A 60,037-nucleotide genomic window follows, 5' to 3' on the forward strand; every position below is an offset into this window, starting at 1 on the left:
TGAGTGTGGGTTAAGACAGGATACACCATTCTGGAGAATCTATATCCCTACAGTAAAAGCTGAAGGGTTCTAGCTACTCAGGGTCTACTTCATTACAGATTTGAAGTCCTAAAAAAAGACTTCAATTCCCCCCCACCCCCACCCCAAGCTCATTGACACTACATTCCTGGTCCCAGCTTCTCTCCCAGCTATCTATTCTATTCCTTTCTTGAGACTTGAATTGTCTTTGAATCACCAAGTGATCCCAGCCTCATGTTGTCTTTGCTTGCCCAACTTTGCTTCAGGTGAGACCAAAGCCTTTCTATTTGAACCTTTTGCTTGAGTTTATCATAGACGCTGCCCCTGCCCAGGTGGTCATTTAGACTAGTAGGGTACATAGTCTCCTGAGTCAAGGATTTGAGGAGATGGGCTGCCCACAGAGATGACACCCATACTTTCTAACTAAAATTTTGTTCACGAAAAGCTTGGTCTGGTTAACTAAGTTTTTACTGAGCCTTCTCTATCCTGACTGACAAAGCAGGCCAGAGACAGAGTGCCTGTAAATCAGATAGCAGTTTATTAATTACTTTCTTTGAAAGGAACCTATTTGCAAACCATGGGATAAATCCATTTCTTGGAGTTCCACTTTGCAGTTATGGAGCCAGATATTTTATACATGATAAGTGGGAAAGTGGATCACAGGACCAATCAGATTTGGAGCTTGAGTAATCTTCCCAGGACAAGCCCACCAGGCAGGCCAATACAAAGATTATGTCAGTTGTGACCATCTCAGTAGGAGTCTATTGGGAATGACTGGGTTGATTATACTGATATGCTTCAGTTAGCATAGGCAAGTATAATTCAGTGTAAGACCTGCCATGATTGATGGATGACTTCTGTTACTTTGTTTTTACTGTTTTCCCAGACCCAGAGTCTGCCTTTGAAAAGGAACTCGAGAAACAAAATTATTGCTATTGTTACTAAATTCATTGCACATATTATATTAATCAATATAAAAATCATAATTCTTGACATTCCCTCTTTTTGGTCAATAGGGTGGAGTTCTTTCTAGATCAATGATTTGATTTTGATTTGTCAGTTACCTAATAGATTTGATATGGGTTTACAAAACTTCTTGATTATGGAAATTTGCTATAAAAGGAAAAAAGGGGGACATAGTTATCACATAATGGTAGGGAAATTCCCTTAACTCTGCTTGTTTCCTGGTGAGGGTCTTATCTGACAGTCAGTTATGTTGTCACAGAATGTTAGAGGCAAGGCTTAAGATTCACAAGGTGGGGGATTTTCTCTTTCCAGAAAGGAAATAGGAGGATCCTCCCTATGCCTTGTTTCAGGTTGTCTTCATAACCCTTTCCCAGGTGCAGACATTTATCTTGGCAGTTCTCAGACTACTGCAAATGCTATTTTCTATTATTGGCTTTATCACAATTCAGACAACCATCCTAGTAATAAAAATTCAAAAACAAATTATAGTCCCAAGAATTTTATCCTTAAATAGCAAAAACTTTTTAATAGATGCAAAAGATCTCTTTGACAAAATACAGAATCCATTCCTATTAAACAAACTAGAATGTATAGGAATAAATATGAATAAATGATGTTATATTAATCTAAATCCATCAGCAAACATTTGAACTGATATACTCTGGAAGCCCTCCCTATATAATCAGGGGATGAAGCAAGGATGCCCATTATCACCTCTATTATTTAATGTTAGCTATAGTAATAAAGGAAGAAAAAAGAAATGAAAGGAATTAGAATAGGTAATGAGGAAACAAAACTATCATTCTTTGCAGATGATATCATGTTATATTTAGAACATCTTAGGGAATCAGCTAAAAAACTATTTAGCAAAGTGGCAGGATACGAAATATATAAATCATCAGCATTTCTACATATTATCAACAAAGTCCAGCAGCAAGAGATAGGAAGAGAAATTCTATTCAAAATAACTGTACACAATATTAAAATACTTGGAAGTCTACCTGCCAAGACAAACCCAGGAACTAAATGAACACAACTATAGGACACTTCGCACAAAAAAAGTCAGATCTAAAAACAATTGGAAAAATATTGCTTGCTCATGGCTAACCATTCAAATAATAAAAATGTCTATTCTACCTAAATTAAGAAATTTATTCAGTGTCATATCAGCTATCAAAAATTATTTTATATAGCTAGAAAAAATAAATAACAAAATTCATCCAAAAGAAAAAAAGGTCAAGGATATCAAGGGAATGAATAAAAACATGTGAAAGAAGGTGGTTTAGCCATATCAGACTTTAAACTGTATTACAAAGTGGTAATCATCAAAAACAATCTGGTGTTCCTTAAGAAATAGAATGTTGGGGCAGCTAGGTGGCGCAGTGGATAGAGCACCAGCCCTGGAGTCAGGAGTACCTGAGTTCAAGTCCGGTCTCAGACACTTAATAATTACCTAGCGGTGTGGCCTTGGACAAGCCACTTAACCCCATTGCCTTGCAAAAACCAAAAAAAAAAAAAAGAAAAGAAATAGAATGTTGCATTAATAGAATGGATTAAGTACAAATTACATTATGGGAAATGTCTATAGTAATCTATTATATGATAAATTCAAAGATTTAAGCTTTTTGGAACAAAAGCTCATCATTTGACAAAAAACTGCTGGGAAGACTGGAAAAGGACAGGGAAGAAATTAGACACAGACTCGTATCTCACACTGGATACCAAGATAAGGTCAAAACGGGTACATGATTTACACTTAAAGGGTGATTCTGTAAGCAAATTAAGAGAGTATAAATTTGTTGGATTTATGGATAAGGAAAGATTTTTAAGACAAAAGAAGATTTACAGAGCTTTACAAAATATAAAATATATTATTTTGATTATATAAAATTAAAAAGGTTTTCTACAAACAAAACCAATGCAATTAAAATTATAAGGAAAGCAGAAAACTGAGGGGAAAGTTGTGCAATAATCTGAGATTAAGGTCTATTTTCTCAAATATACAGGGAACTATCAAATTTACAAAAAGACAAGTCATTCTTCAATTGATAAATAGTCAAAAGATAGGACAGGCAGTTTTTAGACAAAGAAGTCAAAGCTAACTATAATCAAACGAATAATCACTATTGATCAGAGAATTGCAAATTAGAGCAACTCTGAGGTACCACTTCATACCTTATCAGTATGATAGGTTGATATGACAAAAAAGGAAAATGTCGAATGTTAGATGGGATATGGGAAAACTGTGAGACTAGTGCACTGTTGGTGGAAGTTGTGAAATGATCCAACCATTCTGGAGAACAATTTGGACCTATGCTCAAGGGACTATAAAACTGTGCATACCCTTTGATCCAACAATACCACTGCTAGTTCCCAAAGACATCCAAAAAATGGGAAAAGGATCTATTTGTAAAATATTTATAGCTGCTCTTTTTGTGGTGGTAAGAACTGGAAATCAAAAGGATCTTCATCAATTGGGGAATGATTAAACAAGCTGTGGTATATGATTGCAATGGAATATTTTGTGACAGGATGATTTCAGAAAAAACCTGAAAAGACTTACATGACTTGATGCACAGTAAAGGGAATAGAGCCAGGAACACATTGTACATAGTAACAGCAATATAGTTTAATGAAGAATTGTGAATGACTTGGCTAGTCTAAGGAATATTAATGATCTAAGACAATCCCAAAGGATTCATTATACCATTCTTCAGAGAAAGAACTGATACTGATTGTATACAGACTAAAGAATGATATATTTCACTTTTGTTCTTTCATTTTTTTTGAGTCTTGTGCAAACTGGCTCTTATGAAAATGTTATACCTAATTGCACATGAATAACTTATATGATTGCTTACCATTACAGAAGGGGAAGAAAAGGGAGGGAGGAAGTGATAGAATTTAGAGTTCAAAACTTTACTTGATTTTTTTTTTTTAGGTTTTTGCAAGGCAAATGGGCTGAAGTGGCTTGCCCAAGGCCACACAGCTAGGTAATTATTAAGTGTCTGAGGCCGGACTTGAACTCAGGTACTCCTGACTTCAGGGCCGGTGCTCTTTCCACTGCGCCACCTAGCCGCCCCAAGTTCAAAACTTTAAATAAAAATGTTTTAAATGAAATAAGTTTAAAAAAAATGCACCAAACAGAATAATTATAAAGAAACCCAAGGAGCAACAGCCCAATCTCCTCAGTTTATTCTAGGACTGCATAGGAAAACTGCCAGAACAGTTACCAATTTCTAAAAAAAGAGAACTTAAAATATTTCAAAAGATAAAAGATAAAGATTTACAATCAAGCAAAATTTGCTCTAAAAAATTGAGTATAATCCTAGAGTGGGGAAGCTCTTCCATGTCCCTTGTATAACCTGAACAAAAATAGTAAAACAAGTCAGGGGCATGGTAACCTTGTAGTAAAACACTTGCATAATTGGGAACCTAGCCAGTCCCTGATAAGGAGGGGAGTGTTTACTGGGAACTTGGCCAGTCCTGTAAATGTACTCCCTTTCCCCAGTAATCTGGAGAAGAAACATCTCTCCTGAAACTTGGCCAGTTTTTAGCTTGGATCTTCTGAGTTCAGAGTCCCGTAGATACTTGGCACCATGCCTTCTCTGTTTAGAATCCTATAATTACACAAACCTTGCTCATACCCCTTTGCAATCTCATCCTTGGAGAGGTTGCTCTGCCTGGGACCCTTCTGATCCAGGCTGTGGACGTAGTTGTTTAAAAACCAGGGTTTCCTAGCCTGATGTTTTGCAGTTGGAGCTTCCTGGATCACTTTCTTTGATTAGCTGATTGGTCAAAACATTCTATCTTGATTGATTATCTTTGATAAAACTTTCTATTTCCTTTGATTATCTTAGGTAATGTTTCCTATCTATTTCATTATCTTTTTTAAAAATTTATTTAAGTCAATGGGGTTAAGTGTGACTTGCCCAAGGACATACAACTAGGCAATCATTAAGTGTCTGAGGTTGGATTTGCACTCAGGTCTTCCTGATTCCAGGTCTGGTGTTCTATCCACTGCGCCACCTAGCTGCACCCTATTTCATTATCTTAATTGTAATTGTTATTACAATCCTCTTAGGAATCATTAGTCATTGTTGTTGCAAGCTTCCTTTGACTTTACTTTTGTTATAATAATAATAATAATAATAAAATACTTCATGTTTTGCCTCTTTTGGAATGTGTCTTACTGTAGGTGCAAATCTGAACTAAAACCATTAATCACAAAATGATTTAGAAACCTTTACATTTTTTTTCCAGAACTAAGTAGATATTTTGAAATACAAGTCCAGGTATCAAGATAAAACTAGAAAGTAGGGCGGCTAGGTGGTGCAGTGGATAAAGCACCTCCCCTGGAGTCAGGAGTACCTGGGTTCAAATCCAGCCTCAGACACTTAATAATTACCTGGCTGTGTGGCCTAGGGCAAGCCACTTAACCCTATTGCCTAGCAAAAAACAAACAAACACAAAAAACTAGAAAGAGAAATACTTCATTTGTATATTTGGAAAGATCTATAGTATCAGGAAGTACTTAAATTTTATTAAGGGAGAAGAAATAAGTATCTCATAAGAGTCCTAATACTTAAGTAGTATCACAGAAGAAGTTAAAAAAGACATAGAAGACTTGGGGTAGCTTTTTTTCTGTTTGGATGGTTTTAAAAGAAGGAAAGTTGGGGGTGGCTAGGTGTCATAGTGGATAGAGCACCCGCCTTGGAATCAGGAGTACCTGGGTCCAAATCCAGCCTCAGACACTTAATAATTACCTAGCTGTGTGGCCTTGGGCAAGCCACTTAACCCCAGCTGCCTTGCAAAAACCAAAAAATAAAAATAAAAATAAAAATAAAAGAAGGGAAGTAAAAGGAATATAATAGGAAAAAAGGAGGAAGAAGGGGAGATAAATTGCTATCTTGTATAATTGGGATGTATAAGATAAAGCAAACATCAAGGAAAGGGTAGGGAGAGGAACATGAACCTTATTTTAACCTGAACTAGACACAGAAGGGCGAACACACTTTCACACATACACCCATGCACATTGAAAGAATTTGATGTAGAAATAATTAAACAGCATCTAAATATTTGTAGGAAAATTTCATTGTGAATTACATACAGTGCTTAATAGAGTATAAAAATAGTAGGGCAAATCTAACAAAAAGATAGACTAGAAAGAAGTTAAGGACCTGAATAATATTTTAGAAAAGTTAAATATGATATATCTTTGGTATTTACTAAGTGGGACATGAAAAAGTGTTATATTCTTATCTATATATGACATATATTCTAGGGCACTAACAAATCTTTAAAAATTCAGAAAAGCAGTCCTAAATGCACAATAACCAAAAATTATTTTTAATTTTAAAATTCTATTTGTCTCAAAAAATTTACAGAGGACTTGTTCATGTTTACTGATATCTTTCTGTTTTCACCCTTCGCTGTTCTTTATGCTCTCTGAGTCATGTAAATATGCAAATGTATGACTATATAGGGTAACTAGGTGTAACAGTAAATAGAGTTCCAAACGTGTAGTCAGGAGGAGTTCAAACTCAGAATTCAGACTCGGATGTCTTTTAACTTAAAGTCCCAGGATTTTCTCATTATATCAATTTTTTTTAGGTTTTTGCAAGGCAACTGGGGTTAAGTGGCTTGCCCAAGGCCACACAGCCAGGTAATTATTAAGTGTCTGAGGTTGGATTTGAACCAGGTACTCCTGACTCCAGGGCTGGTGCTCTATCCACTTCACCACCTAGCCACCCCCTGCTTAACTATTTAAATGGGTCTGTCCTCTAATATAGGTTGCAACACATTCATTTCTGCCAATCTTGTGAAATTTTTGTACATATATTCTCCATAAATGGTACATTCAATGTGTATATCCAGTGGTACGACCAACCTCGATACTAGCAGAATATAAATATCATCCATCATCTATCACTGTTCTTACCTTGTATAAGATATGTTTTAAAAATCAGCATCATTGCCTCATAGGACAACAAGAAGCTGTGGAGGACAAAATGAATTTTAGGAAAATGACATTCAAAGACAGTTAATAAAAAGAGACTTCCTTAGCCATACTAAGGGAAAGGGCCTCAGTAAGGACACAACCTTAATTCTGCTGAGCCTAGATTCCCTTCATCTTTGTTAGTTCTGGTCAAGCCTGAGGGAAAGTCCCTCTTATCTTCTTGTGGGCTGACTTTGAACTTCGGCCATCGGGAAACTAAATCAATGCTATAAACCTCATTCAGTTAAATCTCAGGGAAGTTCTCCCAAAGTAAAACTAGCCTAATTTACGTAGTAAATGTTGCTTTGCTCCTGCCACACAATCTATAAGCCTCTTTTGTTTCAAGAGCATCTATGATAAAGGCAATAGAGAAAAAATGCACTTTTTCATAAGAGATATTCCACAGTCGATCACAATTTTACCATTGTATGTGACTGAATGATGCAGCAAATACAAAATCCCATTTTGTCTATTGTTTGATAAAGGACTTGATTTCTTAAAGGAAAATGTTGTTTTGAAGGGGTTTTTTTTCTCAGTAAAGTATCTTACACGTGAGACAAAATTATACCAAACTCCTTGAAAGATAAAAAAGATAAAATATTTTGAAATAACTCTCTTATTGTAAATATCAAGTGCTGCATAAAACAGAGAAGAATATACTCAATAAAGGTATTTATCAAGGTCATAAAAGATATTCAGCAAAGAATTGAAATGGAAGTTGGCATGGATGTGAAGTCTTCCAGAGGATTCAGATTATAAAATGACATTAAGCTGATTAAATTAAATCATGGGTTATTCCAGACCCTCTTAAAGGTTGTCCACAGTTATTCTAAAGAGTTTGGCCTAACTAATTCACTCAGAAAAAAATAAAGTGGTTGAAGAATGTTCATTGTATAGACTATGATATTTCATTTTTGACCAATTTAAACTTATGTAAATGAATAGGAGATTGAGAAATAGATAGAGATGTAGAGACAGACACAAACATCAGATATAAACGGGCCGTTGCTTGCTATATATGAATTACATAATATTTACCATTTGCTTTTCTACCTACCTATCGAGCTATCTATCTAGACTGACCTATTTATCTAGGCTGGTCTATCTACCCAGCCTAGCATACTTCATACGGCAGCTGCTTTGAACCTTGTTTGGTTTTCAAGGTCAGGGCACCTATGGGTTCCACAATCCAAGTGGATGGTATTGCCCTTTTAAGGTGGGTCAGGTGGATCTAGGACTCTGCCCCCTGGAACTTGGCAGCAGTGTGGGTGGTGAGCAGGACTTCAAAGGGACCTTTCCACCATGGTTCCAATGAGTGTTTTTGGAGATGTCTTTTCTGGTAGACCCAGTCACCAGGTTGGGTCACGGACCATATTTTGGTTGGGCATTTTTCCCCCCTAAAGAATGGGACTGTGAAACCAGTCTCTGATATTCTCTGTGCCAACTTAGTGCAGTACTTTAACTGTTTTGCCACAGGGACAGTGATATTAGGCGTCTTGTTACTATCTCACAGCAACCGAGCTTAGGAGAACTGAATAATCTAGATCTAAAACCCAGCAAAGCTAATGGAAGGACTTTGGACCGGAGATATTCAGCTACTCAGATAATTTTCCAAGGGAGGTCTTAAGTAGCCCATTAGCTCTTTTAACCATCTCTGATGACTGGGCATGATAGGCACAATGGAGGTGCTGAGTTATTGGCCAGATCCAAAGCAATCTAGCTAATGAAGTGTCTGTGAAATGGGTACCTCTATCACTATGTATTTCTTTAGGAACCCCTCCCCCCATAATGGAATAATTTTTTTCTAATAGGATTTTTGCAACCCTAGAGGCTGTGGCATTTAGGCAAGGGAACACTTCCACCTAGCAGGAAAACATACAGGCTATAACTAAAGTATATTTGCAACCAAGTTTAGATAGCAGTTTGATGAATGCTTTTTTCTCTTTTTTCAATTACTGATAGGGTCTGAGGAAGCAGTAAATAGTCTCATAGGTGGGGAAATTGTTTTGATTTTGATTGACTTTCCTGAAGAAGTAAGGAAGCCCTGGTGTTTCCAAAACATTCCAAAGCTATGAACCACCCTAAATACATTCCTGCTATCTAGTGCATCAAGTTTGGTTTGTTGTGCTCAATGGGCATCAGGTAAGGATGAACTTCAGTCACTTTGGCGATGGTGAGGCCATAACTAGCAACCAAGTCTTCTTCCTCATTTATTTTATTTTGTTTTATAGTTTTTGCAAGGCAATGGGGTTAAGTGGCTTGCCCAAGGCCACACAGCTAGGTAATTATTAAGTGTCTGAGGTCAGATTTGAACTCAGGTACTCCTGACTCCAGGGCCGGTGCTCTATCCACTGCGCCACCTAGCTGACCTTCTTCCTCATTTCTGAGGCAAGATCCATCAATATGCCAGGCTGCTCTTTCTAAAGGAGTTTCTTTCAAGTCCTCTCAGGATGAAAACAAAGCATCCAGACTGTGTAACCAGTCATCATCTAAAATCTTACTTTCCACCTCAGGTAGATATGTGGCAGAGTTGAGTGTGTTTACGCCAACTTCATTTCCTCTTTTCTCAGAGGCGAATAAATCTATAGTATCTGAAACCTATAAACTGGAGGGAACTTGGTTAAGAGTCAGATGGAATTAGAGGTCAGAAGGAATTAAAGAGGGTCTTGGAGATCAAGGTCACAAGGAAGTGGTCTCTCCTGAATGGAAGGGTCTTTTTAGGGGCCTCAGGAACAGGACAGAAGGATGAAAGGCACTGATTCCTTTAAATAAAAAAAGAGAGGGTAGTTCTGAAACATAGGCTGCAATGGTCTTCTTGGCAATCCCTCAATGAGATGCTCTCCTGACTCCAAGGGAGAGGAGTAAGGAAGGTAGAAGGGTTTAAAACTGAGAGTGTGGCACCAATGTCACCTAGAACAGAAACCTCTTTCCTCTGTATGAGCAGGAAAAATATCTTTTAATAGAAGGCATGACCAGCTCTCCCCAGAGCCTAGCTATTTTGAATGATCAGGATTACAGGGAGGTTCTTTCATTCTAGCCTGAGGTGCTTTTGGGCATCAACTTCTATTCTCCCCTTTCTCAACTATAACAACCATGAGTTGACATAGATCCAAATATTTGGGTCTCTATAAGAATGAGCCGGAACTGCTCAGCAAAATCCATAGAATCCTCCCTGGAGCGGAGATACTCTCTGACCATAGCCTGGAGTTCTCCACACTGCCATAGCTTGAAACCACAGGTCCTGATCAAGCTATTACCTTATATTTTGAAAGGGAGTATAGAAACTGGGGAGCTGATAGAATTTTTTGGTAAGGATGGGTATATTTTAGGTAGCTGGGTGAGCTGGGGATCGTTAATGGAGAAGGTTTTCAAGAGATTTAATCTTTTACTTCACCAATTCCAATATAGACCTATACACTTTTTCCCTTGCCTCTGAAGATCATTGGTCATAGCTGTTCCTCTAGAGGCAAAGTTTTCTTATTCTTTAGTTTCTGCCTTAAATAGGATTTAGGGTCATCACTACTCAAATTGATCAACCCAATCAGGACCCTATTTCTTATATATTTGAAAGGCACACATTCTTTCTGGGGGGCTTGCAAATAGGAACTAGTATCACTTCCCTTTCAAATTTACCACACATCTGTCCCATTTAAAGGTATACACTCATAGATAATAACACCACTTAATAATTATATATAATACAAGTAACTATAAAAGATATCACAACACAAATACACAAGTTTACAAATACCCAGATACAATTAATCCACACTGGGCTAGTAAGTCACTTAAATTACAAGCGTTAATAATCCACAACACTAACCGAGTAGGCATTTAAAGATGTTAATTTGATCTAGTTCAATGCACACAAAACCAACTGAGTAAACATTTCTTTCTCAAAATTTATATGTGCAGCAATAAAAACAAAAATTTTTAAAAAACACTCAAAAACCTTGCCAATTCGTGTGCCAGATACCAGAAAGAAGACAAAATGGCCTTACCTCCAGAGTGACCAAGAACATGGACTTTGTAATGTTCCTCACAATAAAAAATGAAAAACGAAAATAAATTAAAAAAATTAAAAGGTCAATAATGGAGCCAGAGGACTCAGAGGCATTGAACATACCAAGATTGATAAACTGAATTTCTGCAACAAGTCTTCCAGTGGGCCAAGTCTCAGTTCAGATACTGGAAAGCTCAAGGCTCTCTCCTCCATGATCACTCCCTTAGAAAACCGCTGCCATCAATTAATGTTACCTGAGTTTTTCCGGAGCCCTCTCTAACCTGAGTGTGACAAAGCAGGCCAGAGGCAGAGTGCCAGTAAATCAGAGAGCGGTTTATTAATTACTTTCTTTGCAAGGAACCGATTTGCGAATCATGGAATGACTCCATCCCTTGGAGCTCCACCTCACTGTTGCAGCCAGATATTTTACAAGATCCTTAGTGGGAGGGTGATCAGAGAAGAGCAGATTTAGGGCTTGAGTGATCTTCCCAGGACAAGCCCATCATGCAGGTCAATCAGGCATGACCATCCAAGTAAGAGTCCTTTGGGAATAGCTGGGTTGATTGTGTAGTTTGGGGGGTTGCAGTTCAGTACAAATTATACTGATATACTTCACTTAACACAGGCAAACACAATTCGGGGTAGGCCCTATATGATTGATGAATGACTTCTATTACTTTGTTTTCACTGTTTTCCCAGACCCCAAATCTGACTGTGACTAGAATTTTAAGTTATTGTTATTATCAATTCATTATACATATCATATTAATCAATATAAAAATCTTAATTTTTGACAGTCTCCATAATTTGATGTTCCTGAGGCATGAATAGTTAACTTAAAAGATGAAGGAATATTTGCCATGAGAAGTATTTGCCATATACCCTTCTCAGGTTGAGTTCTCTGCCTTATCTTCCCCCTCTGCCCCACTTCCCTCCCACCAACCACCAACCACCTGTGCTGAGACTCTGGTTACTCTGTTTTTTTTTTAAAAAATAGACCTTTTCTGTTCCTCTTTCAAGCTGGACCTTAGACTAGGCCAGTAGAAAACCATTGGCCAACTCAGGTTTCCTTCCAAGATGCAGAGAGCAAGAGCTAGCCAGTGAAAGGAGGAAACCCACCTAGACCTGAGGAAGGATCTCTAGGTCAGAGGAAATGATAGGAAATGAGAACACTGGGATTTAGGAAGGGTCCATCACCAAAAGTAGGAAGACAATGCTTCTTGCACATAATAGGAGTACAAGAAATATTTGCATTTCTATACTCCAGTCCAGTTGCTTCTGCCTTCCATTCCACTGAAAATATGTTTTCTATCATTAAAATCATCACCTATAATCTTGCTTTGCCATCTCTGTGTTTTCACAATTCTCTCTACCTGGAAGGCCTCCCCCCCACCCACAGATGTCAAAACTTGCCTTTTCTATCCTTCAAAAATCTCTTTAAAATCTTCTGCACAAGAATTTCTAAAATGAATCCTAGCCTGTTCTAGTCATCTAGAAGCATTCTAACATTCCAACTGTATTGGATACAGGAATAAACTCATCTTAGAAACAGGAGAGAAAGGGTTTTAAGGGAAAGGATGATGAAGGAGGGCAGATTAAGGAGAGAAACAACGAGAAGGAAAAATATAAGAGAATAAGATTACAATTATAACTATGAAGTAAATGGTATTAACTCAAATTAAAAATAGTAGAATGGACAGACTCCTACAAAACAAGAAACGTATTTGAAACAGAAGTTATGCTTTGGCTGAAAGCAAATGGAAGGAGTGGCACTCATGGTCTCAGAGAAAGCACAGCAAAAATAGACTTAATTAATGAGATAAACAGGGTAACAACATCTTGCTAAACATGGAAACAAAGTAAAGACTGATTGCTTTGCTTTCTGTGGGGGGTGGGGGGAGGGAAGTAAGATGGGGGAAAAGTTGTAAAAGTGAAAATAAATAAAATCTTTAATAGATAAAAAAAGAACTGATGGACCTAAAAAAAAATCTTGCTAAATACTACTAAAGAAAATGAATTAGTTTAAATATTAAGCAGATGCACCAAATGGCATAGTATCTAAATTCTCAAAGGAAATAATAAATGAATTACAGGGAAAAATAGACAGTAAAATTATAATATTAGGGTATTTCAAGTTATCCCTCTTAGACCTAGATAAATCTGATTACAAAATAAGCAAAAAAGAAGGATCTGCATATATATATGCTTGATCTCTGGGGTATAATGAAAATACCTTTTTTCAGCTGTGCATGGCATCTTTACAAAAATTGGCCACATATTAGAGCATGAAAACCTTATAAACAAATGCAAAAGAGTAGAACTATTAATTGCATACTATCAAATGATATTCAATATTCAAAGATTAAAATATAATCAGAAACTAAATAACTTAATCCTAAAGAATGAAAACCATCAAGAATTTAATTAAAGACAGTAACAACAATGAGATAACATGCCATCATTTTTGGGATTTAGTCAAAGTAGTACTTAAGAAAGGTCAATGAACAGGCATACAACCAAAAAACCGAGAAAAACAACAAATTAAACTCCTTAAATTAATTACCAAAATGGAAATCCTCATTCTCAAAATTGAAAGCATATACAAGATATTAAACTAATAAATAAAGCAAGAAGCTGGTTTTAAAAAAATAAAAATAGATGTCACTAATTAACTTGATTAAAAAAACAAATTACAAATATCAAAAATTGTAAAGGTAAATTCACAACCAACAAAGAAGAAATAAAAGCAACAATTATGGGTTACTTTGTTCAACTATATGCTAATGAAACTGACAATCTAAATAAAATAGATGAATATTTACAAAAATACAAACGGTCCAGATTAACAGAACAGAAAACAGACTACTTAAATAATCCTATTTCAAAAGAAGAAGAAATTGAACAAATGATAAATGAACTCTTAAGCAGGGGAGGAGCTGGACCAGATGGATTTATAGGTAAATGCTACCAAACATTTAAAGAACAATTAATTTCATACTAAATAAACTGAAAAATAGGTAAAGGAGAGGTCCCACTAAATTTCTTCTATGATACAAATATGGTCTTGATATCTAAACCAGATATGGACAGAGTCTGTGTTTTTACAAAGAAAACTATAGACTAATATCCTTAATGAATATGGATATTTACATTTTAAATAAGATATTAGCAGGAAGATCATAGCAACTTTTCACAAAGATTACACAGTATTACTATGATGAATTTATACCAGTTGATGTAGGACTGGTTCAGTATTAGGAAAATCAAACATAATTGACCATTTTAATGACAAAAATGATAGAAAACATAATATTATATAGATTATCCCATTAGATTGAATATGTAGAATTATATCAATAGATAGATAAAAAAGACTTTTTACAAGATACAATGCCTATTGCCATTTCAAACACCAGAAAGAATAAGGTTAAAACAGAGCTTAATTAATACCTTTCCAAGAACGTCAAAATTTTTAAAATTGTTTTCCTGTTGTTGAACCATTCTTGAATCCTTGGTATGAAGTTAAATTGGTTTCTAAAGCAAGGACTAGAGGAAGTTGGCAAATCTCTGGTGTCACAAAACATTAATCTTTGCAACCCATTTTGAGGTGAGTTGTTTGGAAAGGGTGAGTCAGAAATAATCTTTTCTTCCTCAGATCTTGAATGACATTTGACAAGTATTGGTTTTCTGTTCTTTCATGTTTTCCTTTGCATCATATAGTTATTTGAGCTTCAGTCCATTTGTAAATCTGAACAAGATCAGGGCTTTAAAGGGAAAAAAACCCAAACTTTTTCTTTAGAGAAAATTGGAACTAGATAGTTAATAAAAATTCATTAGCTTGAAGGCGAGAGAAGGGGGAGAGTTTTCAGGTCTCCTTCATATTTGAAATGAACTCACCAAAAATTACCAAAGGAAAAAAACAAACTAGGGCAACTGAGAGTATGGCTGCAACTTGTGTCTTCACTGAAAAAGACCCAAGAAAAGGCCCTTCAAGATGAGTCCAGAATTAGCTTCCCCAAGGGCTTGAGAAATGAAATACAGTTCTTTAGGCCTCATGATGCCAGCCAACAGCTTCAGGAGAGAGAGAGAGAGAGAGAGAGAGAGAGAGAGAGAGAGAGAGAAGAAAGGAGGAGGGCAGAGGTGCTGCTCCCCACTCTGCCAAGGCCAGTCCATTTTTTAACAAACCTCTCCATCTCCCAGAATACAATGACTATAGACTCAAAAGGGCAGGAGCCCAGTTTTCCCCTTTTCTGCTCTTCTGGGAAGCTCTCAGGGAGAGCCCAGCTTTCTGTGATCAGTGGAAGGTGGAGGGTGGGCATCCTTAGGGTGCTTGGTGGGCCTGGGCTTTTCTGCCCACCTTCCTTCTGCTCTCACCCATTCCTGAGGCAGACAGCAAGCTCCCTACCCAGGAGGAGTCCACATTCCAGAGTCACCCTGCTTCCTCCTCCTCTGCTCCTCCCTGCCCAGTAGGAGGGAAGTTTCTCTGCTGGAAAGTTCCCCAGGCTCCAGCCTTGTGGGGCCTCTTTTCCTACCACCTGGTGTGTGGCTCTCAGAGCTGTCCCCAGCATCGCTCCCTGGCAGGCTCTGCCATCCATCCCACACCAGTCTGGGAAGGTGGGGTCTTTTCCTGGCTGCAAGAAGATACCAAAAGCTCTCCCAGAAAAGAGTTGGGCTTAGGAAGAGTGATGCAAAATAGAGTGGGAGACTGGAAACTGGAGGAGAGGAGATCCTGAGGCAACGGAAGAAAATTGGCAGGGCTGGCAAGCAAGAGGGTAAGAACACAGCTCCTCTGTGTGCATCTCCTCCCCAGGAGCTTCCCTTGTACCCAGGGGCAGGGCATGGGGTGAGGGGTTGCTGCTTGAGTCTAGGAAGCTATTTCTAAACTCAACAAAAGAACCCTTGGGAGAAGAGAATAATATAATAGTATTTCAGAGCTGGCAGGCTCCTTTGCAGAGGAGCAAATTGCAACCCTGAGAAAAGAAGAGGCTTGGCCAGAGTTTCAGCAGGATCTATTCTGGAGCCACTCTGGGCCTCAGTTTCCCTGTCTGTAAAATGGGAACCCTAAGATTCTTTCTAGCTCCTAAAGTTGAATGAGTGCAATGAGTCCTTGGGTTTCTTTATGTATCAATCACCAATGAAGAACAATTTTATATTTGTAAAACAGAGTGGTATCTACCCTGTTCATCCCAGAGAGACACTGAAAATGAAATGAGATGAGCCTAAAGGGACCATACCAGTAATAGGGATTGCTCTGTGGAATTCTATAGTGGAGGTGCTTATCTCTCATGGGTTCCAGGGAACGGCCATAGTGACACAATGTCACATCTCTGTCTCTTCTCTCACTTGCAATTGTCTGACTATAAAGTTCTACTATTGACCATCTTTCTAACTAAGGTTGCTTTTCTCTCTATCTCTTGTTGAATTTCTGGGTTTGATGACAATCAATTATCATTGGAAATGAAGACAGTCAAATATCACTGGAAAATCCCAGGAGCTCTGGCACTAATGAGCTGACGTGATCTAAAATTCTTAAACTGGTTTAAGTTTCTTATAGAATTTCTCATTTCTTAATTTAATTTAATTTTACATTCCATAGTCATAAGTGGTTTCTACTTTTAAGGAACACAGAGGTTAATAAAATAATAACAGCTAAATAAACCAAAATATAAAAGCTATACAAATTAGAAAATGAAAAACACATATGTTGCTGTTTTGTTGATTCATTCATATCTAATTCTTTGTGATCCCACTTGGGACTTTTTTTTATAAGGATACTGGAATGGTTTGCCATTTTCTTGTCCAACTATTTTTATTACAGATGAGGAAACTGAGGCAAACAGGGATTAAATACTTTGCTTGGGGTCATGCAGGTTAGTATATATCTGAGACCAGAATTGAACTCAGGAACATGAATCTTCCTAACTTGTATATTAGGGCACTTATAAAATTCTCCACTGAAGTATTATGTTATGTGAATAGGGCTTGGAGACAGGAAGATTTGGGTTTAATTTCTTCCTCAAACACTGGCTAGCTATATGACTTATCACCCCTTAATTTCAATTTCCCCATCTATAAAATATGGAGTAATAGAACCTACCTCATGGGTTAGGATGAAGTATTATCTAAAATGTTTTCCTAAAACAAATGTGTTATATAATTATCAGTGATTATCAATTTTTTTTTCAGAAGGAGAAAATAATTACTTCTTGCTTAGAAGAGAAGGTTTTTTGGAAGAAATAGTCCTCAGTGGTAGTTAGATATTTCTTTTGGGGAGAGAGGTGGGGGGGGGGGGGAAGGATGCTGGGAAATGGGAGCATCCTAGATATATGGAATGGTGTAAATAAATGGAAGGAATGAACAAAGTCTGGCTATGTTCAGATAATGGTAAGTAGTCTCATATATTAAGAGAAGTCATAAGAGAAAAAGTTGGAAAGGTAGCAGGGTCAAATTATGGAGCATCTTGAATTCCAGACCAAGGTATACAGACTTTCTCCAGTTAGCAAAGGGATCCATTGCTAGCATAGTCTATGATTCAGGGCTGATGAGTTTCTCCTTATGAGGATATAGGAATCCCACCTTTACCTCTGGCTGTTGCTACCCTGTTTAAAGCATCAATTCATCGTTGATTTGGGAGTTCCTTCAATGAAGAAATATACCACCCATGCCATACCTGTCCATCTTGTGAGACCCCTGTTCAGGTTCTTCCTAAAATCCATCAAAGGGACTCAATTGTTGTTGGTATAGTAGAGAGAGCTCCAGGTCTCTAGTCATTTACCTACTAGGACCTTGGCACGGTCAGTGGTTCAGCATCAGAAATGGGTATGATTTTATGAATGAAAATGACACTAAAGAAGATACATTACCCTTTACCTTAACACTACAATCCAAAGACCATGACTTTCTATCTAACTCATATGAGAAACTTTCCATATATGTTTTCTTCCCCTATTAGAATGTGAGCACTTTGAGAACTGTTGAGTCCCACTTCCGGACTCTTATGTTGAGTCCCTTTTCTGGACTGCCTCAGTCTTCCCAGGTGAGTGCTGGAGGGGTGGGAGACAAGGAAGACAAGTTTCTCCCTATACACCAAGGTCCCCAAGTACTCCATTTATTTACCAAAACACCAGTGCTTAAATACCTTTCCCAGACTCTAATCCACTCCCACTCCCGTGGCACTTAGTAAGATAAGACTCTGGTGCTCAAGGACACCAGGTGAAGATAATTTTCAGTGCTCCCACACACAACAGTCCCTAACAGAGATCAGGTATTGTCTTACTTTTCTTGTGTGACTATGGCACTTTACCCATAGTGAGTGCTTAATAAATGATTTTTCTTTCATCCATTTGATATCCCATTGTGAATGTAGACACTAAACTCCTTTAAATGTCACAGATCTCTTCCAGGAGGCTTTGAAAAGTCTTAGGGCTTGAGGGGAAGCTAGGTGGCACAGTGGATAGAGCACCAGCCCTGGAGTCAGGAGGTCTTGCATTCAAATCCAGTCTCAGACTCTTAATAATGACCTAGCTGTGTGATCTTGGGCAAGTCACTTAACCCTGCTGCCTTAAATAAGTAAAATTTTAAAAAAAGTCTCAGGACTTAGGGAATCTCTCCTCAACCTGGACACCACTGGATTCCTCCATGATAGTGCTAAATACTTGTGGAAAACACACACATCTCTTGATTTTGTGCATAATCTGCTGTTTATTGGGACAACTGGATGGTGTAGTTGATAGACCTCCAGACCTGGAGTCAGGAAGAGTCACCCCCAGAGTTCAAATCCAGCCTCAGACACTTACAAAGATGTGTGTGATCCAGAGCAAGTTAGTTAACCCTGTTTGTCACAGTTGCCCCATCTGTAAAATAAGAAGGAAAAGGAAATAGCAAACCACTCAGGTATCTTTGCCATGAAAACACCAAATGGGATCTCAAAAAATCAGACACGACTGAAGTGACTCAACCACAACTGATATTTATAATCATAAGATCATGGAATGGAATTATTTCTGTCCCTACATCTTTCAAGGAGTCCTGAATGATCTTAATATATGGGTGGAAAGTACCTTTTCAATTTTAAGACCCCGTGGGCAGTGTTTTGTGATCTCTGAACTCAAATGCTTTGGAGGGCATTGGTAATTGAGAAATGAAAGGCATGATGGGATCTTCTATTCTCTCCCTATTTCAGTCAATTATGAGATTGTAAAGATGCCTATTGTTGGACAGTGTTGGTAAAAATCTGCTGAAATCCCCTAAAATCTTCATTTTTTGTTGCAGTCAATTTGTGTGTAGATAACCCTCATAAAGATGAGTTTAGATAGGAGAGGAGGCGTTTAAGCTGATACTCCTTTTCTGGGAGTCTCCTTTTCTGGGTATTATGAAGGTTCAAGATTTTTGTTCCCCCCACATCTTTTGTGTCTTTTACCTCCTTCAGAATATTGATCCTTCAATGCCCTCACAATTGAATTTCTTCCAACCCGATCTCCTCTCTATATGTACTTGGTCTAATATAGTTATTTCCCCTACCTTTGTTCCACCCTTCTTTTTTGTTAAAAAAAAATTTTTCCTTTTTTTTTGTCTCTTCCATAATCCCTAAGACTTCTTATCCCTGAAGTTAGGGTGCAAATGCAACAATTCTACTATCCTTGATGAGAAACAGTGCTGAAATATTGGACTTTTTTATGAAATCTTTTGATTTCTCTTCTGGTGATAGTCCTTTGTTCATTTTCATTCTTGAACCCTTGGGATAATTGCTTAGATGCCCACCATGCTTAACAGAAGCTGATTTTCTTGGAAGACAATATTTCTGATAGAGATTATAGAGAAACCTCATAAAGCTTTTGACTTCTCTCATTTTTTTCCTTAACTATTCTCTCATATATTCCCCCCATCCTTACTTTCCCCCCAAATTTGCAATGATAATGTTTGTCCTTCATTCTCTCTCTCTCTCTCTCTCTCTCTCTCTCTCTCTCTCTCTCTCTCTCTCTTTAAAATTTCAATTTATTCAAGGCAATGGGGTTAAGTGACTTGCCCAAGGTCACACAGCTAGATAATTATTAAGTGTCTAAGACCAAGTTTGAACTCAGGTCCTCCTGACTCCAGGGCTGGTGCTCTATAAACTGTGTCACCTAGCTGCCCTCTGTCCTTTATTCTCAAAGGAGACCATGGCATCAGAGAAGCAATGCCATGACAAGTACATGAATCGGGTTTGAGTGAGGGGGTGCTGTGCTAAGTCACCAGCCTTACTTTCTCCTCCAAAGTCATCTGGATCCAATGGCCAGATATGAATATGGTGATGACCCTGGATGTGAGGCAATCAGGGTTAAGTGACTTGTCCCGGGTCACACAGTTAGTGTCCAGTGTCTGAAGCTGAATTTGAACTCAGGTCCTCCTGACTCCAGGGCCAATACTCTATTCACTGTGTCACCATGGCTAAGAGTGCATATTGACTTGATTTGGGGGAAGGTGGGACATCAAATTCTTCAACCTAGCAACCAATGATGGTGCAGAAGCTATAATTGTTTTCTTTTTACAAACACTCATCATTAATACTGCAGTATGGAATGTTATCTAGTGTATCTCTATGGGGCAACTAGGTGATGCACTGGATAGAGAGGTGGGCCTGAGTTAGGAAGAACTGAGTTCAAGACTTCTGTTTATCTTAGTTTCCTCAATTGTAAACCAGAAACTAACAATAACCCTTCCCTCACAGGATTGTGAAGATCAAATAATAATTGCAAACCCTTACCACAATATCGGGCATCTAATAGGGACCATATAAATTCTTATTCCCTTCCCTTTTTCTTCCATATAGAGTTTGACTTATAGGAGATTGCTTAAGAAATGCTTATTGACTTGAAATGAAAATTATAGATCCCTTATGATTTCTCTCTCATCACACTCAGTTTGGATCAATGTACAACATGGAAACAAAGAAAGATTGACAGATTGCCTTCTGTGGGGGGTGGGGGAGGGAAGTAAGATGGGGGAAAAATCTTTAATATATTAAAAAAAGGAAATGAAGGACAAAAAAGAAAATTATAGATCCTTGAAGTACTGAAATCATAGTAAATTTTTTTTTGTCTCCTCTTCTGGATCCTAAGCTCTTTGTGGATTGGAGCTGTATACTTCTCAGAATCCCCCTCAGTAGCTAGCACATTATCCAGCATACAGTAGGCACTCAATAAATGGTTTCCAAATTAAGTAAATTAGAAATGTTTGGTGACCCCTTATTAAACTGGATTGGTGAGTGATATCCAGTGACACTTCCTGACAATTCCATGGTAATGTCTCCTTTTCTCTCTGCCAGATGTGAGATGTGTGGTAACTTGGGGATATTTGCTTAATAATGTTAACTCTCATAAACATGTATGTGATAATGTTAATGTGAACTTGTATAGCGCTGGGGTTTTTTGTTTTTAGATTTTTCAAGGCAATGGGGTTAAGTAGCTTGCCCAAGGCCACACGGCTAGGTATTTATTAAGTGTCTAAGGTCAGATTTGAACCCAGGTACTCCTGACTCCAAGGCCGGTGCTCTATCCACTGCGCCACCTAGCTGCCCCTGTATAGCTTTTTAAGAGGTACACAAAGACTTTCTTTATAACAATCCCATGAGACAGGTATGAGGTACGTCCTATAGTCTCCATCTCATACAGGAGAATATTTAAGGCCTCAGAAAGGTCAAAGGACCTCTGCAAAGCTCACATAGCTGGTGTCCTAAGTGAGATTTTTAACCTCTGATCCCTAGACTTCCAGTCCTGCATTGCCCCAAAACTGCCCATCTCTGTTCTTAATCTATGCTTAAAAGACATTCTTTAGGGATAAAATTTGCTAGCTTAAGCAGAAAATATGATAACCAACTGGTATGTACTAAGTTTTGCTAAGTAGAATATAGGCTTTCTTTGTTTGATGATGACAAAGCAAACTAGATACTGCTGGCAGGGATCATCTTTTTTTTTGTTGTTCCTAATAATGGTTGCAATACAGTCCCTTTTTTATATATTATTACTCAAAGGAAGAATGTAACGATGTAGTGTTTTAAGTTGCTTTCACTCAATGGCAGAGTAGAGGACCTACCTTGTATACAAACATAAGTAGAAAAGCAAATTAATATATAATGTCTCAAAATAATAACAAGAAAGACACCAAATCTACAACTGTGAACATCAGTATTCAGAAATAGTACTTTTTACTTAATTAAAAAAGGTGCTTTTCTTTCTCTAGGCTTCAGTATGTCAGCTAAAGGCTATAGGCTTTGCAGAATATAGCAACCTAAAATTATTTCTAATACTAGGAATAAAGATAGGTTGGAAGTAGAAAGATGGTCATGGTTTTCTTCTTATAGAAAGCAATTTTCTAAAAAAAAATATTTATTCAACTCTATCCTTTAATTCTACATTTCTTATGTCCATTTTCTTTTTTTATAATTAAAAAAAATTATTTATTTAAAGCAATGGGGTTTGAATGACTTGCCCAAGGTCACACAGATAGGCAATTATTAAGTGTCTGAGGTCAGATTTGAACTCAGGTTCTCCTGACTCCAGGGCCAGGGCTCTATTCATTGTGCCATGTAGCTGCCCCTGAAAACAATTTTTCTTTTCAAAATATCTAAACTGCAAGTAAACCCCAACCCAACCCCACCCTCCACCCCTTCCAAAAGAACAAATTTTACTCATTTTGAATCTCTGGCCATGAGGGATCATCTTTTTCCTTGTATTTTTGTTTGTTCCCAGTATTTAGTACAATTTCTAGAACATATTAAATGCTTAATTTCATTTCTTTCTTCCCAGAGAAGCGTTGTCTTTCTGCTTCACACAGCGGCCAGCAAGAACAAAACCATCTCCTATCTTGCCATATCCACTTGTTTTTCTCAAGTCCAAGTCAAAATGTGGGCTCTCTCTGAACAAATGTAATAAGATTGGGAGGTGGAGGCAGAACCTGTGTTCCATTTATATCTATATATCTATTACAGATATCTATCTATTATCTTTAATGATATGTTAAATATGCATATTTACACATACATACATGTGTATGTATGTATGTATGGAAGAGCAAGGAGCAAGGGAAGCTACAGGTAGGAATTTGAGGAGTTTGGGACCTCCAGAGACAATTCTGTGCCTTTCTCTTCTCCTTTGCTCCCCAAGTGCCTTAAGGCTCCATTCAAAATCCCAATGACTCCCCAGATTACTCCTCCCCCTTATAAATATTGTATTATTTCCCTGTCTCATTTTCTGATTTGTATCTTTGGTGCCCCAGAACAATTCCTGGTCTATAACATGGGCATAATAATTGCCTTTTCATTCATTTAATTCAATGGAGAATTGTAACTAGAGAAGAGAAGTAATTGCAGAACAGCAAGAAAATATTTATTTCTGGCTTCTGTGAAAGATTGTTTTCCTGACTTGGTTTTTCTAAGGACAGCCAGGTAGCAAGTGGTGGGTCCAGAGTCAGGAAAACTCATCTTCTTGAGTTCAAATCTGACCTTAAATGCTTACTAGTTGGTGTGACTAGGAAAGTCACTTAACCCAGTTTGCCTCAGTTTTCTGATCTGTAAAATGAACTGGCGAAGGAAATGGCAAACAACTCCACTGTCTTTGTCAGGAAAACGCCATATGGGATCCTGAAAAGTTGGACACAACTGAAAAAACTGAACAGCAAAGTCTTTCTAATCTTTCCCCACTGTGACCCTTCCTCCAACACTTAACTGAAATCTCAAGAACTAGGAATTACTGCAATGGAGGATTACCAGAACCTCGACAATCTCCTTGCTCCTCCCATAACCCTGCTTTTTCCATTTCTCATTCCTAATGCATCCCTACATCCTTTACACAACTGATTACTTACACACACACACACACACACACACACACACACACACACACACACACACACACACTGTTCCCCTGGTTATTTGATCATCTATGCCCTGCTGTCTTTCTCCTGGCAAAAAATCTAGTCTGAAGTTGTCATGGAAAAGGCTCTGCTTAGTAGGTGGTCCTCATCTGCTGACAAAGGTTCTTCTGTGGTCATACAAGACCACTGAATGTTTTTCCCTTGGGGGTGATGAATGTCTGAGGGATTAATAGTGAAGGTTAGAATCATTCCCCTGGAATTTGGACGTGAGAAGCCCTCCCATGGAACATTCAGCTGGAACCAGTATGTTTCTCAGAAGCCAGGGAAAAAGATGGCTCACTTATCAAGAGATCCTGGTTTTTCTCCTTGGAACTAGAGAACTTGCCTATGAAAAGGAGGCAACAGAGAAGCAATGAGACATCTTGGGCCACTGAGATGAATCAAAAAACATAATTAGGGAGACTGGGACCCAGGACAGGGAGAGTTTGAAGCCAGGAAAAGAATGTAAAAAGAAGACCCATGAGTAGAATCTGTAAAAGAAAAAGATTCAGGTCTAGAGTCTGGGGCTGGTTAAAGGGAGTCCTCTTGCTCTGAGGCACTTGTAAGTGTTTTAATTATCTCTGAAGCTAATTCTGGGTTCTAGTTTTATTGCAGTAAGTTATAAGTTCCTTACCTCCTTCCTCACCCACCCCTTCTAGTCCTTTTTCTAGATTGTTTTGTGTCCTTATTCATGTTCCTCTTTCCTTAGGAAAGACCCTTGAGTTTTAATGACTTCTTCCAGTTTTGGGTTAGTCCTTCATATTGTGTCATTGCCACTGACTTCACACCCTTGAAAAGATTCTCCCTGACTTTCATCTTGGGCTCAGGTTCTAAAGAAGATGGGAACCAAGCAGAGGGTTTTCTTTTCACTTTTTTTAAAAAACTGAGATATTAATTGGCCTCCCTCCATTTGTCTGAAGCAGATGGGTGAAAAATTCTGGAAGCAATAGGATGTAGAGTTTCTGTGTCATTGTATTTTTCTGAGCTAGGTAAGGTGACAAGTTTACCATTCCTTTAGGAAGGAAGTTGCCCAGGGGCTTTCCAAGGGAGTCTAATGAAGAGATTAAACATAAATAAGCCTTTTCAGGAAGTAGACCAAAAGTTCCCATGTCATAACCAAAGTCACATTCTCATGATTGCCTCATTTTGTGTCCATGAATTTTCTAGCTATTAGATTTTCCTTTGAGTACTCCTTCCAGTCTAGTCTTCTAAAATCCATTCTTTCTTTCATATTGCTGGATTTCTGTTCCCTGACTTTAGAAGAATGGTTTCCCAGCTTCATAAAAACCTTTGACAACAAGAAAGAAATTAAAGCAGGCATAAATTTGAGAAAGAAAAATATAGAGAAGGTGAAGAACAATGGAAAATCTCATATGAAGTGCTTACAAAATTAGGTCAACAGAATGAGAACAGCTTACACACTTACTATGACAGTATTTTAACCAAGAGAAAAAAAAAAAAAACTCTTTACTCATGCAAGAGAATTTGGAAAGGAATATATATATATATATATATATATATATATATATATATATGTATATATATATATAACTCTTATTTTGCCTTAATTTATGTAATTCATATTTTTCTGACATCAACATACAAATAAGCTAAATCTGAAAATTCTCCTTGGAAGTTTGCACCATATCTAGTTTGGTTATTTTTTTTAGGTTTTTTGCAAGGCAAATGGGGTTAAATGGCTTACTCAAGGCCACACAGCTAGGTAATTATTAAGTGTCTGAGACCAGATCAGATTTGAACCCAGATACTCCTGACACCAGGGCCAGTGCTTTATTCACTTCACCACCTAGCCGCCCCATTTTTTTTAATTCTTCAAAGAATCTTAGAATCAAGGAAAAACTTGATTTTTAAGTAATCAATAAGAAATGACCTTTGGAATTCACAAAATCTAGAGCATTCCAAGAATTCTTTGTCTGCTTTTCAATAGTCATGAAAGTAACTGGCTTCTCTCTATTTTTTTTTCCAATATGTGAAAGAAATAATGAGGAGATACTATCTAAAATTTTCTAATGACTGGTTAGGTTAGAGTAATTACCAGGAGTCTGAGTGAAAAATGACTTTTTTTTGTATAAAAATGCTTTATTTTTTAGATCCTGGACTCAGAAGTCTAGGGAAACCTACTTCTCAGAATAATATTTTTAAATACATGGAATAAAATATATAACATTTCAAAGAAAAACAAATCTCTTGAAAGATTTTTTTTAATCTTCCAAATTCATGGGTGTTCTGAAATCCATCCCTAAACTATTTGAGAGTATATGAGCTCTAAGTTAAGATTCCTGCTCTAAATGAGGTCAAAGGGACTGAGCTCTAGGACTTGGATATAGGAAGTGACTGGGGAAGGGGAGAGGTAAGAGGTGGAAATGGGCTCAGGTTTTGTTGAGCTGAGCCACGGCAAAGTTGCAGTTGAAGGAATGTGGCTAGAAGGGGAATGTGCAGACTGATGGATACCCAATGATCTCATACAGTCCATTTTTCTTGTCCCTAATAGGCTGCCTACTAGCTTCCTGCACAATGTTCTGGGTGAAAAAAACAAAGCTGTCAATACTCCTGGTGATCCCATCTTTAGTTTTCCTCCTCCTCTTCCAGCAGTTGTCCAGTCCCAGTTGCTGCCCTGGTCTGGCAGAGAGGTCACGGCCCATACATGTGCTGATCCTGTCTTCCTGGCGCTCCGGCTCCTCCTTCGTGGGGCAGCTCTTCAGCCAGCACCCGGACGTCTTCTACCTGATGGAGCCCGCCTGGCATGTGTGGATGACCCTCTCCTCTGGCAGCGCTGGGCAGTTGCAGATGGCCGTGAGAGACCTGGTTCGTTCTGTCTTCCTTTGTGACATGACTGTCTTTGATGCTTACATGGCCAAGGGTCCAAGGAAACAGTCCAGTCTCTTCCAGTGGGAGACTAGTAGGGCTCTGTGTTCCCCACCTGCCTGCCTCCTCTTTGATAGGGAGGCCATCATCCCCCAGGATGATTGCAAGACCCTGTGCAGCAAGGAGCCCTTCAACGTGGTAGAAGAAGCCTGTAAATCCTACAGTCATGTGGTGCTCAAGGAAGTGCGCTTCTTCAACCTGAAGACTCTCAACCCACTGCTGACTGACCCTTCCCTCAACCTGCACATCATTCACCTTGTCCGGGACCCCCGGGCTGTGTTCCGCTCTCGGGAAAATACAGAACATGAGCTGAGTCGTGACAACCATATCATAATGGGGAACCAGTGGACTAAAATAAAGAGTGAGGAGCGGCCCTATTATGTGATGAAAGCTATCTGCCAAAGCCAAGTGGAGATCTATGAGGCTGCGCAGCTGCTGCCCACCTCGCTAGAAGACCGATACCTGCTAATACGCTATGAGGACTTAGTGAAGGACCCACAGACCCAAACCTCCAAACTATATGAATTTGCAGGATTATCCTTCCTGCCCCAGCTCCAAGTCTGGGTACATAATATCACACAGGGCAAGGGCATGGGAAGGTCTGCCTTCTTCACAGATTCCAGGAATGCCCAAAATATCTCCCAAGCCTGGCGTTGGTCCTTGCCTCATGACAAGGTAGCCCAATTACAGAAAATTTGTAAAGATACCATGAAGATGATGGGCTACCTTCCAGTAACATCTGAGAAAGACCAGAGAAATTTATCATTGGATCTTTTATCCACTCTTAAGATCCCCTAAAGCTAGGCTGTCAAAGGAACTGAGTGATGATGGTCTGGTTTGGTATAACAGCTATCATCAACTGACTGCTTTTGGGTCCAAATATGTTTCTCAATGGGCATTTATATGATCATGCTTGGTGTTTATGACTACACATACCCAAATAAAGTTCCATATGTACATTTATGTCCAAACATTAGCAAAAATTAGTTCACGTGCCTTGTGGAAGCTGTTTTTAACCCTTTCCCCTTAATAACTCTTATCTGATAAACTATGGATTAATCCAGCATCTAGTCATTCTTCGTCCAATGGGAAGAAAGAGAGAAAAGGTTTAGCAAGGACAACCAAGAATAAAACATGTTATGGTTATGAATTCAAATATTTATACTTATTGCTCAGTCTTCCAGGGCTAATATTTTTTCTTGGATAAAAGCATGTTTCACCAAGATGCTGAATAGCTTTGACTAAAGGCAAGAAATGTCTTTAAAATAAGAGAAAGTTCTGATTTTCTTGGGACCTATCTCTCCTTTTTCTTTTGCTCCCAGATCAGGACCATGTAAGTGAACAGATACATCTGATGAAGTTGATATTTTCAAAGTAGCATCTCATATTTCATTATGCTTTCTGATCTGAAGATCTTTGTTTTCTGATTATGATGAATAAAGGCATATTCTTAGGGTTTCCTACCCTTCTTCTGTCAATGTTTTACCCTTTAGGCAGACTACTATCGCTCTTGCTATTTTCATATTGTTATCTTATTTAAATATATCTATGCTCACTTCCAAGGATAAGATCGGGCACTTTAGGGTTTGCTAAATCTAAAATGCTGGTCCCTTTCACCTTTTGAGTCCTTGGTGGAGAATAAATTGGAGAACCGGTCAATGATATTATACTTTGTGGGAAAGAGAATCATGTTTTCCTTGAAAGGATCCTGTGCTGATCTGACCCCTGTGTCAGATGGTTTCAGGGCTCAGTGTGTCCTATTTGTCTCAATCTGATCATGAAGATAAACTCTGTCCCTGCCTGTATTCTTGATGGCACCTTGACAATAGTACTAGCCACTTCTCTGTTAGTGAGAGAATGCCCCTTCAGAATATAGGAACACTTCTTAAATTGATTATAATCAGGTTTTATATCAGAAGTTTGCCAAAATTCTGTTTCTTAAATTTGACCCCAAATCCCACCCAACATTGGACTCAGTGCTTACTGGAATTGTGGTGCTGAGAATTGTAACATGCCGGCAACTTCTTCAGAGTATGCTCTCCCTGGTCTGGGTTTGAAGTTAAATGACCCTCTTTGTCCTGATGCTTCTTTTAGAGATAGAATGCCAGACATCATCCAAGAGCAATGTTGTTTCTTCCTTCTTGTTCCTCCCACCTCTGACAAAGCCTCCTCATCTCTTCCAGCTCTGTCTAAAAGATTCTTTTTCCCATGAATGATTCTAGTCATGATGATTCTGGGTGGAACAGAAAAAACACAGTGCAGTACAGTCATTAAAACTAGTTTTCATTTGTCTTCCAATGACCCTACTTGGTTATAAATTCAGCTCTTTCCCCTTTTGCACTAAGGTACTTAGAGTTAAGATACTGGTCTTTACCAGTTAGAATTCTGTAGTGTTAAAGGAGTCAGTTTACTTGGATGGTGAGCCCTGAGATTTCATGGCAATCCTTCAGAAACTATAGGTTTTCCCAGTAAAATCTTCTTTTCTCCTACAACCCCTCCCAAATAGAAGGGAAAGTGAGCATCACAGTCATCTGAGTGTTGGAGTGGTAAGGCCAGGACACTGGAGTTAGTGTCCAGGAACAAGGCTGAGTTCAGGGTGGCAGTGCCAGCAGGGTGGAGGATGGTGGTAAGTGGAGAAAACAAACTTCCCTTCCCCTGGAAATCCCAGAAGCTGTACAAATTGTTCCAAAGGTAGCAGGTCTCTATGATACTGGACAAATACAAGGCTGGTTTCCTCTTTGCCTCATTTCTTTTTTAGCATTTATTTTAATTTTTTTCCACTTCCAACAAAAAGACAGTTATCCCCATTCATCTTTTTTGCAAGCTTTTGAGTTTCACATTTTTCTTCCACACTCTTTCCCTCTTCCCTTCCCATGGCAGTAAATAATCTGATCTAGATTATACGTGTATACTCATATTTAATGTCTTTCCATATTAGTCATGAGTGAAAGAAAAATTAGAACTAAAGGGAAAAATCCTGAGAGAGAAAGAAACAACATAAAAGAAGTTTTTAGAAGTGAGTATAGTATGCTGTGCTCTCTCTTTGCCTAATTTCAAAGTAAAACTAAAACTAAGACAGGAGGTAGTATGCCTGCAGAAAAGTTTCAAATTCTAACCAGAACACTTTCTGAAAAGTGTTCTAATCCCTGAAAAATCAATTGCTTCTTATGTCCATTGAGACATCTAGACATTCATCAGACATCCTTCTTCATTTTTCCATGAGGTTTCATGACTAACTTTTTATTATAGATAACAATAAACTAAAAACTGGAGGGCAGCTAGGTTGCACAGTGGGTAGAGCATTGAGCCTGGAGTCAGGAGGACCTGAGTTCAAACACATAATATGCAACTGTGTGACCTTAGGCAAGTCACTTAACCCCATAGCCTTGCAGAAAAAAAAATCTAAAAACCAAAAATAGAAATGTTCTCAAATGAAATTTGTATACCATAATAACGTGAACATTTTTAAAATAGAATGTAAATATCATTTTTTTTATAATAAGCCTGCCCAAAATCTATTTTTTAAATTTCAATATCTAGCATTAAACTTAGCAGTTGATTCCTGGGACTGTGATGGTAGGAATAGCTATGGTAGCTATAAACCAACATCAAGTGAAGTCATGCTCAAATGAAATTTGAGATAAGCTTATAGAATTTGAAATTCTCATTTCTTTCTAATTGGACTAAAATAATCCTTTTTTTAGCTTTAAAACCTACTGAAAACTATGTTAATGACTCCTTTTATAATTGCAAAAAGAACTCTCTAGACAGAGCCTGAAGGGTTCAAATGTGGGTGGTAATGGACTCAGATCTCTAGTGCTCAGGAATAAAAATAAATTAAGTTTTGGGAGTAAGTTGCCTGGATTTCCAGAGGCAACACAGTAACCTGAAGTGCTCAATCATAGAATTAAGTGATAGTTGCCTTTAGGGTAGGGCAAAATGGATATCTGCCCAGGTGTGCCTCAAAACTATCCAACAAGTTCCTTTGGTGGTTATGATTTCCATAAGAATGCCTTTATCTTCGATTGTTATCATGTGTCCATAGCTGCAAAATATCATCATGGCTACCATTTGGTTGCATGATGAGAATTATTAGACTGATAGTTTCTTTTAGAAATTTTTTTTCAGTTTTTTTTTTTACAAGGCAATGGGGGTTACGTGGCTTGCCCAAGGCCACACAGCTAGGTAATTATTAAGTATCTGAGGCCGGATTTGAATTCAGGTACTCCTGACTCCAGGGCCAGTGCTCTCTGTCCACTGTGCCACCTAGCCGCCCCCTAGAAATTTTTATTAAAATATTTTGATCTTTGTGAATATTTGTTAAGATAGGCACTGGTTTGACTACAAAATATTTTGATGCAAAAATCTGTTATTATATATTTGTAACATGTCTCAATATTTTTAATTTAATGCTTTTGTGATATGATCATTTTCTCTCTAGTTGTAATAAAAGCTAACTTCATTGAATTATACTCTGAGTCTTGCATTGAACTCCTTTCATGAGTAAAATTCAAAATGAAAATGTCTGACTTGTTCAAAATTAAACCAGTAAGGGACTTTGCTTGGGATCACCACTGAAGGGATCTAAACCACATTTAAGGGGAACATCTTGGGGACTCCAGCAAAAAAAGACTTTTAGAGATGTCTAAGATTTAGTCTATTTCCCCTCTGGGCTCTATATTATTTGTGGAATACCTATCACAGACTTTTAGTGGGAATATTTTATACCAATTTTTCTTAATCTACCACTATAGCAAAATACACTTTCATCAAAACTATTTAAATCTAAGGTTAAATAAATCGGAGTTACTCCTGTGCTGAAGGGATATAGCAACTGTACTCTGGGGAACCAACTTTTGAGCACAAGTGGGATTTGGGGTAGTTGTTCTATAGTAATATATTCTATAGCTAGATCTAACTTTCTTCTTAATCTCTGTTGAACTCCCTCTCCCTGATTCTCCCTCCTTTCTAGGGTTTTTGTGACAATGTTTTTCCCTGGCTCTTTTACTTATTTTGTTGCTCATAAATCTCCTTTGCTACTGCATTACCCTTCTTACCATATACACAAATTGTGGGCATACTCCAAGATCTCATACTGGGTCCTCATCTCTCTTCTTTTTATACTTTCTCACTCCTGTTATCATCTCTATATAGTCAATTTTAAGATGAATTATCCAGGTCTAATCTTTCTTCTGAACTACAGTCCTTGAGGACATCACCATCTATATATCAATGTGGAATGTCCTGTTGTCATTTGAAATTCAACATATTAAAAAACAAAATTCATTAGCATCTCCCAAAAACCCACTATCTTCTAAATTTCCCTGTAACTGTTTTTTTTAAAGAAATATTGTAATTATTTTTTGATATACTTCATTTTATTTTATTTTTTCCAATGTTACCTGGAGAAACAAAGTTTTAAAATTCATTTAAAAAACTTTGAGTTCCAAATTCTCTGCCTTCTTCTACCCCACTCCCCTCAATGAGAAAGGACATTATTTAATATAGGCTATAAATGTGTAGTCATGCACAAGCCTCACATGTTGTGAAAGTGAATATAACCTCCCTCCAAAGAAAGAGGAAATCTTAAGAAAAATAAACAAAATAAAAAGTATGCTTCAATTTATATTGAGATACCATCAGTTCTGTTTTGGGTGATGGATAATATTCTTTATCACAAGTTCTTCAGAGTCATTTTGGGTCACAGCATTGCTGAAAAGAAGTAAGTCATTCATAACTGATCATTCTTCATATTGCTGTTACTTTGTATGTAGTACAATTCTCATTGCATCTGCTCACATAAGTCTTTCCAAGTTTTACTGAGAGCATTCTGTTCATCATTTCTCATAACAGAGTAGCATTCCATCATAATGACATATCACAGTTTCTTCAGCCATTCCCCAACTGATGGTCATCTCCTCAATCTACAATTCAGGCCACCAGAAAAGAGTTGCTATAAAAATACCTTTTCATGTCTTCTGGACTGTAGACCTGATATTGGCACTACTAAGTCAAAGGGTAGGCATGGTTTTATGGCCTTTGGAAATAGTTCCAAAATGCTTTACAGCATTCTAGAATCATTTCATAACTCCTCCAAAAATGTATTAATATTTCATTTTTTCTCTATATCCCCTCCTATATTTGCTGTTTTCTTTTTCTGAGTGGATTAAGTTGTGAGATTTCTTACAGGGTCCTACTCCTTCCTGCCTTACTGCACAAACAATTCTTAGAGAGCAAGTGAATGAACATTTCTCAAAATGTATCTTATCTTATCCTCTTGCCATATATCCATTGGGCAGCTGGGCCCCAAGGGACAAGTATGTTTTCATTTAAACTTTTTTATTTGCTCCCCAATTCTCCACTTTGAATTTCACTCCTAGAATGTAAGATCACATTCTCAGACAATGAGAACAAGGTCAGTGTGTGTGTGGGGGTGGCATATTAGGAATCACATATATTGCTTCTGCTGCTTGTATCCATTGCCGCCCTCCACCATACACATGGTGGGGTTGATGCCTACTTCCCATGGGAACTGAATAAAAACTTTTCTCTTCATACCTTGAGAGATCTATGAAATTTATTGGGATATATATAACACAATTGGTGGTTCTTTGGAATCATGTGACCATTGGGGTCCCTTGCTCTCTCAGAATTTGGCAAAAAAGGTACCCTGCCCGAGTTCGGCAGTTTGGCCATTGTCTGAGAGCCTTGGTTTCCTTCTAGGCAAGTGACCCGAAGTGGAGAAACTCAGTGAGAAGAAAAAAATAAATCTGTGGCTGAAACTCCCACCAGTCAGTGAGGACAGCAGTCAGCAACTTCTGTGCACAGGGGCCCAAAAGGTAAGCTCAGAACTCAGAATCTGAAGGCACTAGATTCCTGGAAGGTAAGGACCATTTGGGTGAATAAAGGTTGGGGGTGGCCATAAGAGACTTGGATCTAAAGGCACTTGATCCTGAGAAGTCTCCTCAATGTTTAGAATGGGAAAAGGTTCGGTCCAAGACTTCTGCTGAGGAAAATAAAATAGAAGACCAAAACATAAGGGGAAAAGATAAGAAAATGATAAAATACTGCTGTTATGTGTGTTTTGTGGGTTCATCTTTTAATTAAGCCTATGCTAATAATTAATATCTCTGTAACAGATTAATTGGACTGGAACTTTATAAAGTTACTTAAGAATGCATTCAATTTTAACTATTGGTTGACTATTTCAAAATCTTAATGATAGGGGCAGCTAGGTGGCTCAGTGAATAGAGAGCACTGGCCCTGGAGTCAGGAGTACCTGAGTTCAAATCTGACCTCAGACACTTAATAATTACCTAGCTGTGTGGCCTTGGGCAAGCCACTTAAACCCATTGCTTTGCAAAAACAAAAACAAAAAAATCGTAATGATGCAAAAGATTTGTTTCTGTGTGTGTGTGTGTGTGTGTGTGTGTGTGTGTGTGTGTGTAATTCAGATCTGAAATAGTTACAGTTACTTTAGTTAAATGTTATTCCTTTTAGTTTGGGTTTTGAATTAAATTGCTTAAAAAGGGTCTAATTTTAAGTAATTAATGAAGTTGGGATCTGAGCCTATCCTCTAAGCCTATCCCCTAATGACATTTGAAAGTTTGTAAGTGGCAAAGTTTGTGAATTGATTTCAGCTGCGACCTAAGTTTTTTTTTTTAACCTAATAATGATCAAAGGCTGTATTCAACTTAGGTTAATTGAGACTTTAAGTTTTTGGTTTTTTTTTTTAGGTTTTTGCAAGGCAAATGGAGTTAAGTGGCTTGCCCAAGGTCACACAGCTAGGTAATTATTAAGTGTCTGAGGCCGGATTTGAACTCAGGTACTCCTGACTCCAAGGCCTGTGCTCTATCCACTTCGCCACCTAGCCCCCAGAGACGTTAAGTTTTAATAAATGTAGACTTCTTGCCCTCAAGAGGCTTTGAAAAGAGGGTGGGAAGGCCTTTAATAGGAAAAGGTCACCACCTTGTGTTTGAAAAATAGACTGAGAGCTGAATGAGAGTAATTTAGTAACCTTTTGAAAGTATTGTAACAAGTCTTGAGAATTTGTATGTGTTATTAAGAAGGAAAATATAATTGGATAAATTGTATGTCACGAAATTTGGGAATATTGAATCATAAAATATATTTACTGATTTCGTTTGAGAAAGAGAAATATTGTACTAAATTTTATAATCTGATCTGTTTTGATGTTAAATTGATATACATTGTCAACAATCTCATAAGGCCTTTTGTTGGTAAAGGAAGAAAGTTTGTAATAATTTTGTCTTATGATATGTCTATGGAAGGGAATATATATATGTATGTGGGTATATATATGCATTATATGTATGTAGTATGCATATATACATTAAAATCTACTTAACATTTGGGTTTTTTTTTTAAAATAAGAAAATGTATTAACAGAGCCTAGCATTTATAGCATAAATAATAATTGCTTTAAGGTTTTAAAAAGAGGGATATTAGTGCTATTATATTCTGACAAAATTTGTACAGAATTGGGGGAATTAGATAACCTAGATTGTTAAATTAGTTTGGGATTATAAACTATTTTAACTCTATTGTAAACATTGCAAGGAGTTAAGTGGTTTGGGATTCAAAACTTTATTGTAAAACCTTTGGGTTAAAGAAAAGTGGTACTGTGTTACTAAGAAGAAAAATACCTAGGCTATCAGGTATATTTACTGATTTATTTTGGGAAAAAGTTCTAATTCGTTTTAACGTTAGGCATAATAATGCTAACAATTGTATTTTTATCTTGGAGTTTTTGAAATGTGAATGCTGGATTCTCTGTATAAGGTACTCTAAAGCTTTTATCAAACTAAACAGCTGGGAAATTTAGTTGTAATTGCATTGGGATTTTAAATGTATCATATGTATGAGATTAGATTCTGAGAATCTGGGTAAAGAGGTCGGGAATACAAAAGTGGAAAGATCATGGGATATTCACTTTGCCGTTCTAAGGGCAATGGAATGTTTTAAGAATCTTATGTTTCGTGTATATTAACAAAGTATGTTTAATTTTTAAAAAGTCAAGAATGTGGACTTCTCTCTTATTAACTGCAGACCGCTGATATGGGGGGATCTGATGAATAACCTTCCCACTGCAAGGTAACTTATTGTTGAATGAAGATGTATTTATCAGTTATGTGATATTCTTTTGTAACTGTAAAGAGACTGTATTTGCAATATTTAGTTATCTCTTGTGAATATGTTAAATACTGTATTGTTAAAGCCTGGCATTAACATGTGATTGCTTTGAAGGACAATAAGGGAAATATCAAAAATTATGACCCCTCCTGGGATAGATATGTGGGTTCATGAATAATGTAATAATGGAGGGATTGCTTTGCACAATCTAGTAATTTGTGTGCTACTCTTATTGCTATTCTGTTATATTGAAATTAATAACACATGTTGGAAATTTAAAGCTGTTTTAAAGAAGTCTGTAAGTTAATTTGTATGTTAGAAGGGGCAGTTAGGTGGTGCAGTGGATAGAGCACCAGTCCTGGAGTCAGAAGGACCTGAGGTGTATGGACCTCAAACATTTAATAATTGCCTAGCTGTGTGGCCTTGGGCCAGTCACTTAACCTGAATTATCTTGCAAAAACAAAAATAATTTGTATGTTAAACATGGCTGGTAGCTAAACAAGTTTCTGTGTAGGTGTGTGTATGTGTGTGTGTGTGTGTGTGTGTGTGTGTGTGTGTGTGTGTGTGTATGTATATATATGAATTAGGAATACTTTGGAAATATATATATGTATATATATTTCCAAAGCTGTGATTGTTTGACTTGAAGTAAAGGAACCTATGTAATATTAGAAAGATAAACACAAGATAATTTGAGATTTTTCCTGTGCAATCTCCTGGCAAAAAGGAGGTGTTTATTGTTGTAAAATACAACAGGCTAAAAGGAGAGTTCTTTAGCCAAGGGGAATCTGATATGCCATATTTACATAGAGATAGAATAGATATGATTTCAGACAAAGGGATGTCTCTAGTAAGAGGTAGGGGATGAAGCCTGTAGGGTCAGTCATAGTTAGATTACCTGATTTTAGCAAAGACCCAGGAGGGATACTCAGAGCTTTAGGTAGGGGTTTCATTAATTGGGACTCCATTAAGACTATAACTGAAATTTAGTGAATTGTATTCACTGGAAGTTCTAATTAGTTAAAATAACCATTTTAGATCATGGGACGTTTTAATCAATTTTCTCCTTTTATGTCAGATGCCAGGATGGTCAGCAAAAGGAAATACTACTGTAAAAAAAAAGGGGGGGGGGCGGTAAAAGGAAAAAAATGCAATCCAGTAAGTTGGAACTGGCTATATCCTAGCATGGGGGGGGGGGGAAGAGACCCTCATAAATCCTGAGAAATGTAACTCTAACAGAGAGAATATACCTAGCCAGAAATGATGGACATCCATGACCTTTCCATGAGACTGCTATCTAATGGAATGTAACTGGCTTTAACCCCACTTGGGAGAAAGACTCTAATAACTCTCAGGAATTTTGACTCTATTCAATAGAATATACTGAACTAGAAGGGTCAGACACTCAGAATTTTCTATGACTTAGATAGAATGATCTAAAAAAACACACTACATCCCTAAAAAGTGGGACAGGAAAGAGATGGGAGGAGGGAGGGGATTGAATGGGACAAATCTCATTACACTAAGAGGTACAAAAAAACCTATGGTAATAGAGGGGAAGAAGGGAGCAGAGGAGAAACACCTGAATCTTCTTCTCATCAGACTTGGCTAAAAGTCAACCTACACATACTCAGTTAACTTATAAAACATCTAACCTTTCAAATATTAAAAGGGGAAAAGGGGAGGGGGGACAGAGAAAGGGAAGAGGAGTGGGGGAAATAAGGGGAAATAACAAAAGGAAGGGAAGGGAAAAGGGAAAAAGGGAAAGGGGAAAGCAAGGGGAGGGTGTGATATAGGAGGGCAAACACACTGAAGGGGGTGGTATTCAGAAACAAAATACTGGGGACTATGGATAAAAGGGGGAAAGGGGGAAAAATACAAACAGAGGGAAGAAAGCACAGAGGGCAATAAAGAATTAGTAATCATAACCTTGAATGTGAATGGGATGAACTCTCCCTTAAAACGTAAGCAAATAGCAGAGTGGATTAAAAACCAGAATCCTACAATATGCTGCTTACAAGAAACTCATTTGAAGCAGAGAGATACATATAGAGTAAAGGTAAAAGGTTGGAGCAAAATAAATTTTGCCTCAGCTGAAGTAAAAAAAGCAGGGGTAGCAATCCTTATCTCAGACAAAGCAGCAGCAAAAATAGATAGCATTAAAAGAGATAAGGAAGGAAACTATATCCTCCTAAAAGGTACCATAGACAATAAAGTCATTTCAATATTGAATATATATGCACCCAGTGGGACAGCATGCAAATTCTTAGAGGAGAAGCTGAAAGAATTACAGGAAGACATAGACAGCAAAACTCTACTAGTGGGAGACCTCAACCTCCCGCTATCAGATCTAGATAAATCAAATCATAAAACAAATAAGAAAGAAATTAGGGAGGTAAGTAGATTGTTAGAAAAATTAGATTTGGTAGACTTATGGAGGAAACTGAATGGGGATAGAAAGGAATATACCTTTTTCTCTGCAGTACATGGAACTTATACAAAAATTGACCATGTACTAGGACATAAAAACCTAATGATCAACTGCAGAAAGGCAGAAATAGTGAATACATCTTTCTCAGATCACAATGCAATAAAACTCATATGCAATACTGGGCCAAGGAGATATAGACCCAGAGCAAATTGGAAACTAAATAACCTCATTTTAAAAAATGAGTGGGCCAAAAAACAAATTATAGAAAGAATTAACCATTTTATCCTAGATAATGATAATAATGAAACAACATACCAAAACCTATGGGATTCATTTAAAGCAACTCTCAGGGGATATATTATAGCTCTAAATGCTTATATGAATAAATTGGCGAAAGAGGAAATCAATGAACTAAACATGCAACTAAAAAATTAGAGAAAGAACAAATCAAAACTCCCCAATTAAATACCAAATTAGAAATTCTAAAAATTAAAGAAGAAATTAATAAAATCGAAAGCAAAGAACTATTGAATTAATAAATAAAACCAAAAGTTGGTATTATGAAAAAACCAGTAAAATTGATAAACCTCTGGTCAATTTGATTAAAAAAAAGAAAGAAGAAAACCAAATTGCTAGTATTATAAATGAAAAAGGTGAACTCACCACCAATGAGGAGGAAATTAAAGTAATAATTCAAAATTATTTTGCCCAACTCTATGCCAATAAATTTGATAATCTAAGTGAAATGGATGAATATTTACAAAAATATAAGTTGCCCAGGTTAAATGAAGAAGAGATTAAATACCTAAACAACCCTATCTCAGAAAAAGAAATTCAACAAGCCATTAGTGAACTCCCTAAAAAAAAATCTCCAGGGCCTGATGGATTCACAAGTGAATTCTACCAAACATTTAAGGAACAATTGGTTCCAATCCTATATAAACTCTTTGGAAAAATAGGGAAAGATGAAACTCTGCCTAACTCTTTCTATGAAACCAATATGGTGCTGTTACCTAAACCAGGAAGAGTTAAAACAGAAAGAAAATTATAGACCTATTTCCCTGATGAATATAGATGCAAAAATTCTAAATAAAATCTTAGCAAAACGATTACAACAAGTCATCACTAGGATAATACATTATGATCAAGTAGGATTTATTCCAGGAATGCAGGGTTGGTTCAATATTAGGAAAACTGTTAGTATACTCAATTATATCAACAACAAACCTATCAGGAATCATATGATCATATCAATAGATGCCGAAAAGGCTTTTGACAAAATACAGCATCCATTCCTATTAAAAACACTAGAGAGTGTAGGAATAAATGGACTGTTCCTTAAAATAATTAGCAGTATCTATCTGAAACCATCAATAAGCATTATACTCAATGGGGAGAGGCCAGAGGCATTCCCAATAAGATCAGGGGTGAGACAAGGGTGCCCATTATCACCACTACTATTCAATATTGTATTAGAAATGTTAGCATCAGCAATTAGAGAAGAAAAAGAAATTGAAGGAATTAGAATTGGGAAGGAAGAGACAAAACTCTCACTCTTTGCAGATGACATGATGGTCTACCTAGAGAATCCCAAGAAATCATCTAAAAAACTACTGGAAACAATTAGCAATTTTAGCAAAGTTGCAGGTTATAAAATAAACCTTCATAAATCCTCAACTTTTCTATATATGTCTAGCAAGAAACAGCAGGAAGAACTAGAAAGAGAAATCCCATTCAAAGTAACTTCAGACAGTGTAAAATATTTGGGAGTCTATTTGCCAAGACAGACTCAGAATCTTTTTTGAAAACAATTATAAAACACTTCTCACACAAATTAAATTAGATTAAAATAACTGGGCAGTGGATATTTCACTGCTCATGGATAGGTAGAGCTAATATAATAAAAATGACAATTCTACCAAAACCTAAACTATCTATTTAGTGCCCTACCAATCAAAATCCCAAAAAATTAACGAGTTAGAAAAAATTGTAAGTAAATTCATGTGGAGAAATAAAAAGTCAAGAATTGCCAGGAGCTTAATGAAAAAAAGTGCAAAAGAAGGTGGCTTAGCCCTACCTGATCTGAAATTATATTATAAAGCATCAGTAATTAAAACTGTTTGGTATTGGCTAAGAAATAGAGTGGTGGACCAGTGGAATAGACTAGGTGTAAAAGCAGGAGAGGATTATAGTAATCTGCTGTTTGATAAACCCAGAGTCTGGCCATTGGGATAAAAACTCCCTCTTTGATAAAAGTTGCTGGGATAATTGGAAGTTAGTATGGAAGAAACTTAGATTAGACCAACACCTCACACCCTTTACCAAGATAAGATCCAAATGGTTACAGGACTTAGACATAAAAACAATACTATAAGCAAATTAGAAGATCAAGGACTAGTCTACCTGTCAGATCTATGGAAAGGGGAACAGTTTATGACTAAGGAAGAGTTGGAGAACATCACCAAAAAAAAACAATTAGATGATTTAGACTACATTAAATTAAAAAGCTTTTGCACAGATAAAACCAATGTAACCAAAATCAAAAGAAATGTAGGAAATTGGGAAACAATCTTTACAACTAATGATTCTGACAAAGGACTCATTTCTAAAATATACAGAGAACTGAGTCATATTTTTAAAACATAAAGTCATTCCCCAATTGACAAATGGTCAAAGGATATGCAAAGGCAATTTACAGTTGAGGAGATCAAGGTAATCCATAGCCATATGAAAAAATGCTCTAAATCATTAATCATTAGAGAAATGCAAATTAAAGCTCCTCTGAGTTACCACCTCACACCTCTCAGATTGGCCAGTATGACCAGGAAGGATAATGATCATTGTTGGAAGGGATGTGGGAAATCTGGGACACCATTACACTGTTGGTGGAGCTGTGAACTCATCCAACCCTTCTGGAGAGCTATTTGGATCTATGCCCAAAGATTAACAAAAATGTGCATACCCTTTGACCCAGCAATACCACTACTGGGTCTATACCCTGAAGAGATGAGGAAAAAGGGTAAAAACATTACTTGTACAAAAATATTTATAGCAGCCCTGTTTGTGTTGGCAAAGAATTGGAAATCCAGTAAATATCCTTCAATTGGGGAATGGCTTAGCAAACTGTGGTATATGTATGTCATGGGACAGTATTTTTCTATTAGAAACCAGGAGGGATGGGATTTCAGGGAAGCCTGGAGGGATTTGCATGAACTGATGCTGAGTGAGATGAGCAGAACCAGAAAAACACTGTACACCCTAACAGCAACATGGGAATGATGTTCAACCTTGAAGGACTTGCTCATTCCATCAGTGCAACAATTGGGAACAATTTTGGGCTGTCTGCAAAGGAGAGTGTCATCTGTATCCAGATAAGGAGCTGTGGAGTTTGAACAAAGTACAAGGACTATTCCCTTTAATTTGGAAAAAAAAAAACCCAGATATCTTATTGTCTGATCTTGTTACCTCTGAGAATTCTGTTCTCTTTAAGAATATGATTTCTCTCTCATCACACCCAAATTGGATCAAGGTACAACATGGAAACAAAGTAAAGACTGACAGAGTGCTATCTGTGGGGTGGGGGTGAGGGGAGGGAAGTAAGATTGGGGGAAAATTGTAAAACTCAAATAATATCTTTAATAAAAATTTTAAAAAATTAAAATAAAAAAATAACACTTTTTGAAATAACATTTTCTTTTTTAATGGAAAAGAGAAAAATTGTTTTTTCTTCATTAAAAATAATAAAAAATTTAAGATTAAAAATTAAAAAAAAAAGAAGGAAATACTATTGGGTAAATGTCATGTTCTTGGAACCAAGGAAGCCAATGGGCTAAAGATGTCAGGTCACAGGAATTTATAGCCAAAATGGCAGCTTCTCAGTATCACCTGAGGTTGGACCCTTTTGAATCAATTTCCCCATAATGACATTTGGATAATGCCTCACCTGGAAGAATAAATCTGGACTAACACATTTGACTACCCACATGACCTATGCCTGGACACTAATATACAATACTTACATCTATAAAGGAATTTTCCTTTAATGTCCTGGATCTTTATAGTTACTAAGCAAACCAAAAAAAAGAAGTTTTAGGTGAATTGGGTTTAATAGCCAGATAGGTTAGGGGTGTGACTCTGATACCTGCTATCAGCTATCTGTTAAAATAGGAATTAAGTTTCCTTTATTTTTATTTAGAGGGGATATTTAGGTAAGAAGAAGAATGGGAAATTCTTAGGATAATTACAGTTTCAAGATCTGATTTAGAGAAAGGAATATAATTAAGTATATCAGGAAAAGGAAAATCTATGGTATATATGGGAATATTTTGGAAAAGTTCATTTTGAAAAAAATTCATAATCATTGTAGTAAGAGCAAAAGTTTAAGATTCTTTTTTTTTTTTTTTTTGGTTTTTGCAAGGCATTGGGGTTAAGTGGCTTGCCCAAGGCCACACAGCAAGGTAATTATTAAGTGTCTGAGGCCGGATTTGAACTCAGGTACTCCTGACTCCAGGGCTGGTACTCTATCCACTGCGCCACCTAGCCACCCCGATTCTTTTATTTTTAAACTATATGCAGGGTACTTTTTGAACTAAGATAATTGTTGAATGTATATGTTATAAGCTTAAGTCAATATGATAATTCTCATTGGGAGGTTGCTTATGTAGTAAAGCATTAATGAAAGTTTATTGTGTTAAAGTAAAGTATATGCTGCAATATGGCAAGAAGGCAAAATATAAATTGTAATAAGCTCCAAAATTTCATTGTTTTGTGATGAAAATATGTGTTTTGATCTGAATGAAATGTTAAGTAGTTTCTTTACCAGAAGACAAGATCTCAACTAGTCACCTGAGCTGGAGAGGACTTTTTTGGAACAGATTCAGAAGATGCAGAAGGACATCAGATATCTCCAGGGGAGAAGAGAAGAGAGGAGAGACACTGACCAGTTCATCTCTACCATCTCTCACCTATGTATACATTGTATAGTCAGGGGATCTGTATCTGTAACCTCTCCTTGATTCTGTAAGTGTGACACCCCTATTTATGTCCTTCTGCTTATGAAAAGGAGGAGGAGAGGCAGGGAGAAGGTGTTCTCCATTGAGAGAAAAGGAGGGAGCTTATTGGGTGGCATGATTATATGCTGCATGAGTCTGTATATCCTATCTGGGGAGAGTCTTATCTCTGATTTTGCTGGACTATACAACTTAAAGACATAGGTGAACTGAGACTCATGTGAGATGTAATGATGGTACCTTGATCCCTTGTGAAGATGAACAAACTGAGGGACTTGTTAAGGGAAACTGTGATTATGAGTTAATGTGGACTTGCAAGGATAGTGCTGAAATACTCATTTTCAAGAAAAATAATTTAAGGAACATCACTGGATATATTAGCTATTCTTGAGGTTGGGCCAATGGCACAAAATCAGGGATTTATTTTGAGCAATTTTGAGTAAGGAAGACCTATCTAAAGACATTGGTATAAAAACTTGCCAAGAGAAGGAGGACAGCAGCTTTGGAAATATTCCTATTGTCATGATGATTATATGGTCAATTTGGTAGGGCCTCTGGGAAATAAGGATGAACAGGATAATCCATTTGTTGAAAACTGGGAAACTCTAGTCCTGGAAGACCAACCAGCAATAAAGGGACATTATTGGATGTGTGAATTAACGGTTTATATTCATCTTCCTGTGAACTGGGCCAGTAACTGCTATATAGGATGGTTTAGACCTAAATTCTTCTTCCTACCAGATCAGAGAGGGAACCATTTGTCTATACAGTTATATGATGACCTAAGGAGAGAGAAACAAAGTCTAGATACATCTGTCATTCAGACAGGAGGCACTAATGGACAGGCAAATGAGTGGTCACCTGAGAGAATTATCCAGGTGTATGGTCTGGCAACTTGGGCCCAAGATGGGAGCTGGGGATACAAGACCTCTATTACTGTTGAACAGAATAATTAGGTTCGAAGCAGTTGTAGAAATTATTACTAACCAAACCACTAGGACACTGGATCTCCTGGCTGACCAAGCCACTAAGTCAAGAGAAGCAGTCCTGCAATATAGATTAGTGTTAGACTAACTTGTTAGCTGAAGAAGGAGGGGCATGTGGGAAACTGAATTCATCTACCTGCTATATTAAGATTGATGACAGTGGACAATTGGTAAAATAAATCACCAAAGACATTAGGAAATTAGCACATGTTCTGGTACAGACCTGGAACTTCATGGTGGTCATGGTTTGGGGGAAGTTGGAGGAAAAAAATCTTCTGGCTTGCCTTAATAGCTCTCAGTGGCATTATCTACTATCAATATGCTTGCTTTGTTTAATTCAACTGATAACTCAAAGTAGCTCAGGACAGCCTTAATAAAAAGGTAACAGTCACATCCAGCCAGACAAAAATGCTAATCCTAAAAGGACAAGAAGGGATTCCTCTCAACACTATGGATGGATCTAGAATATCTGAGGGTGATGATCAGATAGATCAATAATATGAATTGGTATTATGAAAATTTGAAGAAATCTCATCAAAATAAAGAGGAGGGACTGAGTGGACTCAGCTGCTAAGGGTCTTTTTTTCCCCTGCTCTTCTCCTTCCTCCCTCCTCCTGCCTTACTGGATGAACAATTCCTGGAGAGCAAGTGAATGAACATTTCTCAGAATGTATCTTATCTTATCCCCTTGCCATAGGTCCATTGGGCAGCTGGGCTCTAAGGGGCAAGTATATTTTCATTTAAACTTGTTTATTTGCTCCCCAATTCACCACTTTGAATTAGATTTCACTCCTAGAATGTAAGGACCACATTCTCAGCCAATGAGAACAAGGTCAGTGGTGAGTGGGAATCACATGTATTGCTTCTGCTGCTTGTACCCGTTGCCTCCCTCCACCATACACATGCCTGCTTCCCATGGGAATTGAATAAAAACTTTTCTCTTCATACCTTGAGAGATCTCTGAAATTTATTGGGTGGGCTACATACCACACATGTCCTCAGAATCATTCTAATTTGCATTTCTCCAATCAATAGTGAGTTAGGACATTTAAAAAAATCTAACTATAGTAAAAAGACTTTAGATCAGAAAAAGGTATCGTTGGATCTTTTATCACTCTTAATATCTCCTAAAGTTAGGCAACTAAGTGACTTGAGTGATGGTCTGGTTGGTATAATAGCTTTGGCCAATTGACTGCTTTTGAGTCTAAATATGTGAGGTATCCATGTGAGCGTGCAGTTGTATGTGACTGCTCATGGATTAAGGACACTCTCCTTCCAGACATTGCCTTATCCCTGGCTGTCTCCCCGGTTCTTTCAAATACTTCAGGCAGCCCCTTCTGAAGGAGGTCCATCCTGCTCCCTCAAGCAGGTCACCTTCCCTTCTCCTTGTATCTAGCTTGTATCTATTTTGCGATATATAGTGTATGTGTGGGTGAATGTGCGCAACTCATATGAGCTATGATGCTCTACTTAGGGTGACCCTAAGCAATAGGAAAAAGACAAAATGTTTCATACTCACATAGCAAATTGACTGAGCACTGTTCCAGAGAGGCAGGAGATAGGACATAGATAAGGAGGAAAGAAGAACATAATCTCTCTTTTTCCGATTCAGTATGCAAAAGTTGCCTTCTAATTTGATTATTTGACATGAGGATAGCAATTTCAGGGAAATTAGAACTGTCATATTAAACCCTTTGAGGATGTTTACAGCTTTTCTATTGCTTATCTTTATATTAGGGGAAGGGGGTTCATTTAGATTTAGGGACCTTATTAGGCTGTCCCATCACTTAATATAGCAAGAGTTCTCCAAATGACTTTTGTGATAAGCCATTTGTCATTTCAGAGAAATGAAAGAAAACTATGGAAAAATGGATGAATTCCCTTCCAGATAAAGAACATATTTTTTCGTTCTTTTTTTCCTGTTATTTTTAAAATGTGACTAATGAGGAAATTTATTTTGCATGATTAAATATATTTAAATTTTTTTTCTGAAAAAATACTTTACTTTTTCATTTATATGCAAAAACAATTTTAAGATTCATTTAAAAAAATGCTGAGTTCCAAATTCTTTCTCCCCCTCATTGAGAAGGCAAACAATTTTATATAGGCTATACATGTGCTGTCATGAAAAACATTTTTTTCCTATTAGTCATTTTGCAAAAGAAAACAGACCAAAAGAAAAAAAAAACATAAGAGAAATAAAGCTTAAAAAACTGTATGTTTCAATTGGCATTCAGACTCAATCAGTTTTTTCTCTGGAGATAGAAAGCATTTTTTTAAAATCATAAATCCTTCAGAATTATCTTGGATCATTATATCTCTGAGAATAACTAAGTCATTGGACTATTCATATTTGTAAGGGGCTTTGCCCATCCTGGCAACTTAATGAGTGGGAGAAGGAAAGAATCCAAAACTGATAATAAAATTAAATCGCAATAAATTGAATATTTGAATATTGAAAAATTTTAAAAAAGAAATATGTGAAAAGGAAATGTATATTTGGGTTTGTGAAAAGGTAACAAAAGATATTGGGAAACCTTAGATATCCTGATTTAAGTTGATAAAACCCCACACTTTGTTGGATCTGTGTACAAATTTATATATAGTATCTTTTTTAGCTGAAATCTTTTCAGCAAGCATGTCTACAAAATGATCAGGCCCAGGGGCAGCTAGGTGGCGCAGTGAATAGAGCACAGGCCCTGGAGTCAGGAGTACCTGGGTTCAAATCCGGACTCAGAAACTTAATAATGACCTAGCTGTGTGGCCTTGGGCAACCCACTTAACCCCACTTGCCTTGCCCAAAACAAACAAACAAATAAATAGATTAATAGATAAATAAATATGAATGAATGAATGAATAAATAAATAAACAAATAAATAAATATCAGGCCCAAACATTAGTGGAGTAAATATTCAGCAGGTCCTACTAAACCTAGCATATTGCTTTGCCTTTATTACATGTACATTTTGAATGATGTGATCAGTAACTTAGGTCTGATATTATGGTATCTGCAGGTTTGGCATTGAATATTAATTATGCTCCACTATGGATGACTGCTCATTCCTCAACAAATGTAGAACTTTCTCTTGTTATCATCCACATTCCTTTTAGTTCACAGAGAAGCTGTTTTCATTTTTTCAGTGTTGATACTATTTCTCCATGCTTTAAAGTGAAACAGGACTTGAAATTATTTTAAGTTCTTCTCTTCCAAGAATAAAATGCCCTTACTTTACTTTGGTTTAAAATAACACCACAGTCCATCTTGCACCATATATATCATCCATATCAGTATTATATTTGGTTGGAATTTCTAGTAGAATCCAAGTATCAGCTTTCCCAAACATGTGTGGGTGCTTATAGGAATCAATTTTATATTAAACCAGTTTTGAAGGGGAAAAGTTTGAGGGGATAATGAGATGGGGTAAAACTATTTGGAGGATTCTAATAACCTACAATTGGAAAAAAAGCAGATTAAGCAGGATGATTTCTTTGCCTGACATAATTTCAAATTAGCTTTGTGACCTTGGATTCAGGCCTCCATTTCTCTCAGAGAATTTCAAACTATATGAAACAAATTATAAAAGGATTATTTTATTTTAGGGCCAAAGATATGAGGACTTCTTGCATATAGTCAGTCACTACTGGGATGAGATAGATTAGAAATAAGAACAGGGTGGTGGCTAAGTGGTGTAGTGGATAAAGCACTGGCCCTGGAGTCAGGAGCACCTGGATTCAAATCCGGTCTCAGACACTTAATAATTACCTAGCTGTGTGGCCTTGGGCAAGCCACTTAATCCTGTTTGCCTTGCAAAAACCTAAAAAAAATAAAATAAGAATAGGAGCTAGAGCAAGGGAACCAGTGTAGGCATGAAAATAAAGTATTAAGATCTTCATTTCTTGAACTGGTAGTTTGGTTTTTTTTTAATTTATTTTTATTAAAGATATTATTTGAGTTTTACAATTTTCCCCCAATCTTGCTTCCCTCCCCCCACCCCCACCCCACAGAAAGCACTCTGTCAGTCTTTACTTTGTTTCCATGTTGTACCTTGATCCAATTTGGGTGTGATGAGAGAGAAATCATATCCTTAAAGAGAACAGAATTCGCAGAGGTAACAAGATCAGACAATAAGATATCTGGGGTTTTTTTTTCCAAATTAAATGGAATAGTCCTTGTACTTTGTTCAAACTCCAAAGATCCTTATCTGGATACAGATGACACTCTCCTTTGCAGACAGCCCAAAATTGTTCCCAATTGTTGCACTGATGGAATGAGCAAGTCCTTCAAGGTTGAACATCACTCCCATGTTGCTGTTAGGGTGTACAGTGTTTTTCTGGTTCTGCTCATCTCACTCAGCATCAGTTCATGCAAATCCCTCCAGGTTTCCCTGAAATCCCATCCCTCCTGGTTTCTAATAGAAAAATACTGTCCCATGACATACATATACCACAGTTTGCTAAGCCATTCCCCAATTGAAGGACATTTACTGGATTTCCAATTCTTTGCCAACACAAACAGGGCTGCTATAAATATTTTTGTACAAGTAATGTTTTTACCCTTTTTCCTCATCTCTTCAGGGTATAGACCCAGTAGTGGTATTGCTGGGTCAAAGGGTATGCACATTTTTGTTACTCTTTGGGCATAGATCCAAATAGCTCTCCAGAAGGGTTGGATGAGTTCACAGCTCCACCAACAGTGTAATGGTATCCCAGATTTCCCACATCCCTTCCAACAATGATCATTATCCTTCCTGGTCATACTGGCCAATCTGAGAGGTATGAGGTGGTACCTCAGAGAAGCCTTAATTTGTATTTCTCTAATAATTAATGATTGAGAGCATTTTTTCATATGGCTATGGATTACTTTGATCTCCTCAACTGTAAATTGCCTTTGCATATCCTTTGACCATTTGTCAATTGGGGAATGGCTTTTTGTTTTAAAAATATGACTCAGTTCTCTGTATATTTTAGAAATGAGTCCTTTGTCAGAATCATTAGTTGTAAAGATTGTTTCCCAATTTCCTACATTTCTTTTGATTTTGGTTACATTGGTTTTATCTGTGCAAAAGCTTTTTAATTTAATGTAGTCTAAATCATCTAATTGTTTTTTGGTGATGTTCTCCAACTCTTCCTTAGTCATAAACTGTTCCCCTTTTCATAGATCTGACAGGTAGACTAGTCCTTGATCTTCTAATTTGCATATAGTATTGTTTTTTATGTCTAAGTCCTGTAACCATTTGGATCTTATCTTGGTAAAGGGTGTGAGGTGTTGGTCTAATCTAAGTTTCTTCCATACTAACTTCCAATTATCCCAGCAATTTTTATCAAAGAGGGAGTTTTTATCCCAATGGCCAGACTCTTTGGGTTTATCAAACAGCAGATTACTATAATCCTCTCCTGCTTTTACACCTAGTCTATTCCACTGGTCCACCACTCTATTTCTTAGCCAATACCAAACAGTTTTAATGACTGATGCTTTATAATATAATTTCAGATCAGGTAGGGCTAAGCCACCTTCTTTTGCACTTTTTTTTTCATTAAGGTCCTGGCAATTCTTGACTTTTTATTTCTCCATATGAATTTACTTACAACTTTTTCTAATGCGTTAAAGTAATTTTTGGGGATTTTGATTGGTAGGGCACTAAATAGATAGTTTAGGTTTTGGTAGAATTGTCATTTTTATTATATTAGCTCTACCTATCCATGAGCAGTGGATATTTGCCCAGTTATTTTAATCTAGTTTAATTTGTGTGAGAAGTGTTTTATAATTGTTTTCAAAAAAGATTCTGAGTCTGTCTTGGCAAATAGACTCCCAAATATTTTATATTGTCTGAGGCTACTTTGAATGGGATTTCTCTTTCTAGCTCTTCCTGCTGTTTCTTGCTAGACATATATAGAAAAGTTGAGGATTTATGAAGGTTTATTTTATAACCTGCAACTTTGCTAAAATTGCTAATTGTTTCTAGTAGTTTTTTAGATGATTTCTTGGGATTCTCTAGGTAGACCATCATGTCATCTGCAAAGAGTAAGAGTTTTGTCTCTTCCTTCCCAATTCTATTTCCTTCAATTTCTTTTTCTTTTCTAATTGCCGATGCTAACATTTCTAATACAATATTGAATAGTAGTGGTGATAATGGGCACCCTTGTTTCACCCCTGATATTATTGGGAATGCCTCTAGCCTCTCCCCATTGAATATAATGCTTGTTGATGGTTTCAGATAGATACTGCTAATTATTTTAAGGAACAGTCCATTTATTCCTACACTCTCTAGTGTTTTTAATAGGAATGGATGCTGTATTTTGTCAAAAGCCTTTTCACCATCTATTGCTATGATCATATGATTTCTGATGGGTTTGTTGTTGATATAGTTGAGTATACTAACAGTTTTCCTAATATTGAACCATCCCTGCATTCCTGGAATAAATCCTACTTGATCATAATGTATTATCCTAGTGATGACTTCTTGTAATCGTTTTGCTAAGATTTTATTTAGGATTTTTCATCTATATTCATCAGGGAAATAGGTCTATAATTTTCTTTCTCTGTTTTAACTCTTCCTGGTTTAGGTTAACAGTACCATATTGGTTTCATAGAAAGAGTTAGGCAGGGGTGGCTAGGTGGTGTAGTGGATAAAGCACTGGACCTGGAGTCAGGAGTACCTGGGTTCAAATCCGGTCTCAGACACTTAATGATTGCCTAGCTATGTGGCCTTGGGCAAACCACTTAAACCCATTTGCCTTACAAAAAAAAAAAAGAAAGAGTTAGGCAGAGTTCCATCTTTCCCTATTTTTCCAAAGAGTTTGTATAGGATTGGAACCAATTGTTCCTTAAATGTTTGGTAGAATTCACTTGTGAATCCATCAGGCCCTGGAGATTTTTTTTTAGGGAGTTCAATAATGGCTTGTTGAATTTCTTTTTTCTGAGATAGGGTTGTTTAGGTATTTAATCTCTTCTTCATTTAACCTGGGCAACTTATATTTTTGTAAATATTCATCAATTTCACTTAGATTATCAAATTTATTGGCATAGAGTTGGGCAAAATAATTTTGAATTATTACTTTAATTTCCTCCTCTTTGGTGGTGAGTTCACCTTTTTCATTTATGATACTAGTAATTTGGTTTTCTTCTTTCTTTTTTTTTAATCAAATTGACCAGAGGTTTATCAATTTTATTGGTTTTTTCATAATACCAACTTTTGGTTTTATTTATTAATTCAATAGTTTGTTTGCTTTCAATTTTATTAATTTCTCCTTTAATTTTTAGAATTTCTAATTTGGTATTTAATTGGGGATTTTTGATTTGTTCTTTCTCTAATTTTTTTAGTTGCACATTTAGTTCATTGATTTCCTCTTTCTCCAATTTATTCATATAAGCATTCAGAGCTATAATATATCCCCTGAGAGTCGCTTTGAATGAATCCCATAAGTTTTGGTATGTTGTTTCATTATTATCATTATCTAGGATAAAATGGTTAAGTCTTTCTATAATTTGTTTTTTGGTCCACTCATTTTTTAAAATGAGGTTATTCAGTTTCCAGTTTGTTCTGGGTCTATATCTCCTTGGTCCAGTATTGCATATGACTTTTATTGCATTGTGATCTGAGAAAGATGTATTCACTATTTCTGCCTTTCTGCAGTTGGTCATTAGGTTTTTATGTCCTAGTACATGGTCAATTTTTGTATAAGTTCCATGTACTGCAGAGAAAAAGGTATATTCCTTTCTATCCCCATTCAGTTTCCTCCATAAATCTACCATATCTAATTTTTCTAACAATCTATTTACCTCCCTAATTTCTTTTTTGTTTGTTTTATGATTCGATTTATCTAGATCTGATAGCAGGAGGTTGAGGTCTCCCACTAGTAGAGTTTTGCTATGTCTTCCTGTAATTCTTTCAGCTTCTCCTCTAAGAATTTGCATGCTGTCCCACTGGGTGCATATATATTCAATATTGAAAAGACTTTATTGTCTATGGTACCTTTTAGGAGGATATAGTTTCCTTCCTTATCTCTTTTAATGCTATCTATTTTTGCTGCTGCTTTGTCTGAGATAAGGATTGCTACCCCTGCTTTTTTTTACTTCAGCTGAGGCAAAATTTATTTTGCTCCAACCTTTTACCTTTACTCTATATGTATCTCTCTGCTTCAAATGAGTTTCTTGTAAGCAGCATATTGTAGGATTCTGTTTTTTAATCCACTCTGCTATTTGCTTACGTTTTAAGGGAGAGTTCATCCCATTCACATTCAAGGTTATGATTACTAATTCTTTATTGCCCTCTGTGCTATCTTCCCTCTGTTTGCATTTTCCCCCCATTCCCCCCCCTTTTATCCATATTCCCCAGTCTTTTGTTTCTGAATACCACCCCTTTCAGTGTGTTTGTCCTCCTATATCACACCCTCCCCTTTCTTTCCCCCTTTCCTTTTTCCCTTTTCCCTTCCCTTCCTTTTGGTATTTCCCCTTATTTCCCCCACTCCCCTTCCCTTTCTCCATCCCCCCCTCCCCTTTTCCCCTTTTAATACTTGAAAGGTTAGATGTTTTATAAGTTAACTGAGTATGTCTAGGTTGACTTTAAGCCAAGTCTGATGAGAAGAAGATTCAGGTCTTTCTCCTCTGCTCCCTTCTTCCCCACTATTACCATAGGTTTTTTGTACCTCTTAGTTTAATGAGATTTACCCCATTCAATCCCCTCCCTCCTCCTGTCTCTTTCCTGTCCCCCTTTTTAGGGAGGTAGTGTGTTTTTAGATCATTCTATCTAAGTCATAGAAAATTCTGAGTGTCTGTCCCTTCTAGTTCAGTATATTCTATCGAATAGAGTCAAAATTCCTGAGCGTTATTAGAGTCTTTCTCCCAAGTGGGATTATAAAGCCAGTTACATCCCATTAGATAGTAGTCTCATGGATAGGTCATGAATGTCCATCATTTCTGACTAGGTGTATTCTCTCTGTTAGAGTTACATTTCTCAAGATTTATGAGAATCTTTTTTTCCCCCCATGATGGGATATAGTCAGTTTCAACTTACTGGATTGCATTTTTTTTTCTTTTACCATCCCCCCCCCTTTTTTTTTACCTTTTCATGTGTCTCTTGAACCTCCTGTTTGATGTCCAAATTTTCTGTTTAGCTCTGGTCTTTTCATCAGAAATTTTTGGAATTCTTCCATTTCGTTAAATGTCCATCTTTTTCCCTGGAAGAGAAGGCTCAGCTTTGCAGGAAAGTAGATTCTTGGCTGCATTCCAAACTCCTGTGCTCTTCGAAATATCTCGTTCCAGGCCCTTCGATCCCTTAAATTTGATGCAGCCAGGTTCTGTGTGATCCTTACTGTGGCTCCTTGATATTTAAATTGTTTCTTTCTGGCTGCTTGAAGGATTTTCTCTTTTATCTGATAGTTCTGGAGTTTGGCCACAACATTCCTTGGTGTTTTCGATGTACTCTTTCAATAACTACTTTGCCCTCCCATTCCATCATATCAGGGCAGTTTTCCATCACTAGATCCTGTAATATTAAGTCCAGGCTTTTTTTCCTCTTCAATGTTTTCAGGAAGTCCTATAATTTTCAGGTTGCCCCTCTTAGATCTATTCTCGAGGTCAGTGGTTTTGTTGATGAGGTATTTTACATTTGCTTCTATTTTTTCTATTTTTTGATTTTGTTTAACTCACTTGCTGTCTCATGGAGTCATTAGTTTCTGTAGACTCCATTCTATTTTGGGGGGAGGAGTTTTCTTCATTAACCTTTTGCAACTCCTTTTCCTTTTTTTTTTTGCAAGGCAATGGGGTTAAGTGGCTTGCCCAAGGCCACACAGCTAGGTAATTATTAAGTTTCTGAGACCAGATTCGAACCCAGGTACTCCTGACTCCAAGGCTGGTGCTTTATCCACTACGCCACCTAGCTGCCCTTGCAACTCCTTTTCCAATTGATCAATTCTACTTTTGAAAGAGCTTTCCATTTGACCAATTGAGGTTTTGAGAGAATTAATTTCTTTTTGCATTTGCTCATTTGAGGATCTGAGAGAATTATTCTCATTTTGTATTGGTCCAATTGATGATCTGAGAGATTTATTCTCCTTTTGTGTTTGTCCAATTGTACTTTCTAAGGTTTTGTTTTTTTGTTGCAAGGTATTAATTGTCTCTCCCAAATTTTTAAGCTCCTTCCTTATTTCTTCAAGGAAATCTTTCTGTGCTGAAGACCAAATTGTATTCTCCTCAGAGGTTTCAGGTCTCTCTGAGTTGGGGTCTTTCCCTTCCAGGAATTTTTCTATGGATCCACTTTTCCACTGACCCTTCTTCATTATGCTAAGATCTTGAGTTGGGGGGGGGGGGGGCTGGTTCACCTGGGCTTCGGATTGCTAAAGGTTTTACTGAGTGCATTTTCTCTGCCTGGCCAGTAGGAGGTGCTGGTTGCTTTCTCTGGAGTGTCTGTGACCTTGGTTGTGAGGCCTTCTCCCTTTGCTTGAAGGGGGAGGAGTTGGAGCTATTGAATTCTTTTGCCTTCAATCAATGGTGGGCTGTACCCTGGCCTGAGGTCATTCCTCAGCTGGGCTGGTTCTTCTGCTCACACACCTGGGCCTGAGGTAGAAGCAGTTTGCATTTGTTTGGGAAGAGGCCTCTGTGCAATGGAGGCACGGACTCAGAGTTTCTCAGACCAGAGTATCCCAGGGATGGTGTCCGCAGCTCTCCTGCACCAGAACTCGTTCCCCAGCCTGGTCCCCAAGCCCCAGGGGGACAGCACCAACACCAGAGCCTCTGCTTCCCCGTGGACCCAAGCCCCTGTCGTCCAGCCCCACCGCTGATCCAGCAGGTCCGGCTCTCCAGCCTTCAGACTCCTGGTTCCAATTCAGCTGTTTATCTGGCTGATCCAGGGCTGATCCTCCCTCTAAGCCCAGACTCACCCACCGGAATTCGGTCAAAGCTGCTGCGGTAGACAAATCCTGAGGTAGATGTTCTTTCTCCTGGCTTTTCTTTCTGGGTTTTGTGGGTTGGATTTCTTTTAAGAGGTTTGTTTCATGTGATAAATGGGGAAGAAATCAGGAGACTTTAGAACTGTGCCTGTCTTCTCTCCACCATCTTGGCCCGAAGTCCCCGAACTGGTAGTTTTGAATCTCAGACTCAGTTTTTTTATTTAAAAGGAACTTAAAGATCATTCATTTGTTGTCCTTTGGTCTTTTGGGTGGCAGAGGGTTTGCAGCTGAAAACACAAACTCATGGTCTTTCTAGACAATCACATTAACTTTCAAATTGTAAGCAGGTCTATCATTGGGATTGGTGAATTTTTAAAAAATATTTTGATAAATATTTCAATATAATTGAATTTTTTGGTAATCCTATGTATTATATTTCATGCATTTAACATCATTATTATGCAAAATATTGCATAGGTTTAACCAAATTTCCCCAGGAGTCCATAGCACCTGATTGAGAGTTCCTGATTTCTGCAAGATCTCTCACTTTAAACCGAGATAAACCCTACATGGATACATGATTTAAATGATGACATTGTAAACAAATTAGAGAAGCAAGGAAGGATTTACCTTTAGGATACAGGGAGGATAGTTTTGACAGAACCAACAAGAAATAGAGAGGATTACAGTAGGCGAAAGGACAATTTTGATTATGTAAATATTAAAGATTTATGCAAAGCCAATGCAACCAAAATAAGAAAAGGTGCAAGTAAATGGGGATAATATTTGCATCAAGTTTTTCTGATAAAGATCTCATTTCTAAGACATAGAGAACTGATTCAAACTTAAAAATGATATTATATATATACATATATATATGTATATATACATATATATGTATATATACATATATATATATGGGTTTTTTTTAGATTTTTCAAGGCAATGAGGTTAAGTGGCTTGCCAAGGCCACATGGCTAGGTAATTATTAAGTGTCTGAGGTTGGATTTGCACCCAGGTACTCCTGACTCCAAGGCCGGTGTTCTATCCACTGTGCTACCTAGCCACCCCTTATAAATTATATTAAATTATCAAAAACAGTCCAAGGATATGAATAGGCAGTTTTTAGAAGAAGATATCCAAGTCATCAACAGCTATAAGAAAAAAGACTTCTCCAACATGGGGGTGATGATCAACCTAAATTGACTTGCTCATTCCATTAATGCAATAATCAGGGACAATTTTAGAGTACCTGTGATGGAGAATACCATCCGAATCCAGAGAAAGAACTGTGGAGTTTAAACAAAGACCAAAGTCTATTACCTTCAATTTTTTTTAAAAGTGTCTTATGTACTACATAATTTTGCTATCTCTAATATTTTATTTTTTTCCTCAAGGACATGATTTCTCTCCCAATATATTCAATTTTGATCAATGTTTAGCATGGAAACAATGTAAAGATTATCAGACTGCCTTCTGTGGGGGGATGGGGAAGGGAAGGGAGGGTAGGGAAAACTGAAAAATTCAAAACCTTATAGAAAATGATAGGTAGAAACTACTATTGTATATAATTGGAAAACAAATAAAGTATTAATAAAATTAAAACATTAAAATAAAAAATCAATGAAAAAAACCTCTTTGATCACAATTAGAAAAATGAAAATTAAGGTATATCTGAGGTTCCACTTTATACCATTAATTTGGCAAAGTTGACAAGAAAGAAAAATGGCATGCTAGAGAGACTGTGGGAAAAGTGATTCATTGATGCACTTTTGGTGAAATTGAATTGGTTTGCCTATATTGGAAAGCACTGTGTAGTTATACCAAATTGCTATTAAACTTCATATCCAGTGATATCTCTAGTGGGTCTATGTTCCCAAAGAGATTTTTAAAAAAATGAAAGAAAAGGTCCTATATGTACAAAAATCTGCATCATTTGAATGATTTTCTAATTGATGTCTGTCCTTGTCTCAAGTTTCTTTCCACTCTAGACTACCTCACCATTACATAATGCTGGCGAAATGATTTTCCTTAATCAAAGATCTGATCATGTCACCATCCTCCCTCCCTTTAATCAACTTCAGCGGTTCTCTGTTGCTTTTAGAATAAAACATTAATTCCCCTGTTAGGTTTTGAAGTCCTTCACAACTTGGCCTAAGCATATCTTTTGGCCTTCAGTGGATATTATTGCCCTTTCTAAAGTCTGTGATCCAATCAAAATGCATGCTTCACACATAAGTCTCCATTTCAAATGATGAAGCGATCAAGATTTCTAGTTATTCCACTGATCCCATTCCATCCCTTCTCCTCTAACAGATTTTATCATCTCCACTCTTTCATTTATTTTCAGTCCCTCCCTAACTACTGGTTCATTTCCTTTTGCCTATAAATATGCCCATGTCTCCCCATCCAGAAAAAAAAAATTCACTCGTTTTTTCTTCCATCCTTGCTATCATCCTATCTTTTTCTAACAACTCTTCTCATTCTTTTCTTAATCCCTTGCAGTTTGCCTTCTGATCTTATTCCACTCAAACTGCCCTCTCCAAAGTTAGCAATGATCTCTCAATGGCCAAATCCAATGGCCTTTTCTTAATCCTGATCCTTCTTGTCCTCTTTACAGCCTTTAACAGTATGGATTAGCCTCTCCTCATTATTTTCTCTTCCTTTTCAGTTTTTGTGATGTCCCTTTTTCTTGGTTCTCCTCTGACTCATCTGACTTTCACACAGCATCTGCCATATTTGTTGTTCAGTTATATCTAATTCTACATGACCCCATGTTCTTTGTCCATGAGGTTTTCTTGGCAGATAATAGAGTAGTTTGCTATTTCCTTTCCCATGGTGACTCCATTTTACAAATGAGGAACTGAAGCAAATAGGAGTGAAGTGACGTGCCCAAAGGCTCCACAACTAGTGTTTGAGTACACATATTTGAACTCAGATCTTCCTGACTCCAGATGTCAGACTCTATCCACTGCCTCATCAGGCTGCCCTGATATATGGTAGCTGCTTAACAAATGTTTATCTGTTCAGTGATTGATCTTTGTGCTTTTACACTGATTGTACCCCATAACCACCATGCATTCTCTCCTCACCTCTGCCTTATAGAATCTCTCTCTTCCTTCAAGATCAAACACCACTCTCTACACAAATCTTTCCTGAGACCCCACTCAAGTCCCTTTTAGTTTACTATACTATATAGCTAAGGCTGGTAATTGGTTCGTGGATTGAATGTTGGATTTGGAGCCACAATGACCTGAATTCAAATTCCTCCTAGGATGCTTATTAGTGATCTTGTTAAGATATTTAAGCTTCTACCTGCCTCAGTTTCCTCATCTGTAAAATGGGGATCATAGCAGTATTATATCAAAGGAATGTGAGGATCAAATGGGATATACTATGTAAAGCATATTTGCAAACCTTAAAAGCTAAATGTAGTTATTTAAGGATAATGTAGTTATTATTATTTGTATTTATTGTGTGCACGCGCGTGCCGTGTGTGTGTGTGTGTGTGTGTGTGTGTGTGTGTGTGTGTGTGTGTGTGTGTGTGTTTGTGTGTGTGTGTGTGTGTGTGTGTGTGTGTGTGTGTGTGCCCTGTACACTATGGTGCCACCTAGTGGTCCAAAAGTCATAAACAGAAAAGCTAAATCTACTTTTCTGACTTCAAATCCAACTTAAAGTCCATACTTTCCCTTGAATATTTCCTAGTTGTGTGACCCTGAGAAAATCCACCTAATCTCTCAGAACCTCTGTAATTTCCAGCCATTTTCATTACTAAATCACTGGTAAATTGCAATCTGGTAAAGGGTGTTTCCATAGAAGGAGTTCTTCATTTTCTCGTAGATGAAATGTCTGTTCTAGGTAGTAGAGGTAAACCTAAATATGATGTGTGGAATGACAGTGGGGAGGGGCTGAAGGAGTGAGGAGGAATAAGAAAAAAAGGATGAAAGATATAGGGGAAAGGAAAAGTTGAAAGAAATGGAGAAATCAGAAATCAGAAAAGATGGGGCAACATGCTGGGATAACAAAATAAATAACACACAGTGAAACACAGATGACATCACATCTTAAAACTAAGTCAATACATAGCTGTTCAGATCTTTATTTTGGATTAGCAGCTCCATTTCTTTATTTTTTTTCAAGGCAATGGGGTTAAGTGATTTGTCCAAGGTCACACAGCTAGGTAATTAGTAAGTATCTGAACTTAGGACCTCCTGACTCCAGGGCCGGTGCTCTATCCACTGAGACACCTAGCTGCCCCAGCAGTTCTATTTCTACTTGAGTTTGACACCATTGATATAGAGGACCAAGAATTAAGTGACTTCCCCAGAGTCACATAGCCAGGATTGCTCCTGAACCAATTCTATCCACTATGCTATGACTGGCTTTTTATAGCTAAAGTATAAAAGAATAAATTTATGAAATTAAATATTCAGTTTTGGAGATTATACATGAAGAGATCAAAAGAAAATTCTAGGGGTGGCTAGGTGACGCAGTGGATTAAGCAACGGCCCTGGAGTCAGGAGTACCTGGGTTCAAATCTGGTCTTAATAATGATCTAGCTGTGTGGCCTTGGGCAAGCCACTTAACCCCATTTGCCTTGCAAAAACCTAAAAAAAATTCTAAAATTATTATAGCTTAATAAGGTTGAATTGAAGTTACCATGTGTAACTAATCATGAGAGTCACCAACTGGTGATAAAATTTTTTTGTCTGTAGCAACCTGTGAAAGAAACAAATGAAATACAAAATGCTTCTGCAGAACATGAGGTCAAGTGAGTGGGAGAAAGGGCCCAGAGTGCTAAGAAAGAC

General features: G+C 37.2%; 1 protein-coding gene across 3 annotated transcripts; it reads left to right on the forward strand.

The window, feature by feature from the left end:
- The first annotated feature begins 15,215 nt into the window (after positions 1 to 15,215).
- On the forward strand, positions 15,216 to 31,214 carry LOC141497199 (carbohydrate sulfotransferase 4-like). 3 transcript variants are annotated; one of them, XM_074199855.1, is made up of 3 exons: positions 15,216 to 15,760; positions 17,941 to 18,024; positions 26,389 to 31,214. In XM_074199855.1, exon 3 carries the CDS (start codon positions 26,412 to 26,414, stop codon positions 27,558 to 27,560), a length of 1,149 nt encoding a protein of 382 aa, XP_074055956.1. In that variant the 5' UTR covers positions 15,216 to 15,760; positions 17,941 to 18,024; positions 26,389 to 26,411; the 3' UTR covers positions 27,561 to 31,214. The 3 variants fall into 3 exon arrangements, with proteins under 3 accessions (XP_074055956.1, XP_074055952.1, XP_074055964.1); XM_074199851.1 differs by lacking the exon at positions 17,941 to 18,024 and having other exon boundaries at positions 15,218 to 15,760; XM_074199863.1 differs by lacking the exon at positions 17,941 to 18,024 and having other exon boundaries at positions 15,226 to 15,760; positions 26,490 to 31,214.
- Positions 31,215 to 60,037: the final 28,823 nt, after the last annotated feature.

The sequence above is a fragment of the Macrotis lagotis genome, chromosome 1 (genome assembly GCF_037893015.1).
Source record: "Macrotis lagotis isolate mMagLag1 chromosome 1, bilby.v1.9.chrom.fasta, whole genome shotgun sequence".
NCBI classification, from domain to species: domain Eukaryota; kingdom Metazoa; phylum Chordata; class Mammalia; order Peramelemorphia; family Peramelidae; genus Macrotis; species Macrotis lagotis.

Coding starts and splice junctions, on each gene's coding strand:
- LOC141497199 (XM_074199855.1), top strand. CDS start 26,412: ATGTTCTGGGTGAAAAAAACAAAGCTGTCAATACTCCTGGTGATCCCA.